The sequence below is a fragment of the Phocoena phocoena genome, chromosome X, assembly GCF_963924675.1.
Source record: "Phocoena phocoena chromosome X, mPhoPho1.1, whole genome shotgun sequence".
NCBI classification, from domain to species: Eukaryota; Metazoa; Chordata; class Mammalia; order Artiodactyla; family Phocoenidae; genus Phocoena; species Phocoena phocoena.
This window is the reverse complement of record NC_089240.1, coordinates 31,367,836-31,430,766: the sequence shown is the minus strand read 5'-3', so window position 1 is coordinate 31,430,766 and position 62,931 is coordinate 31,367,836. Positions and strand designations below refer to the sequence as shown.

Here is a 62,931-nt window from a genome sequence, read left to right as displayed (position 1 = left end):
CAGAAAAGGCACGGAAGAGAAATCTACTGGGGGAAAGGCGAGTCTAGTTATACCTCAGAGATAGGCCCAAGATTTGGTGGGAAAGGGCTGGTTAGGCCACAGCAAATGGCTCAAACTGGAACCCTCTCTTAACCCAGCCCAAACTCAAGGATCCCTTGCCTTCCCCGCATACAGATAATAACTGATGCCCATACTTGATCCCTCTACCTTCCCCATAGAGATAAGCTCAGCAATGTGGGTGGTTTCCAACTTTGGAACCCAGGACTACACAGAGCAGATGTTCCATGGGCACCAAAAGCGAGGACAGAGTCCCAGGGTTGTGTCAGTACATGGCTTTGTGCTGTGCAGTGTTTGTGTGCTCTGTGTGTGGGTCTGTCAATACCTCCTCCCAGAAAGTGCATTTCCTCAGGGACTGGGTCATGATTCTGCTCCAGGTTCCTCTATTCAATCTGCCCCTGTCTACACATGAGCAGAAATTTGTTTCAATTTTTAGCATCTGAGAGTATGAATTTTCAGGGCTTTTGTAGGTTTTCCCTTAATTTTAGAATTTCTATGAATCTCAGTGGGAGTTCTGTAGAACCATTTCTAATTTCAAAGAGCTTTTAAATAAATTATTTCAATATTATTTGAAAGTTCAAATAGAAGAGCTAAAATGAAACAAATGGCCTTTCCTTAGAGCAGTGTAAAGTAGAAATGTTTCTGTCATACATATGTAAAGGTATCAAAAAGAGGCCTAATTACTTTACAGGTTTCAACATGTGGTTCTTAATAGCAAAGAAGTTATTGCACATTTAATTAGAATAAGAGCCAACTAGGTGGACTTAGATGTTGATTTGATTATATATTTAAGTGCATTATTGCATTTTTCAATATGCTTACCAATATAATTGAGTACATACATTAGTAGATACATTTCCCACATAAGTATTTGTAATTCAATATAATCCATTAGATTGAGAGCAGTATTTCTTATTTGACAGCAATATAATTTTATGATTGTCGCTTTTTCCTAACATTTTTTCTACCAAGACAAAGTATATGTGATCAAGACATGTTTTAATACATTTAGATGCCAAAATAAGTGTAATTATATTTTGACTGATATAAAGTTAGGGAGTAAAATATTAATATTCCAATTGTCTAACTGAAAGAATAAAATTGACTTCATTACTATGCCACTGAGCATTAGCTAAGCTATTAGCATTTTTCTGAGGCTATATTATGAATAAACACAACAAGGGGATTCAGAAGCGTCTGATTAAACCACTGATCACATTGTAGTTTTTTTCACAAAGTTTTATATAGGAGAATTTAGTTAAGTCATATGTTACTTTAAAGGAGAAGATAAACAAGATTTACTATTACCATACAACATCATTGTATGTGTAAAATTAAAGTTTATTTTACATATCTAATATTCTGTATTATTTTTCATATACAAATGATCCTCTATATACTAGGTAAGTCTGGCTGATGCTTTGATTGAAAATGTGTGAGATCTTAAGCAGATGACTCAGCCAAGTCTTGTTTGGACTCTTAATCCAAGGAAACTGTGAGATAATAAAGTGCATTGTTTTAAAATGCTAAATTTGTGTTAACTTGTTACACAGCTATAAATAACTAACACAGATAAGATCAAGGTAAGATTAGGCATGGTGCCACTCTGCTCCCACAAGACTTCGTATGTAGTCAGTCATTTAGAATTTACACACAACTAGTGTAACTCTTTGCTTACCTGCCTTCCTCACTAGTCTATCTGCAACCTGATGACAGAGACTGTTATCTATAATTCTAGAGCCTCAAAGAGTGCCTGATACATAGTAAGCACTCAAAAAATATTTGTTTTCAGATTAAATTAGGATTCTTAAGGAGGCCATCATGACAGTGAAGTGATGCGAAAGTGCTTGGAAAAACTGTTTACAAAAAGGATAGGATTTGGTTCTTAAAAGAATGGTTAAGTTACTGTATGATATCTTTGAATTTTGAGCTCCTCAGGCTGAGAAAAAAATCATTAATATACTATATGTGACTTCAAAACAATAAGAATCATATAACCACAACTGAAAATTAGCTTCATTGATTTATAATAAAGTTTCCAATATTCCTCTGCGATGAGAATAATGGAGGCAAATATATATATACATTCACACACACATATATATACACACACATATATACATACACACATACACACACATACATACACACATACATTTACACACACACACACATATATATATACCAATAAACTCTGAGGTATGTACAAATACATGGGACTATAAAATACTTTTTCAAAAGTGACTGAAAGATACAGGTAACAGAGAGAGTGAGAAGAAGAGAGAGGATAAATTGCTTAATACCTACAAACCTGCATTTCATCTTAACAGAACTGGGTTCAATATTATTTAGGTTCACACAATGATGACAGTAAGCAGGGATGGTATATTTTGAGGACACAGTCTATACCTACTGCTAACATTCACTATCACCTTCCTGTCATATGTAAAGGCCTTAAAAAGCTAGTAAATTGCTCTTTTCAAATCAAAAGGCATTTTTGTTTTCACTATACAGAAAATGAATGTTGGCTACACAGTGAAACTCTCAATTGTTATTGAAAGCCATGGATATTGATTACACATTAAAAGAAACATGTAGTTCATAGATATTAGGCCAAATAGAAATAAGAATGTTAAAATCATTTCCTTTGAGATGCATTATATCTTAGACATAAAAATATTAATAGGTTTCTAGTAGGAAAAAATTATAAACACAAAGTATAGAATTTCAACTAATTTTGTATATTAGCTGAAGACTTCTAGTGATTTTTTATTTTATTTTTACTTTATATTGGGGTATAGCTGATTACCAATGTTGTGTTAGTTTCAGGTGTACAGCAAAGTGATTCAGTTATACATATACATGTATCTATTCTTTTTCAAATTCTTTTCCCATTTAGGTTATTACAGAATATTGAGCAGAGTTCCCTATTGCGTAGGTCTTGTTGGTTATCTATTTTAACTTTTATTTGAGTAGACTGATTTTGAAATGATATGTTATAAAAATTCTCAAGGGTGTGGCACCTCAGATGAAAAAGTAACCAGTACTGCTTTTGGAAGCATCCAAGACATTTGGGGTTCTAGAGAAAACTAAATCTTCAAATTTCAGGGGTAAAGCAATCCTCGTTTGTGAAGTTAATACACATGTAAGGGTTCTGGTCACCCAGTTTCCAATGTGTGGGGAAATACCAACAGTTCTCTGATAGTAGCTGGGTATCTTAGAATTTAACTAATGTCTGACACTATCTACCCAGAGACAGCATTAGATTCCACAGGTTAAGGGCTCAGTCCCACAAGACTGCCCTCTACCTCAGATGCCAATTGCAAAGCCAAGTTGTTAACTGTGCTTCTGACCCACCAGCTACGGACTGGAGGTTCCCATGACCTCCTCGAGTTTGATTAATTTGCTAGAGCAGCTCACAGAACTCAGGAAACCTGTTTACTCACTGGATTACTGATTTAGTACAAAGGATATTAAAGGATAGGAATCAACAGCCAGACGAAGAGATACATAGGGCAAAGTCCTGAACAAAGGAGCTTCAGTCCTCATGGAGTGTGAGACCTGGCATGGTGGCACATGGAGGCATTCTGGTTCCCCAATGCAGAAGCTCTCTGAACTCCCTCCCTTTGGGTTTTTGTGGAGCTTCATTACATGGGCATGAATGATTAAATTACCGGCCATTGATGATGGATTCAGCCTTCAACCCTTCTCCCCTCACGGAATAGGACTGAAAGTTCCAACCTTCTAATCACATGGTTGATTCCCCTGGCAACAAGCCCTCCCCCCCTCCCCCCCCCCCCGCCCCTTCCTTGGGTGCTTTCTGAAAGTCATCTCATTGACATAAACCAGTTTTGGTGGAAAGAGGCTTGTTATGAACAACAGGATACCCGTTTCACCTTCATGGCTCTGAAGCATTTTCAGGAACTGAGGACAAGAGACCAAATATTTTAACAAAAGATGTTCCCATTCCTCTTATCCTTCAGGAAATTCCAAGGGTTTTAGGAGCTGTGAGCCTGGAACTCCAATGAAGACCAAATATGTATTTCTTATAAATCACAATATCACAACATGGAATGAGTATATTCTATCGTTTTTCCCTCACAGCAAGTAGGGTTCATGGGATTTGTGTGGCTATATGAAGATCACCCACTTGTCTCCTTCACATTCATATAAGAAATCATCTCATCCCATTGAGAAACTAGGCTAATTTGGAAACTCTTTAACTACTGAGATGCCCCCACTCAACTCGGCAGTAATTTCCACTATTTAAGTTACCCTCCCTCCACTCAGATGTTTATTTAATATTCAGAAGGTTTCATTTTTTGTTCCGATCTCTATGTAGTGATACTTTCTGTAATTGAGAATTCCTTTTATTTTCCTTAATTTTGCCTTGTCTTTTGTAAGTCAAATAATTCTGCCTTCCTTAAGCCATAAAATTTCTCTTATTTATGCCAAGCCTTCCATATACTTACTCTACATATATGAAAATTTGCTCAACAAAGACGGAAATCGACAATGAAACTTTAGAGTTAACAAGTAACTCATCCTTTCTGAGACTCCACACACACTTTTTCTTCCAGTTTTATTGAGTTACGATTGACATACAGCACTGTATAAGTTTAAGGTATGCAGCAAAATGATTTGACTTACATACACCATGAAATGATTATCACAATAAGCTTAGTGAACATTCATCATCTCATATAGATACAAAATTAAAGAAACAGAAAAAAATATTTTTCCTTGTCATGAAAACTCTTAGGATTTATTCTTAACTTTCATATATAACATAGAGCTGTGTTAATGATATTTATCATGTTGTACATTATATCCAAAGTACTTATTTATAACTGGAAATTTGGAGGGTAAACAGTACATGACTAAAGAAGCAATGAATCACCGAAAAAATCAAATAAATCAAAACATATCTGGAGACAAATGAAAATGAAAACACAATGATCCAAAATCTACGGTATGCAACAAAAGCAGTTCTAAAAGGGTAGTTTACAGCAATACAAGTCTACCTCAGGAAACAAGAAAAATTTCAGATAAACAACCTAAACTTACACTTAAAAGAATCAGAAAAAGAACAAACAAAACCCAAAGTTAGTAGAATGAGAGAAATAATAAAGATCAGAACAGAAATAAATGAAATAGAGACTAAAAAAAAGAGAAAAGATCAATGACTCAACATAATAAAAGTTATTTATGACAAACTCACAGCCAGTATAATACTCAATGGTGAAAAGCTAAAAGCCTTCCTGCTAAAATCTGGAAGATGCTACCAGAAAACTACTAGAGCTAATCAATGAATTTGGTAAAGTAGCAGGATACAAAATTAATGCACAGAAATCTCTGGCATTCCTATATACTAATGATAAAAAATCTGAAAGTGAAATCAAGAAAACACTCCCATTTACCATTGCAACAAAAAGAATAAAATATCTAGGAATAAACCTACCAAAGGAGACGAAAGACCTGTATGCAAAAAATTATAAGACACTGATGAAAGAAATTAAAGATGATACAAATAGATGGAGAGATATACCATGTTCTTGGATGGGAAGAATCAACATTGTGAAAATGACTCTACTAACCAAAGCAATCTACAGATTCAATGCAATCCCTATCAAACTACCACTGGCATTTTTCACAGAACTAGAACAAAAAATTTCGCAATTTGTATGGAAACACAAAAGAGCCCGAATAGCCAAAGCAATCTTGAGAAAGAAAAAAGGAGCTGGAGGAATCAGGCTCCCTGACTTCAGACTATACTACAAAGCTACAGTAATCAAGACAGTATGGTACTGGCACAAAAACAGAAAGGTAGATCAATGGAACAGGATAGAAAGCCCAGAGATAAACCCACGCACATACGGACACCTTATCTTTGATAAAGGTGGCAGGAATGTACAGTGGAGAAAGGACAGCCTCTTCAATAAATGGTGCTGGGAAAACTGGACAGGTACATGTAAAAGTATGAGATTAGATCACTCCCTAACACCACACACAAAAATAAGCTCAAAATGATTAAAGACCTAAATGTAAGGCCAGAAACTATCAAACTCTTAGAGGAAAACATAGGCAGAACACTCTATGACATAAATCACAGCAAGATCCTTTCTGACCCACCTCCTAGAATAACAGAAATAAAAACAAAAATAAACAAATGGGACCTAATGAAACTTCAAAGCTTTTGCACAGCAAAGGAAACCATAATCAAGACCAAAAGACAACCCTCAGAATGGGAGAAAATATTTGCAGATGAAGCAACTGACAAAGGATTAATCTCCAAAATTTACAAGCAGCTCATGCAGCTCAATAACAAAAAAACAAACAACCCAATCCAAAAATGGGCAGAAGACCTAAATAGACATTTCTCCAAAGAAGATATACAGAATGCCAACAAACACATGAAAGAATGCTCAACATCATTAATCATTAGAGAAATGCAAATCAAAACTACAATGAGGGCTTCCCTGGTGGCGCAGTGGTTCAGAGTCTGCCTGCCGATGCAGGGGACACGGGTTCATGCCCCGGTCCGGGAGGATCCCACGTGCCGCGGAGCGGCTGGGCCCGTGAGCCACGGCCGCTGAGCCTGTGCGTCCGGAGCCTGTGCTCTGCAATGGGAGAGGCCGCATCGGTGAGAGGCCCGCGTACCGCAAAAAAAAAAAAAAAAAAAAAAAAAACTACAATGAGATATCATCTCACACCAGTCAGAATGGCCATCATCAAAAAATCTAGAAACAATAAATGCTGGAGAGGGTGTGGAGAAAAGGGAACACTCTTGCACTGCTGGTGGGAATGTGAATTGGTTCAGCCACTATGGAGAACAGTATGGAGGTTCCTTAAAAGACTATAAATAGAATTACTATATGACCCAGCAATCCCACTACTGGGCATATACTCTGAGAAAACCAAAATTCAAAAAGGGTCATGTACCAAAATGTTCATTGCAGCTCTATTTACAATAGCCCAGAGATGGAAACAACCTAAGCGCCCATCATCGGATGAATGGATAAAGAAGATGTGGCACACATATACAATGGAATATTACTCAGCCTTAAAAAGAAATGAAATTGAGCTATTTGTAATGAGATGGATAGACCTAGAGTCTGTCATTCAGAGTGAAGTAAGTCAGAAAGAAAAAGACAAATACCGTATGCTAACACATATATATGGAATTTAAGGGGAAAAAAATGTCATGAAGAACCTAGGGGTAAGACAGGAATAAAGACGCAGACCTACTGGAGAATGGACTTGAGGATATGGGGAGGGAGAAGGGTGAGCTTTGACAGGGTGAGAGAGAGTCATGGACATATACACACTAACAAACGTAGTAAGATAGATAGCTAGGGGGAAGCAGCCGCAAGGCACAGGATATTAGCTCGGTGCTTTGTGACAGCCTGGAGGGGTGGGATAGGGAGAGTGGGAGGGAGGGAGACGCAAGAGGGAAGACATATGGGAACATATGTATATGTATAACTGATTCACTTTGTTTTAAAGCAGAAACTATCACACCATTGTAAAGCAATTATACCCCAATAAAGATGTTTAAAATAAAATAAAATAAAATAAAAGCCTTCCTGCTAAGATCTGGAACAAGACAAGGATGCCCACTCTCACCACTTCTCTTCAACATAGTATTGGAAGTCTTAGCCACAGTAATCAGACAAGAAAAAGCAATAAAAGGTATCTAAATTGGAAGGGAAGAGGTAAAATTGCAATTATATGCAAATAACAGAATATTATATATGAAAACCCTAAAGACTCCACACAAAAACTATTATAACTGATAAAAGAATTCAGGAAGGTAGCAGGATACAAGATTAACATACAGAAATTGGTTGCATTTCTTTACACTAACAATGAAATATCAGAAAGGAAATGTAAAAAAAAATCCCTTTTAAAATCACATCAAAAAAATAGCAGCACTATTCACAATAGCCAAGACATGAAAACAACCTAAATGTCCATCAACAGATGAATGGATAAAAAAGATTTGGTACATATATACAATGGAATAGTACTCAGCCATAAAAAAATATATGAAATGCCATTTGCAGCAACATGGATGGACCTGGAGATTATCATACTAAGTGAAGTAAGTCAGAAAGAGAAAGACAAATACCATATGATATCACTTATATATGGAACCTAAAATAAGACGCAAATTAACTTACCTATGAAACAGAAAGAGACTCACAGACATACAGAACAGACTTGTGGTTGCCAAGGGTAACGGGGGTAGAGGAGGGAAGGATTGGGAGTTTGGGATTAGCAGAGGCAAACTATTATATATACAATGGATAAACAACAAAGTCCTACTGTATAGCACAGGGAACTATATTCAATATCCTGTGATAAACCATAATGGAAAAGAAAATGAACAGTAATGTATATATATGTATAACTGAATCACTTTGCCATACAGTGTAAATTAACACAACATTGTAAATCAACTATACTTGAATAAATTTAAAAAATAAAAAAAACTTGCAACAAAGGAAGATTAATGAAACTAAGAGCTGATTCTTTGAAAAGATTAAAAAAATTGAGATCAGGTCTAAATCAATAAAATCAGAAATGTAAAAGGAGAAGTTACAACCAACACCACAAAAATATGAAAGATCGTAAGAGATTACTATGAACAATGATATGCCAATGAAACAGACAACCTAGAAGAAAGGGACCAGTTCCTAGAAATGCAAGTTTCCTAAGACTGAACCAAAAAGAAATGGAAAATATGAACAGACCAATTATCAGTAATGAAATTGAATCAGTAATTTAAAAAACCCGACAAACAAAAGTCCAGGACTAGATGGCTTCACAGGTGAATTCTACCAAACACACAGTTCTTCTCAAACTATGCTATCAATGCTTTTTAATTTATTCTTGCATTTTGCATTTAATGTATCAATAAATGGCCTGAGTGTTAACCTTCAAATACCTTTTCAATGAACTACAAAGAAAGCTAATGAAGTAGCAATTTGCTTCTATTACTAAATGATTGAATATTGTATTTCCCAGACGCTCATTTGGTAGATATATGCAAAAGGCTGAACTGTCCTAAACAGTATCTGCACAATTGCCTGATCACTGTACAGAGAGCAGAATTTATCCCAAAATACGCCTCTCTGACGTGAGGATGATTTTAAGCTGATTTTTTTTTTTGATCATTTTTTTAAAAAGCAGACATGAGAGAGGCTCTGATAACCACGCAGAAGTTACCCTTTAGTAAGAGATACTTATAAGGGAAATCTCCATTTGTAAGGGTATTGCCCTTGCTGTACAGGAAGAGGGAGATGACTCAATCTTTACAAACCTATTTACCTATGCAGGAGGTGTGGGCCTAAATCTGCATAACAACCTTACCCTTGTTTACTGTGTTTTCCTGGTAACCTTTTATAACTGACCTTCTGCCCAACCCCCAACATCTTTTGTTTTAAGCTGGAGGTAATATTTAAGGTGGTGGCTTCGGCCATTTCAGAGAGTTACTCAATTTTCCTGTGTATCTCCCATGTACACTGCAGGTATACATATTATTAAACTTCTGTTTTTCTTCATTTAATCTGTCTTTTTATTACTGGGGTGTCTCGTCCAAGAACCCTAGAAGGGAAAATTATTTTTCTTCCCCCACAGTGTGAACACTCTATGTGAAATTTACTTTGACACAGACATACAGGTGTATTCTTTATATCATGCAATCTATAAACATTTTATGAGTATCTTGTTACTTTATTTCTTTACAATATTACTTTGCTCATAAACTGTAAAAGTCTGAATTGAAACATATTTCATAATCAAATAGTTAGCTTAGAAACCCCATTAGGGGATTGGAGATAGAGAGGGAACTTTAGGAGACCACAATAAGATTAATGATCACTCAAGAAAGTAATGGGAAAATCCTGAAACAATGTGGGCTTGCTTGACTCATAAAGCAGAACAAGTTGGTTAGCATCAAAGCCAGATTGGCTTGCTTAACAACAAAATCAAGCCAACTTGATTAGCAACAAAACCATGTTAACAGAAGCACGAGACATGCCCCCAAGCAATAAAACAATGCTGGCATGAGACCTATACCCTGCCCAGTGAGCTCAGTAAGTTAATGACCCCCAAAACATGCTCTTTGACCCCTAGAACATGCTCTTTGCACAATGCCCCCAAAACAATAAAACAATAGTGGAGAATAAGGCCTACAACCTGCCGGTGGTGTCATCAAGTTAATGACCCCCCAGGATATGCTCTGTGTACACACGCCAAAAAACAGTCATTTATGGAAAGGTGATTTCAAAGTGAAAGACCCTGATTGTACTGAGACCTGAAATAATTTTTCCAAAGTGCCATGACAGTCCTGGCCTGACCATGTAGGGACAAGAAAACTCCCCTGTCCACCCTGGAGAAGGAGCTGATGATGGAAATGTGACGTCTACTCAAGAAAGACAAAGAAGGTCTTCTTCCCCTCCCTTCTCTTCCTTTGATTATGAAAATGTGACCCACTAAGTACTCGGGGCAGTGCAATGCTTGCCTGCCCGTTTGTAAGCCTCACAAGCATCCTATTGTAATAAACCACTTCTTATCTATCACTTTGCCTCTCACTGAATTCTTTCTGCCATGAGACATAAAGGACCAGGCTCCTTGGAGACCCCAAGACCACACCTATTGGTTTCAATAGGATATCACTATAGTATAGATACTGAAAAATGATTCCATAGAAATTGATTGCATTACAAAAAATGTGTGTGTATGTATGTGTGTGTATTTACTCAACTGTAAATAATAAGGAAGCCATTCTGTTGAAAGGTCCAGGTATCATATAACATATAAATGAAGTGTGAGTGTTTTATTAACATTAACACAACTCTATGAATGAATTTACAGAGCAGAGCTGTACACATATAGATTTTAAAATTATTTCCTAATTCAGTAGAAAAAAATTAAAATATCAGTTTTCTCATTTATATTTTTAAGTTAACATGTGTGGAGATCTCTACAGTAATAGTATGTTTCATTTTATTTGGGCCTCTGAGTTATAATTCTGTTTGCGCTTTCACATCCAGTACACAATTGCAATGACCTAAAATATTTTGTATACTTACTGTATATTGAACCATCTACTTTTTTACTTTCCCTTAATGCAATGATATACAACAAGCTGTTCCCTTGAGGAAGAGAACACTCATTGCAAATATCCTGCATTGTGTTTCATTCCTTTGCTTTTTTTTTTTCACCTATAGGTGTCAGTTTGCAACCTGTGTCTTACCAGTTTTTTGATTCTTTTATTTTTAATTTTTTTTTAAACATCTTTATTGGAGTATAATTGCTTTACAATGGTGTACTCCTTTGCTTTTTAATAAAATTCTGCAGATATGTTGACTGAAGATATGTTTATTTTATTGTGTAGCCAACATTTTAAATTAAAATATGAGTATATTTTGTTGAATTTTAGGAGTTCTTTAAATACTTTGGATAACACTCTTTTATCAGATAAGTCTTGAGGATATATTTTCTCCCAGTCTGTGGCTTATCTTCTACTTCTCTTGACAACGTTTTTTTTACCGAGCAAAAATTTTTTTTTTTTTCCCCTGGTACACAGGCCTCTCACTGTGTGGCCTCTCCCATTGCGGAGCACAGGCTCCGGACGTGCAGGCCCAGCAGCCATGGCTCATGGACCCAGCTGCTCCGCAGCATGTGGGATCTTCCCAGACCAGGGCATGAACCCGTGTCCCCTGCATCAGCAGGCGGACTCTCAACCACTGCGCCACCAGGGAAGCCCCCGAGCAAAAATTTTTAAGTTTAATGAAGTCTAGCTTATCATCTCCTTCATGTATCAATCCTTTGCTGTTGTATCTTAATTTTATTACCACACTAAAGACCACCTTGCTTTCCTCTTATATTATCATCTAGGAGTTTTACAGCTTTTTGTTTTACATTTACCCATTTTTAATAAATTTTTGTGACAGGTATAAGGCCTAGGTCGTCTAGATTTTTTTTTTTTGGGGGTGCATGTCCAGTTTTTCCAGAAACATTTGTTGCAAAGACTATCTCTGCTCCATTGTATTGCCTTTGCTTCTTTGTTAAAGATCAACTGTCTATATTACATGTGCCTATTTCTGGGCTTTCTAATCTGTTCCTTTGATCTATTTGACTATTCTTTCATCAATATTGCACTGACTTGATTATTGTAGCTTCACAGTAATCGAAGTAAGTTAGTGTCAGTCCTCTATCTTTGCTCTTCTCCTTCGATATTTTGCTGGCTATCTTTTGCCTCTCCATATAAACTTTAGAATCAGTTTGTCAATATCTGCAAAATAACTTACTGGAATTCTTACCGGGATTGCACTGAGGCTATAGATCAAGCTGGGAAGAACTGAAATCATGACATTATTGAGTCTTCCTATCCATGAACATGGACTATCTCTCCTCTTATTTAATTCTCCTTTGATTTCTTTCATCACAGGTGTAGCTTTCCTCATACAAATCTTGTACTTATTTTGTTAGATTTATACCTAAGTATTTCATTTTGGGGGTGCTCCTGTAAATGATACTGAATTTTAAATTTCAAATTCCACTTATTCATTGCTAATTCATACTTTCTTTAAGAGAAAAAAATTCATCAAAATATTCTGATTCACCATAGAAGGTATGGATACACAAAATGCATGAAGAAAGATATAAAAATAAATAAGCATTTACACAGATTTTAGTACACAGTACATGCTGATCACTGGGTACTGTTAAAGGTAGATACTTAGATACTCTAACTTTGCCCTTAAAGATCTGTCTATTTTTGTTTTTGTCACTTAGGATTTTTCATCCAAAATAGCAGAACTCATGATTACAAGTGGTTTAAAAATAAGGAAAATTCAATATTTTGTATTTAATTCAATATTAAATCAGGTAGTAGAAGTAATCAGGTGAGTATTTAATTTATCATAAAAATAAGGGATTTATTTTTGTCCAGCTATTCCCAGCCTGATGGCTTTGTTCTAAATACATACACTAATAAATCAAAAAAAAAATCTACCAAAGTTCTTACATAACACCTTCATTCAGCTATTCCTAGTGAAAGACAAACAGCATCTCTCCTTGTGCCTCTATTTTTCCAGGAGGCAAACCTTTCCCAGTAGCCATGCAGCAGAGTTCCCCTTGCATCTCACTGTTCAGAATTGTGTACCATGTCTGTGGAAAAAACAGGCTTTGACAAAGGAAATGGTACATCTACAAAAAGTGGGGTTATTAGTGAAGAAGAAAGGAGAAATGGCTGTTAAAAAGGCAATCAGGGGCTTCCCTGGTGGCGCAGTGGTTGAGAGTCCGCCTGCCGATGCAGGGGACACAGGTTCGTGCCCCGGTCCGGGAAGATCCCATATGCCGCGGAGCACGGCTGGGCCCGTGAGCCATGGCCACTGAGCCTGCTCGTATGGAGCCCGTGCTCCGCAACGGGAGAGGCCACAGCAGTGAGAGGCCCGCGTACAGCAAAAAAAAAAAAAAAAAAAGGCAATCAGGGGGCTTCCCTGGTGGCACAGTGGTTCAGAGTCCGCCTGCCGATGCACGGGACACGGTTCGTGCCCCGGTCCGGGAAGATCCCACATGCTGCGGAGCGGCTGGGCCCGTGAGCCATGGCCGCTGAGCCTGCGCGTCCGGAGCCTATGCTCCGCAACGGGAGAGGCCACAACAGCGAGAGGTCCGCGTACCGCAAAAAAAAAAAAAAAAAAGGCAATCAACAGAGTCCTCTCTAGGATTACAGTATATCAATGGGTACTGGTAGTTATAATTCAGGTAAAGTGTGAAAGCTGGTGATATCATGAAATCATAGCAAATTAAATCCACCATGAAGCTCATGACCATCTTTCCTTTTCTAGTTACTGATGAGGAAATCGAGGCCTAGGAAACCCAATTCAATACCACCCAATCCAGGGTCATGGTACTGTGTAGTAGTAGGACTTGCTTCAAGTTTACCAGATTTTGACTCCAGCATCTTTTCTATTAAGATTTTTTCCCCCTCAATTGTTGGTTTAATTTTCTGTCTTTCACTAGTTCAGCAGCAAAACACTATCTTCAAGAAGAAAAAAATCAAAGATCTAAACAACTTAGTTCTTTCTGGATAAAGAACTTCTTTTTGGATAAAGAGAGATAGGGAAATTTTATGCTTCGAAAGATAATTCACAAGCGAATTGTGTTTAGGAGAAACCTGGGTTTATTTTAATATTTTTTAAATGTAGAAGTGAGAAAAATGTAATTTCTTTTGCTTCTTTCATTGAAATGTATCATAAGGAAAGTTATGAATGTTCTTTCATTTAAAGAGTTTTATCTGGTTATTCACTGTATAGTCTTAATTATCAAGTATATTTTTCCTTTAAGATAAACTTTTCTTTCATTTACCAAATTACTGCATGCTCACAATATATATCTTTTCAAAGATTCGTTTTTGAACTAAGTTTTATATTGTTATCTATTTTAAGTCATGTATACTAAGACAAGTTTCAAAAGAATTTTATTAGCCCCAGGCTTGAGCCCAGAGTTTTCTGCTACTGGTTCTCCCCATTTCCCCAATAAACACTTTTCCCATCACCCCAAACAGACCTCTTAGGATCAAACCTATAGGCTGGTCCATCAGGCTGGGCCAAGCAGGGACATATTTTTCATTTTGAAATTTACATGCTTAGGCTACAAAAGTGAACTTCAGAATCAAATTCTTTTATTTTGCTTTTGATTTTGTTCATCTCTGCAATCATTTCCCTATGTCTGTTGCCTAATATTGTCTCTACTGGAAAAATGTGGAATCCCAGAATACTGATGAGAAACTTTGGGGTCCTGGTATATATCTTAGTTTTTCTCAAACCATAATCACAAGCAGCTTTCTACTCTGCTGAGGCAGGCCAGCTACCTTATTTATTTATCTATTTATTTATTTATTTACTAACAATCCTTTCCCCAGGCACTTTTATTGGTAAACCTTACTGCTTATTGACAAAAAAAAGTGAAAGAACTCTTTCCTTCTTCACAAGAAGGAGCGGAGTTTATAAGAATGTGTGAAATACTGGATTATCAGGGAGAATAGTGTTATTCTCTAATAACTGCTACCAAACATCATCATCAAGTGCATTCCTTCCACATGGCACTTTAGGTCTCCTCTAACATTTTACCATTTGCATTTCCAGGCTAGGCCCAGATCATTTTCAGTTGCTAATTTGAAAGTATGCTTTTAAGTCACAGCAAATCTTCATTTCATTGAAGTGCACAGAGATGATGGCTCACTTAGTGTCCACGTGTGTCTTAATCCTTACCTCACAGCAACCTCAGTACTTCTTCACTATGAATAATCCTCCCCCAGTACCTCCACCCTTTTCTAGATCTTAGACACTACATCAATTGATAGAAAGAACCCATCCTTTTTCTGACCCTCATTATATTTTTGGCTCCAACTTACATTTGGCTATATTTATTGGCCATGCTGTTTGTTATTCCTCTATATTGGTTTTTATCTCAAAGTTATTCATACTCCATCTTTATTTATTTTTGGCTGCATTGGGTCTTTGTTGCTGCACACGGGCTTTCTCTAGTTGTGGTGAGTGGGGGTTACTCTTCCTTGTGGTGCGTGGGCCTCTCATTGCGGTGGCTTCTCTTTTTGTAGAGCACAGGCTCTAGGCGCACGGGCTTCAGTAGTTGTGGCAGGCGGGTTCAGTAATTGTGGCTCGTGGGCTCTAGAGCGCAGGCTCAGTAGTTGTGGCGCACGAGCTTGGTAGCTCCACGGCATGTGGGATCTTCCCAGACCAGGGCTCGAACCCACGTCCCCTGCATTGGCAGGTAGATTCTTAACCACTGCACCACCAGGGAAGTCCCCCCATCTTTAGTTTATCTGTTTTTTAATATAATTATCATGTCTACCTTGTTACAATGTGTCTTTCCTGGGAAAAGTACTTTCCCCAACCACTTCTGTTTGATCTGCCTGAACTGTTACTCTTGTTGTTATCCCTTGTTCACATACCAAGTCCCTCACTCTGACATCCAGCCCTCCACAATAAGGCCCTAATACTCCTTTGTTTTTTCACCCACTACTTGTCCCCTCTTATCTTTTGCACGATTCAAGTTCTACTTTCTTTTGTTTCCTGAACAAACATTGTGCTTACCTATCTCCTTGCCTTAAAGTGCTTTATACAGCTTATGCAGTTTTATACATCTTTATATATTATCCTACACAGCTTTTCCTTTCTGTTAGAATTCGCAATTTTCCTTGCCCCAAACACAACCTATTCAGTAACCTACCATTCTTCAAGGCACATCTCAAATGCAGCCTCCTCTAATGGGCTTTTCCTCGAAAATCTCTTGCCATCCTTTCTTCATTGCACAACAGTTTGTCTACCTGCCATTTGTATTTTACTCTACTATACGATTCTCTAAGATAGGGATAGTGTCTTAGTCACTTTATAGTTGTTTCTAAAGTCTAGCATTCTTCTGCCCTCTGACTAGCTATTATATATAGTCTTTGAGGCTGTGAGGTCAGTGTTCTACTTAGAACACAACTAATTTATCACTTAGTAATTCTAATTAATCTTTCAACACAGAAGGCAGTATCTTCTGATTTACTTCAATTTGCAGTTTGCTGTTTCTACAGGTCAGCACTATTGACTACTAGTAACTTAAAAAAACTGATTGCTGTACTATGTTTTAACTCATTTTTATACATTTAAATTAATCTGTATATCCTCTAAATTTATATTTTTCTTTTATGAATGTGGGTCACTGACATTTGTGACCCAAATCCAATCCCAATGCTCATGCTTTCTGTCTACATGTGTGAATTATTACTAATACATCTCCCGAAGAAGGTGACATTCTTTCATTGTACTCTACATGACACTGTGATGAGACAGGCATGGGTACCTTTGGGACCAAAATACATGTGACTCAAGCACTTAAGTTGGATTTTAGATTGTTCCTTCATATTCCTAAATTAACAATTATTAATATGATAAGTTTTATAAAAATTGAATGACTTAGCAAATATGCTTCTTCTAGACGCAGGATTTATAAAAGAAACATTTACATTTAATTATAATAACCACTAACAATGAATCACAGTCCTTTTCAATTCATGAAATTAATGGAGTTTGGTGACATGGGAAATGAGAGTTAAGTACTTTTGAAGGTCCAATGCCTCCAGGCTTCGTGAGATCTATTTCATGTTTGAAAGGACTGACACTCTAAGGGGAATCTAGTGATCTGAGAGTGTTCAGCTTTTCTTTAGACATTTACACTCAAGATGAATTTGTTTTTCAAATGAGGATGTAAAAAGGGATGTAATAAAAATAATTCTCCTGACCAGGACCACCTGATTTCCACTAAAGGTTTTTGTATACGCTGGAACTACTACAAGTGTAACTTTATATTTATCAACTTGCAGAAGAAAGTGAAAATGAAATTTCTGAGCCTGGTGTGCTGATAACATTTCTAAATAATTATGTCAAGTCTTCCAAGTATCATCTTCGATGGGAAAATAACTTGTCAGGGTACACTGAACTCATTTTTTCCCAAATTATTTGTTCCATATTAGGACTTAAGAAATATTTTCTAGCACATGATTTTAAATTGCTTATATTTATCTAAGACTATCCCTTCTGCTAGTTTTTATAAAATCTTCAACCAGATTTTTTTTCTCAGCACATTATGGGATGATACAATCTTATTTTGTATAATAAATATTTTGCCACTTTAATCTGATTCATCTTAATTTCTTCAGGCTGTTCTATGTACTCATTCACATTTTTATTAGGATAAAATAATTTTATTCTTATGTTGAAAACTTGTTCATACTGGTCTTTAGAAGTATGTTCTGGTAAACTTTAAGTTGTAACTGTAATCTCCTTGAGAAAAAAAAAAAAAACAACTGTGTAGGCTGCAAGAGGGTTTGAGTAATGCTTGATAAGGATTCAGTTATAAATTGGAAAAAACCTAAATTCTTGTCTCGAAGGGTAAAGGGCTCAGATTAGAGAAAGAAAAGCATCTCCCTCCCCATTTTCTGCTAAGAAATATTGAGATGTGTTCTCTTGTACTTGATTTTGTTTTTCTGTTTTTCTCAGAAGAGATATAAAGGTTACATGAAAATTTCTTCAGCAGTATTTACTAAACTAATTCCCTAACTGCAATGCCATTCAAGGACTGAGGATGCTAACAGGCTTAGAGCTGTAATTACATTGCAGTGACTTTTGACTTCAAGATAAGTTTCATAAACACAAGAATTTATGCTAGCTAATATTTAAACACAAATTTTAATTATGATGTAAAAATCAAATTAAAGCATATTTGACTGGAAACATGCTTTCTTAATTTATTTAGCCCTTTACTAGAAATAATGTTTAGACCTAAAAAATATGGACAAGATTATAGGGACAATAATTTTCACAAATGTAAGGTAAGATTCTTTAAAGGAAGGAAATTAGAAATAAATGCAATAGAAAATATGAATTACTGTTAAGTTTGCTATTAAATTTCACTTACGAAAATCACTAATATGGAATTGCTGAGATTCTTTGGCACAGTTTACCTCTGTGAACCAATATCATGAGATGGTAGTGCCTAAATCACAGAATGTCATTCTTACCAACACTTTCAAACCCCTTAAACAGATTAAAAAGAAACCTCAAGTAATAGCTATTAAAACTGACGGAACAGGGGCTTCCCTGGTGGTGCAGTGGTTGAGAGTCCGCCTGCTGATGCAGGGGACACGGGTTTGTGCCCTAGTCTGGGAAGATCCCACATGCCGCGGAGCGGCTGGGCCCGTGAGCCATGGCCGCTGAGCCCGTGAGCCATGGCCGCTGAGCCTGCGCGTCCGGAGCCTGTGCTCCGCAACGGGAGAGGCCACAGTGGTGAGAGGCCCGCGTACCGAAAAAAAAAACAAACAAAAAACCCCAAAAAACCTGATGGAACAGTTTGAAGAGAGGTGAGCACAATACCTTTGTGTCACAGACACAATCAGTCAGAGTGGCTTCCTTAAGGTCTTAGGAGTGGTTATGGACTATCCAACAGCAGTAGTTCATGTTGGGTTTAGTATGATTACCAAAACTTCCTGAAAATAGAAATTAGCAACCTAAATAATGTTGCAAATAAATGTCTGAGGCTTAAAATTACTTGGTCTCTTAATGAACACCAGAGAAAAATAATTAGTTAATTAACTGAAAGGAAAAAAACCTGCTGGGGTAGCCTTGTCCCCTTTTTAATTGATATGTACAAGTGAGCAGCCTAAGATGCCCAAATCCCCAAGAAAATGAAGGTAGAAATTTTGATAACACACTTTTTTTTCGGAAGTTGCCAGTGTTCTTGTGAAACTGTGAAAGTAGTTAAGTTCCTTTTTCTACACCTGCTGATCGCATTGTCTATGTTTCACTCTCAGCATATAATCAGTGTTTGCTGAATGAATCAATCAGTCAATCAAAGTACTAAAGGGTCACATTCCCTGATTCAAAATGTAGAGGCTTACCTCTGCCTCCACTGAAAAAACTCAAAGTGCTACAGCTGAGATAGGAGGGAAGGGGGCAGGACACAAATGTTACGTAAATGAAGAAGGGGCGCAGCTGTTGGGATGCGATAAAAACCTAGGACCAACTGGCTGGAACCAACTGAAACCAGGGTGGCTTTGAGAAGAGTCCTGCCATTGAGATATAGCTCATTATACCTTCATTGTAATGTTCAAAATTACTCCCCCTTTTGCCATGACAGTTCTGAAATGAAACATAAAAGGCCAAAAAGTTGGCAGTGGCCCAATTCCTGGGAAATCCCCACCCTTCCCTGAAATAGCAAGACTATTCCTCCCACTCATTAGCGTATGAAATTACTCAGCCCATAAAAACCAATGATCCCATACCCCAGGGCCGCTCTCACTTTCTGAGATGACCCCCACACCCTGGGGCTGCTCTCACCTTCTAAGGTCTGCTCTCACCTTCTAAGGTCTGCATTCTGCCTATGGAGTGTGTATCCCTCTATTTTATCAAATAAACTTGCTTTCGCTTTTCTTTGGCTTGCTCTTGAATTCTTTTCTGCACGAAGCCAAGGAGCCTCACTTGGCTGTCTGTCCTAAGGACTCCCACAGGTCCCAGGATGTGACATTTCCCTCTCCTGCAACACAGCTGCTCATCTAACTTGAGAATTCCCATGTGAAACTATCACACTGAATGTCATAATGGACATCTCATTCCCAGGCCCTAAACTCTTCATCTTAGAGGTGGGAGTGTGCACAACAGGATGATATATTATGCTTTCTGCATTTCACTACACACATCCTTGTTACCCCAGTCAATTTAAGAAGAACATGTGCCATCTTCATGGGTTCTGCATCCAACCTGCAAAGTCTATACCTTGAGCCAACTTCCTACTCCAGGCAGTAACTGGTGCCAATGTAGGCCAGCAATCAAAGCCACAGAACACCTACTCTGTAGTGTGCCAAGCTCTCAGAAACCATGGAAAGGAGTCTGAGCTGAAGACACCATCTGGATTGATTCAGAAGACATGTCTTCCACATCCAGTCTTTCATCTGTTGAGTTACTGAGGTAATTAGCACCCATGTATCCCCCCTTCTAATTTCCAAGTGGAAAAACAAGACATACTTGAACCTGCACACCCACTTCCACTACTCATGGGACTCCTGGCCTGTCTTCCCTGTCATCACTCACCAATATCAACTATTACGTAGCCCCAGCATCAGGGGAGGAGGGCCACTGTCCACATGAGAAGAAATACCCATCTCCAGCAGGCAATAAGACAATCCCCAGCAACAACTGAAACATCCATGGGTAGATGAATGGATAAATATGTGTCACCAGCAATGCCCACTGGGGTCCCTGAGAAAAATAAGATGGAATCTAGGTGATAAGATAAAGTTTAACTTCTTTTGTGCTTAGTCTAGTTTCACTTGCCAGTAGAGGGCTATGTGCAGAGGCCTTGCTCCTAACATGTCGGATTAAGGCTCCTAGTACAGAACCTTCATGCCTGATACCCCAACTGGCATGCTGTGTGCAAAAGTACTGAGCAGGACACATCAATTCAAGATGGCAGTAGCATACCGTGTGCAGAGATGCTGCACCCAGTGCTTCAGTCTGAAGTGCCATGAGGAGAACAGCTGCACCTGACCCTCAAGGACTCTGCCCCTCCCTCCACAGATGAGAACCCTATAAAGCAGCCCTACTGATGGCCTTTTGGGGACAGTGTGTAATCTGGAGTGAGAGGGAACCTCTCCATTCTTTAATCAAAGAATAAAGCTTTCCTTTGTTTCTGAACCAAACTTGTTCTCCTTCTATTGGAGCAAGTGACATCAGGCAGGAGGACCCTTATCGGGGCCTGACTCGAAAGGGTCAGTAACAAGTTTTGGTGATCCAGATGGGATGGACCACGGCCTTTTTGCCTCCACCTATCCACTAGGCTCTGGGCTCATCCCAGCTCCAGTGGGAGGAAGGCAGAGGCTTTGGGAGGTTCACGTGAGGATGAATGACTGTGTGATCTTTGACTACACTCTGATGGGATAAAATGGCGGTAGCCTTTGGCCGAATTCAGAACAACTCTGCCCAGCCACCCAATAGCCGGATGTGGTGTGCACACAGCGTAGCTCCCAGAGTAATCCAGACTGTGACCCCTTGAGGGGATCATACTCTGGCATCCTTGGGGATCAGAGACTGAAACTCAATAATGAGTATCTTCCTGCTGCCTCTGGCTGGCCTTCCCTTGGTACCGGACGCCTGGGGACGGTGAGTATCTGTGGACTAGAGGGAACCACGGCACTCTTGCCCGCTGTCTCACCGGTAGTGCTGACCTCTTGACCCCTGTACAAGGCAGTAGTGACTGTACCAAGGCTTTTTGCCCTCCTCGCCCACCTCCAGGGGTCAACAGTAGCATTCTCCATAGTCACATTCAGTTTGATAAGGGAAAGTGGGCAGCCCCGTGAGCCAAGAGGTGAGACCAGAACAAGGCCCAGGTAATAAGGACCAACTGACAAAACAGAATGAGGACGCTGGATCTGAGTTCAGAAAAAGGCATCGAAGACGCCCAAATGCAAACGGGTCCCAAGGTAGGTATGCGACCGGGGTCTTGACCTCTTCTGGTCAGTGCTAGTTTGTCTGAACTGGGATGGGGAGCCCTGTGAGCCACTCACAAGATCATTACTGGGAAGCCCTGTGAGCTGCTGGCAAGAATAGGAAAAACCCACTGCCCGACCTCTCCTCCCCACTCTGCTTAGGAGGCGAAACTTGGGTGATTCTTTACCAACTGAGGCTCCACGGGCTCTCCTTCCGGTATCAGCACAGAATACCAGCTACTCCAGTGATCTGGTGAGTACCCTGTGGGAATCCCTCATGCTTTTAGCTCTCACCCGGCAAGAAGCCTGAAAACTCCTCCTCTTCAGCCAAAAGGAGGAAAGAGAAGAGCCCCGTCTCAGACAGCTGTGCCACTCCCTAAGGGACTAAGGTGGTCAGGAGCCAACATGGCTAAGCTGTTCTGGCCTGGAGGCACTCCTGTCCAACCTCCTGTGGGACATTCTGACTGAGGAAGGACTGAGTATTTCAAGCACAGGCCATTATGAATTCAAAGGGAACCCCCAACTGTATCAGATCCCATGCCTATTTGGGTCTCTTAAGGAATCCATTAATGGTTTGGTTGCTGGTTCCAAATTTCCCAAACCAGAAATTTATTTGGGTCAAACCTTGGGGCATTTGTGTGCCAACAAATCACTCCAACCGCCCCCTCGGTAACCGGTAACAAATCCAAAACAGAACACCTAAGGTATGGGGAACCAAACATCTGCCATGTTGAAGGGTAGCCCATTAGGGTGTATCCTGCAGAACTGGAAGTTTTTCAGGTATCAGCCCCTAACTGAAAACATTTAATCTTCCTACGTAATACAGCCTGCCTCCAATACCAGCTGAGAGATGGGTAAAGTTGGCCTGTCTATGGGGCTACTAATTACCAGCCAAGGCCCAACAACCCACCAAGAAAAGTACTCTCTTTGAGTCAGGTCCCGATGAAGAAGAACAACTCATCCAGGTATATGTCCCATTTACCACTTTTGATCTGTATAAACACTGGCAAAGTCACAGTAAGGGGTTGATGGAAGATCCAGAGGAGTTCCTGAATCTGATTATGGGAAGCTTTCAGACCCATGACCCCACCTGCGCTGACCTGTAGAGCCCCCTCAATGTACTCTTAATGGGGGAAGAAAAGGCCAAGGTCTTTTTAAAAGCCAGAGAGGAAGCAAACAGAGAGAACACAAACAACGTAGTTTATGTTATTTTCAGACCAGGGAATTAAGTGGTCCCAGATAACAAACCCACCTGGGACCACGGAGACAATGGAAAAGAAACAGAACCAGATACCACTACCTCTTGCCTTGTTAAGGTTGCCCACTGGCTGTTTAAAAACTGAGATACAGAGGAGAAAAAGTCAGAATAAAAAGGCCTGGCCGCAAGCCCATTTACTGCCTATTGCCCTCCAATGTCAACTGGTCGGCAACGAGGGAATCTGGACTAACAGTCCATGGAGACTCGCAACTCTGTTGCAGGGGATTACTCCATGGGTACATCACTTGAGAGTAAACAACCCAAGACAATGGACCCTTCTGACTCCTCTGCTGAACCTTTCTCCAACCTAAAACTCCTTTTCTGAAAAACGGCAAACGATAAGTAACCCTATATGCCTTGCTGAGCAGTAGAGATTTGAAAATCTCTTAGCTGACCAGGGAAGGGTCTGTGTGCTGGCTAATACGTCATGTTGCTTTTACTTCAGTGCAAGTGGCCTGACTGAAGAAAGTGCAGACAGGCTACCGGAAACAGCAACTTGCCAAACAGAAGGCAGCCAGCCTCATCCGGCCGAACAAATGTGGAGCCGGGTAAAACAAGGCCTCCCCTGGGTCGCCGGTTTCTACTTTTCCTGGGCCCCTTAATAACCATTGTTCTCTTGCTGACACTTGGGCTATGTATCAAATTGTCTTGCGTCTTTTGTCTCCAAAAGGTTAGAATCTATAAAATGTCCAAGGGTAGTCGCTCAGGAACGCAAACTGGGCCAAGGCCTGGGGAAAATCAAAAATAACTAAAGGCAGCTGTGGGAAGCTCTGCTCCTCTCCCTGGGGTTATGACGACCTCCCAAATCAGCAGAAAACAGTCACAGAAGACAGACCAGCGCCCCTCAGCGCCCCTCGAGAATGAGAAGCCGGCCAAAAGGCAGAGGAGGGAATTGTCACCAGCAAAGTTATTAACAATTCCTGGGAAATAGAATCTGGGTAATACAATGAAGTCTAACCTTTTTTTGTTGTTTCTTTTCCTCTGTGCTTCGTCTTCTTTCTCTTGCTCATATGGTGCTACGTGCAGAGGTCTTGTACCTGGCACTTCAGACTAGATTCTTAGTTCAAGATGGCTGCACCGGACACCTCAGCTCAGCGGGCTGTGTGCAGAGACGCCGCGCCCACGCTAGGATCTGGAGCATGAGCAACACGTCTGCGCCTCCCGTGCGAACTCCGCCCCCTCCCCGCTGATCCCAATAAAGCAGCCCCGCCCCTGGCCTGGCCTGTCAGGGAGAGCAGGTGCTCTAGAGCACAAGCACACACCTCTCCACTCTTTGATTAAAGAATAAAGCTTTCCTTTGCTTCTGAACCGAACTCCGCCTCGTATTGACTTGAAGGACACTAGGCAGAAGGACCCTTGTTGGGGCCCGACTCTAAAGGGTCAGTAACATATGTGGTATAGACATACAATAGAATACTATTCAACCTTAAAAAAAGAAGAAAATTCTGCCAAATGCAACAATATGGATGAGCATCATGGATATTATGCTAAGTGAAGTAAACCAGTTACAGAAAGAAATACTGCATGATTCCACTTGTATGAGTTATTTAAAATAGTCAAATTCACATAATTAAAGACTGGAATGGTGGTTGCAAGGGGCTGAGGGGAAGGGGAAATGAGTTACCAATCAACAAACATAAAGTTTCAGTTAAGCAAGATGATAAGATCTAGGATCTGCTGTACAACATTGTACCTATAATCAAAAAATAATGTACACTTTAAAATGTTTTAAGACAGTAGATTTCATGTTAAGTGCTATTATTACACACATACACACACACACACATACACACGACAGCCACAAGCCCTGGAACACCAAGAGGGGTGCACTGGACTCCCAGTATGTAGGGGGTATTCTAAGGTAAGGTGGCTGTCTTTCATGTCTCTATTCCTTTCATTCAGTAGACTCACCACACTGAGATGTCCCTACTGCTCAGCTGGCAATGATGATATTTCCCAAACGTATTCATGTAATTTGTCCTGGACCCTCCCCACCCCCCTGCCCCCAAATTCCCCATCTTCTCTACTTCCTGTGCTTTCTCCACATAATGCTGAGCTCTGGATTCAGAATCCTGACAGCTGTCCTACACTGGGGTCCCTGGACTTGCTTTGTATGTGACTCTCATGGACCCTGGATAATGCTGTCCTCTTGGATCCTCACTAGCTAAGATTTTCCTGTCTGGCCCTATTCCTTGACACTTGGTCATTCTGATCGAATCCTTGCCTCTCACATGAAGGAGAAATACCATGTTGGCATAGCAGAATTTTAAAGCATTCCAAGAAATATCCTGTTACTCGGGAAATCACTGTATAAATTCAGCTTAATATGAGTGAGGTTGTAATATAATTATCGGCTAAACTTAATTAGAAAACAGGGAAATACAAAATATTAGTGAGACAATATTTTCTCACTCTTAAGTTTGACTATAATTTAAAGGATTGGTAAATTAAAGTGTCCGTAAATGTGTAGGGTATTAAAATACATTAATTTGGGAGGGAGGGAGACGCAAGAGGGAAGACACATGGGAGCATATGTATATGTATAGCTGATTCACTTTGTTATAAAGCAGAAACTAACACACCATTGTAAAGCAATTATATCCCAATAAAGATGTTTAAAAAAAAATACATTAATTTGTGAGACAGAACTAGAAGAAAAATGTTGGAAATAAATTTGGGCTATATCTATAAAAATATACAATCTTCTCCACTTTAACCCAATTTACATTTTGCAGTATCTTTCCTTTGAGAAAGCATGCACATGGGCCCTATAATGCATTTCCAAAATGTTGACTTCAGTTCTGTAAATCATATTAACAAATGGGAAACAACTTAGTTTCTAATTAGTAAGAGAACAGTTAAACTCATTATGACACATACTTGCTTTGGGTATAGTTAGATAAGTGAGGTTATCTATATGTGTTATCATGGAAAGATCCACATTCATTTTATTAAGTGGCAAGGGCAAGAAGAAAAACATGTTACTTTTATCCATTAAATTAAATATAGAACGTATTTCTATACTACATCTCTATATTGGAAATCCTAGACTCATCTTTTTTTTTTTTTTATGTTTCTCACTGCCTCTTTGATCAGGTCTTTATTCAAAATTAGCTGTCCAAAATGATTTGACCTTCACCGAATAAACAAATTTAAGTTTATGCAGCAGCCTTTTCCTCTGTGGTGGGTTTCTTTTCTGTGGGCTTCTTTTTAGCAGGCTTCTTTTCAGCTGCTGGTTTCTTGGTCACTGCAGCCTTTTTTTCCACCAAAGCCTTCTTTGGCTTCTTCAGCTTCTTAAGGCAAACAGCCTTCTTTCCCTTCTTTCCCACCACAGGCTCCTTGCCTGGAACCCCCTTCTCATCTGATTTGGCTTCTAGTGCTGCTGCTGCCCTATCCATCCGGATTTTGTGGTTCTTGGCCTGGCGAAGAATGGTGTTCTGGCGCGTGGTCTTTGCATATGGGTTTAGCTTCAACATGATTCTCAGGTTTTTCAGTGGATTCTTCTTCAAGACTCTGCGATGAATCTTCTTGCGTGGTGCTCGGAGGGCTCTTTGGATCTCTGGGTTTTTCAAGATTCTGCTAAGGTCTGTATTGAGCATCTTGTGCATGGGGAGGTTGTAGTTACTCTTGAGGGAGGCAGCTTTACGCCAAGTGCCATACAACTCATCTAACTTGCGGAAAGCACTTTCAGCCCAAATGCAGAAACGTCCCACATGCCCACCAGGAGCAAGTTTCAAAATGTTCAGTTTGCTTACATTAAGCAGAGTAATTCCAGGGATGTTTCTGAAGGCCTTGATGATACCACTGTCCTCATTATAAATGATGCAGGGTCCCCTGCACTTGATACGGCGACGGTTTCTCATTTTGCCTTTGCCAGCTCTCATTCGCTGCGAGGCGTAGACCTTTTTGATATCATTCCAAGCCTTAAGTTTCTTCAGGAGCAAAACAGCCTCCTCGGTCTTCTTGTAGCCTTCAACTTTATCTTCAACCACCAAAGGAAGTTCAGGAACTTCCTCTATACGATGACCTTTAGACATGGCCGGCGCTGGTAAAGCCGAGGCAGCCAACGCAGAGCAGATGGCATATCGCTTCTGCGTTGTATTCACTCTGCGGTGCCAACGTCGCCAGGTCTTGGTTGGTGCAAACATGCAGCCCCCACGACACATAATTCCAAAAGCACCCTGGCCAGAATGGTGAGTGCCACCACCTCGAACCCTGGGAATTCAAGCCATAGCTCTGCCAGTACCCCAAGACTCAGCACTGGTTTGATGACCTGCTAATTCACTGACAGCATAGAGCTGTCTGTTGTTTTTGCACAAGTTGGTGTGAACAAAGTTCACAATATCTGGTCGAATGGGAGCCTTGAATACAGCAGGCAAAGTGACATTTTTGCCAGATGACTCCCCCTTTTCAGAGTACACTGATATCAGTGGACGAGCACACGCCATGGCGGGGAGAGAAGGCCACGCTCCTCTCAACCCAGCGGCTCCCACAGGAAAAGCTAGAGTCATCTTTTTTTTTTTTTGCGGTACGCGGGCCTCTCACTGTCGTGGCCTCTCCCGTTGCGGAGCACAGGCTCCGGACGCACAGGCTCAGCGGCCATGACTCACGGGCCCAGCCGCTCCGCGGCATGTGGTATCTTCCCGGACCGGGGCACAAACCCGTGTCCCCTGCATCGGCAGGCGGACTCTCAACCACATCGCCACCAGGGAAGCCCTAGAGTCATCTTTTAAATTATACACACTAGACTCTCATTTGTGGTAACCTCTCAGTGAGGGCATGAATTTTGGAGAAATACTGCAAAGCAGAGAACTTTGATTTATGTATATTGTTAAAACTCTTTTGCCACAAAAATATATGCATCAGTAGCTTTCTTATTAAGATATTAAAATAGGCCAAACAAAGAAAGTAGCTAATAAGATAGAGTGTGTTAATAAGATAGAATGATTGCTGCATGATACAACACACAAAACCTGAATTTTGAATGGCTTAACACAAAGACATTTATTTTTGTGAAGATGAAACCTGATGTACATTGTCCTGGCCACACTACTATCAGGTGACCCATGGATCCAGGCTGTTCCACCTTCTAGTTCCACCATCACAACACAAACTCTCCGGGATGTTGCTGAACGAAAGAGAAAGCATAGAGGTGGCATACTGACTCCCATATTCTTTGGCCTGAAAGTGGCAAACTGCTTTTTCTCATATGTCAGCAGCAAGGGCTAGTCCAATGACGTGATGGGGACAAAAACTATACATACCATTAAATTATACTTTATTCTCATTTTCATCTTCCTATTTTAAGCCTGCATAAAGTACTTTGGTGATAGAGTCCTTCTTTTTATCACCTGGGACACATTATGGAATAGTGTGTAGTGAAATAACTGAGGACACGGAAAGGAGACGTGACCCATGAGCCCCCCCCCAAGCAAACTGGGGGTTGGCGAATAAGCCAGAACTGCAAACAGTCCTGAATGCTTTGAGCACCCCCCCGGCAAACCGGGGGCCTACGAATAAGCATTGAGTGCTTTGGGCACTGATCCATGAGATGTCCTCAGTATAATCAGAATGGTGGGAGCGCAACAAAATGTCCTTGTACTACTTCAGTATAATCAGAATGGTGGGAACACAAGGCAATGTCCTTGTGTTGCTTTTGCGCTCAAGGACAAAACATGGCCTGTTTTCAAAAAAGCCCATTATTACTTGTATAATCAATAAAAACATATGTTACTACTTTAACATTTCTAAAATGTTAAAAAAACAAGTCTTAAAATATAAACATAGGTAATACTTAAATAAAAACTACCACAACAAAACAAACGTCACTATTTTACCTGAGCGAGCGTCAACCCTCTACTGCTATACTTCGACACAATTCATCTCATATAATAAACTTACTTTCGACCCTATCATAAAAAAAAACTACAACAATAGTGGGAAGAGAAATGAATTATTGATAAAAGGCAGAAGGTTTACCTCTGGCTGGCAGGAGTGGAACAGTGTGGGCTCTAGACCAGTTCAGATCAGGGGTTTAGTCCCAGTATAGTCACAAACTATTCTGTTAATTCAGGCACATCCCAAGCTCTATGAACCTCAGTGTCCTCATCTCTGCAGTTGGTCTAATAATATGTCAAAAGTCTGTTGGAATGCGTGTAATGTATGTAAAACGCCTGGCACAGTGCTTGGTATATCTTAAATCTTTATGAATGGGAATTATTACTCTGGTTATTTTGACCACAAACGGAACCACCTTTACCTATTTTTTTAATTAAAAAATTAATCAAGGATGTATCAGAGTACATGAATCGCTGTAGGACATGAAATATCGAATCAGATAAAAATGGTTACTTGGCAAGTAAAAATCAAATAAAAATTTCCCCTCAAATAGTCTATTATATAATTTAGGTGTGGAGGTGTCATCCCAACTGGATGAAACTCAATGATCCTAGAATTTGTGTCAAGGACTAACTCCTTCCCTGCATGCCATGCAAACCACCATTTTCATTCATTTCACCCTTACCAAAAATCTAGCCCCAGATTAGATTTGCCAACATACATTCAAGATAACCTGATTAAAATGTTCTATGAATGTAGTGGACTCTGGCCCTCTAAGCCCTACATATACAGTGCCAGCCCAGTGTGTTCTGCACATATCATCTCAAGGGACTATCATACTTATTTCTCAAACACTCCTTGGAGATAATGTGCATAAATCATTTAGGTTGCAATGTGTTCAACTGTGCTGGGACAAAAGCACAGGACACCTTCCATTCTTGCCTTTCTTCATGATCTCAAAGTAACGGCTAGAAATTCTCCCTCCAGGTTTTTATCTCTGAATGCTGAGTTACACCATCTGAGAATGTGGCTCCCACTCACCTCTCCCATAGCTGTATCTTCTCCACCACCCAGCTTAACAACAAATCACCTCATACAACTCAAAAGCAAATGAACAAACACTCCAATTAAAAAATGGGCAGAGGACCTGAATAGGCCTGAAGACATACACATGGCCAACAGGTACATGAAAAGGTGTGGGACATCACTAATTATCAGGGAAATACAAATCAAAATCACAACCAGGTATCACCTCACACCTGTTAGAATGGCTAACATCAAAAAGACAAGGCATAAAAGTGTTGGCAAAGATGTGGAGAAAAAGGAATGCTTGTGTACTGTTGGTGGAAATATACTTTGGTGCAGCCACTATGGAAAACAGTATGAAGATTCATGAGAAAAAAATAACAATAGAACTAACATATGATCCAGCAATTCAACTTCTGGGCACATATGTAAAGAAATGGAATCACCATCTTGAAGAGATGTCTGCATTCCCTTGTTCATCACATCATTATTCACAACAGGCAAATATGCAAGTGACCCAAGTATCTGTCTGCAGATGAATGGATAAAGATGTGGTGTGTGTGTGTGTACAGACACATAGATGAGTACATACCTACATGTGCACAATTCTTGGCTTTTGTGTCTCTGATATTCTTACTCTGCTACTCTTCCTGTGGAAATAAGTCTCCAGTTTTATAAAAGAAGTTGAAAGAACTTGCACTGAGGGACTTCCCTTGTGGTCCAGTGGTTAAGACTCTGCGCTCCTAATGCAGGGGGCCTGGGTTCGATCCCTGGTCAGGGAACTAGATCCCGTGTGCCGCAGCTAAGAGAGTCCACATGCCACAACTAAGACCTGGTGCAGCCAAATAAATAAATAAAAGAACTTGCATTGAGTGTTATTTTAAAGTCAGCTTTTTAGGATTACATTTGTGCTTTTCATGAAGGAGTCTTTCCCTATACACATAGCAACTTATATTTCCTTTTGTCACGGAGACTTGTGATTTAAGTTAAAGCAGTCCCTGAGCCTGTCTGTGTTTTTGTTTGGATTAAGAGTTGGAGGTTTACGCAGAAAAGAAGACTTTTCTCTTCTTTGACAGGAGCGTTCATCAATTTATCTTGAGTGTCCTGTAGAGCAAATCCATTATAAATATAACGCTAACGCTGGCATTTAGGCAGAAGTGATGATGTTCCAGGCAGAGTTCTAATGTTTATAGCTCAAGGAGGGGTGGATTTTAAAATCTTAATAAAATTACTGTGACATTATCATGATTGACTTTTGTAGCCATTATCTTGTCTAAATATTATTTTCTACCATGGATGTGTACGGTAAAAAACAAGTAAATTCATTATGTTACTGGATTCTCATATAGATTTATAAAGAATTTTAGGTAGGCAGGTGCAAGAATGGGAAACAGAGAGGATGACACTGGGAGGGTTGAGTAGTGGCCAAATGTGTGAGGAAAGTGTCAAAATTCTCATGTGAGCAGACTGTCTGATTAGATAATGACAGAATCGGAAGTGGGCATTTGATTGTTACTGAGATATGTGTTGTGATCTTCTGATTTCCTCCTGAATAATGAACACTTATACTTCTCAACCCTCTCTAAGAAATTCTCTGAAACAAGACGTTGCTTTGCAACATGTGGCTAAGAGACATAGCTGATTTTAGCCTGTCATTAACATGGTTCTGGGGCAGTAAGGCTGACACCTGAAGATGACACCCAAAGATTTTAGACATGATCAGTCTAAAAATACAGAAGTCCTCCAAGTTTTCCCTCCATGGAAGTCATTTGGGTAATCTGAAGTTTTAATTTTATATCTGTGCTTTTATTACAGTACAAATACGCCAATGTAGCCACATTATAAGCACGGGCATGCCATGCTCACACACAGAGGTATTCATACACATACACACACACATCAGCTTCTTTCTTATGTCATACATATTAGGGATATATAGATACAGATATAGATGCTTGATTCAAAATCATGTTCATTCATTAACAAAATCAGTTTTAAAGGACGTCAATTTGGGAGAAATCATTTGTTATTTGGGAAGTTACAAAATGCAAAACACTACAATGGAAAGAAATCACTGTGAATGTCAAAACCCCTTCCAAACTGCTGAGGACTTAAGTTGTCTTGGTATAAACTCACTGAAATTAGCATTCTTCACTCTTAAGAGAAATATGTAATTTTCTTCATCTCTTTGAAAAGGAATTATATGTATTTATAGCTCTATAACCTTATAAGCATCATCAGATAAAAATGAATAAATAATCATGACAAATCAATTTTCCTTGAAATGTTGTTTGATCTGTACAAAGCAGACTACTTCAGATTTATAAATCGTGTCTTTCTGCTAATTGAGATTCAGCGTTCTGTCAATATTTAAAATTTTATAACTAATAGCCTTTTTTCTTCTAATTTTACTTCATCTGTTAAACATGAAAACTGAAATATTGATTGAAACAGGAAATGAACTTTTACTTAGGGCATCATGATTAATTAGTACGGCACATTCAATGTACATGTGCCTGTCTTGAGATTAACAACAACAACAAAACAACAGATTTGAGATGAAAAAACAATAAAATGCTTGAATATTATTTATGGACACAATGTAAAAAATAACTTATCTATTCTTAATGAATTTGTCAAAATTCCTACAGTTTTACATGCTGAGGGAGAAGACAGATTATAAGTGAAAGTATCAAATGTTAATACTATGAACTCTATTTCACTCAGCTTCAGAAATCAGATCCTCAGATCAATACTTTTGTTGAGACCTGGAAGTTACACATATATCTAATACTTGGTATTTGACATTTTCCATCCCTTCATTTATATGCCCCACATACCCGGCTTGCCAAAGAAACCCGGGGCAGCTACTCACCTGTCTGCCCACTCTCCTTCTGAGAGTGTATTCTTGCTTAAATAAATCCTCACTTTACTTTCTTGACCTCCCTGTCTCGTTTCTGAATTCTTTCTGTGATGGGACAAGAACCTTACATTCACCAGGAGCATTTGTGCCTAGACAACTCAGGGGACAGACAAAGAACACAACTTAATATGATTTTCCAACCTTTCCTCTCATGGCCTCCTCCTTCCCACCTGCAGCCTCTCACCTGACCCTCCATCCCCAAACAGTCCCAAACAACCTTCCCTCTCTCCAGGTTTATTGTGATGGTTAATTTCCTGAAATACATGTTTCTACTCTTTATACTTTTTCCAGGATTGATATTGGCTAAGAGAGTCAGCAGAACACTTTGCTGAAAAACTATCACTACACAACAAAACTTATGTTTACTAACATTTGCTGAAGTCCTTGGTATTGCATAAAATTATTGGTTAAACTTAGCATCTGTATTTCATGGATTTCCAAAAGAACCATGGACTTCACACACTCTGGCAACTGAACGTGCTTAAAAGACTTAAGTGTCTTTTAAACATGTCTGCTTGGTGCAACTTAAGGAAATAAATGGTAAGCTGAGAGTTCCTTCTCTACCGTACACATAATACTCAGCATTAAGTCTGTTTGTTGTTTGAATCCAGGGACTGACACTGAATTCTAGCAACTGTTGAATCTATTACTTAATGTAAGATGAAAACAGAATTAATAATGTTGGAAAAAAGGCACTTGAGAAAATAAATCTGCTAACCAAACTTTTATGACTTCATAATCATCTACCTACCCTGTTTTGTTGGGCAAATTCTCCACTAGTAGTGTTAAAAGGAAAAATCCCTACGTGTAGCAGCATTTGTCTAGGTGGTATAAAACTGAACACTGTGCTTCATCAAAAATGTTCTAAACAGCTGAAGCTGAAAAAATACCATTATCTTTTAATGACTCTTACTGGACCTAACTGAAGGGGCTTTTCTGTCCAACAAATAGCAGGATTTATTTTTTACCCAAAATACATACAGACCTATGGACAATTCAAGTCCTCTCTAAAGTGTTAGTTTTCAATCCTTAATTAGCATAATCACTAAGTAACCCCCTTACTAGCTAAAAACCTCCAAATCACCTCCACCACCACCACCAGTACTTTGTTAATTTACTTACTGGTAAGTATTATAGCTGTCATATCTCATATCTCTGAGAGTCTTGGTTTATGTTTAACAAAGGTTTAGGTTTTAAAACCTTGCTTCTCAAAGTGTGGTCCACGGACCATAAGCATTGATCTCACCTGGGAACATGTTAGAATCCTCAGACACTTCCCCCAAGAACTACTGAATCAGAACTTGCACAATAACAACATCCCCAGGGGGTTTTTATGCAGAATTAAGTTAGAGAGGGGCAGGTCGAGGGCAGGATTTATCAGGGGTGAATCCGTGGACAGGTAACATCAAAAGCACCTGAAGAGTACTGGCACAAAAACAGAAATATAGATCAATGGAACAGGATAGAAAGCTCAGAGATAAACCCATGCACATATGGTCACTCTTTGACAAAGAAGGCAAGAATATACAGTGGAGAAAAGACAGCCTCTTCAGTAAGTGGTGCTGGGAAAACTGGACAGCTACATGTAAAAGAATGAAATTAGAACACTCCCTAACACCATACACAAAAATAAACTCAAAATGGATTAAAGACCTAAATGCAAGGCCAGACACTATAAAACTCTTAGAGGAAAACATGGGCAGAACACTCTATGCCATACATCACAGAAAGATCCTTTTTGACCCACCCCCCCTAGAGAAATGGAAATAAAAACAAAAATAAACAAATGGGACCTAACGAAACTTCAAAGCTTTTGCACAGCAAAGGAAACCATAAACAACACGAAAAGACAACCCTCAGAATGGGAGAAAATATTTGCAAATGAAGCAACTGACAAAGGATTAATCTCCAAAATTTACAAGCGGCTCATGCAACTCAATATCAAAAAAACAAACAACCCAATACAAAAATGGGCTGAAGACCTACATAGACATTTCTCCAAAGAAGATATACAGACTGCCAACAAACACATGAAAGGATGCTCAACATCACTAATTATTAGAGAAATGCAAATCAAAACCACAATGAGGTATCACCTCACACCAGTGAGAATGGCCATCATCAAAAAATCTACAAACAATAAATGCTAGAGAGGGTGTGGAGAAAAGGGAACCCTCTTGCACTGTTGGCAGGAATGTAAATAGATACAGCCACTATGGAGGACAGTATAGAGGTTCCTTAAAAAACTAAAAATAGAACTACCATATGACCCAGCAATCCCACTATTGGGCATGTACCCTGAGAAAACCATAATTCAAAAAGAGACATGGACCACAACGTTTATTGCAGCACTATTTACAATAGCCAGGACATGGAAGCAACCTAAGTGTCCATCCACAGATGAATGGATAAAGAAGATGTGGCACATATATACAATGCAATATTACTCAGCCATAAAAAGAAATGAAATTGAGTGATTTGTAGTGATGGTGGATGGACCTAGAGTCTGTCATACAGAGTGAAGTAAGTCAGAAAGAGAAAAACAAATACCATATGCTAACACATATATATGGAATCTAAAAAAAAAAAAAAGGTTCCGATGAACCTAGGGGCAGGACAGGAATAGAGACGACACGGGGAGGGGAAGGGTAAGCTGGGACGAAGTGAGAGAGTGGCATGGACATATGTACACTACCAAATGTAAAACAGACAGCGAGTGGGAAGCAGCCGCATAGCACGGGGAGATCAACTCGGTGCTTTGTGACCACCTAGAGGGGTGCCATGGGGGTGTGGGAGGGAGACGCAAGAGGGAGGAGATATGGGGATATATTTATACATATAGCTGATTCACTTTGTTATAAAGCAGAAACTAACACACAATTGTAAAGCAATTATACTCCAATAAAGATGTTAAAAAAGAAAAAAAAAAAGCACCTAGAGAGCTTGTTTTAAATGCAGGGTCCTGGGACCCATGTCAGATTTATCTGTTCAGAACCCTGTCAGGTAAAACCTTGGGAATCTGAACTTCAAACAAGCAGCCCAGGTGATTATTATGTACATTGAAATGTGAGAACTACTGCCTTAGAAATTGCAGTCATGAAGTAGGTTTTTTTTTTAAATCAAGAGAAGCATTGGAGACTTTTTTTGCCTCATAATTTTACGAAATTTAAATGAGAATTCAGTGCCTGGTTTTAAATTTAAATTACTCTGTGGAGAGGATCACTTCCTTATATATTTGCCTAACTGTAACTTTACAGTGATATAGGTACCTCTGAAATTCTGTCATGTATCTTGCATCATTCATAGGTTGCCTTTTACTATGATTAATTTTATATATTGGACATTTTCTGGTATACACTATTGGTACATCTTACAAGTCAAATAGGAAAGCATTAGAAATATCAAGTTAAAACAAAAGGAGAGAATCTGATGTTAGTTTTCAAGTGTCAGAATATACAAAAATATTGCAGTTGTGCAGGTGTGGGTGTGCATGCACATGTGTGTGTTAAGAAGGGTGAAAAAATCTTTAACCTTATTACTGGCTTGGTTTTTGATTCAATTTTTCTACATTCAGAAGTCATAATACTTATTCTAAATGTTTGCTAGTACAGCTATTAAAGAATATACAATATAAACTGGTGATATGAGTAATTCAACATTTAAGTGTCTTGGTATAGCATAACATCATGTATATATATGTTACTGCTTCTCCTTCCCCGTTTTCTTTTCTTTTTTCTTTTTCTTTGAATACTGGCTTGAGGAATAGTGAAATGACTATGAGAAACTTGGCTGGAAAAAGCAACTTTCTCCACTTACCCTTAGATCTTTCTTCTGGCAGGAGTGAACAAGGCAAGGAGTGATTGTCTGAAGCACAGAGGTGGCTTTTGGCATTCTAAGCACAGGGGGAGCTTGTCTTTTGGAATCCTGGGTCAGGTAGATTATGGGTTTTCCCAGAACGTCCTCTTGAGGCTAGCTCGTTTTTTCTTAACTTTCTCTGATAAGGCTATTTTACGATATATCTTTTATTTTTACTTTTTTTTTTTTTTTTAAAGAAGCTGATATGGCTTTTTAAACAAATACTTAATTAATTAATTAATTTTGGGCTGCATAGGGTCTTCATTGCTGCGAGTGGGGCCTACTCTTCGTCACGGTGCGCGGGCTTCTCATTGCGGTGACTTCACTTGTTGCGGATCACGGGCTCTAGGCACACGGGCTTCAGTAGTTGTGGCACGTGGGCTCAGGAGCTGTGGTTCACAGGCTCTGGAGTGCAGGCTCAGTAGTTGTGGTCCACGGGCTTAGCTGCTGCGCGGCATGTGGGATCCTCCCAGACCAGGGCTCGAACCCGTGTACCCTGCATTGGCAGGTGGATTCTTAACCACTGTGCCACCAGGGAAGTCCTGATGTCTATTTTTTAAAAAATTTCTAGGTCCCGTTCTCCACCAATTGAATCAGACTTCCCAGAAGAGGGAGGGGCCTGGGAATCTGTGCTTTCTCTTCTTCTAACATAAGTTTTGAGTGGTAGAATGAGAAGACTTAGACTCCTTAAACTGTAATTTATTCTGACTACAATTAATTTTCATGAATGGTGGAAAAAAAGGGAAGAATTTTTTTGTAGTTGTGTGGATTTCTGTGAAGCAGAATTCTAAATAATTCTTTTTAAAAATTTTTTTAACATCTTTATTGGAGTATAATTGCTTTACAATGGTGTGTTAGTTTCTGCTTTATAACAAAGTGAATCAGTTATACATATACATATGTTCCCATATCTCTTCCCTCTTGCGTCTAATCTCGTTTCGTTTATTTTGGTGTCATTTTGGTGGAATTCTCAACGTTTTTAACTTTACTATAACAATTAACTAAACCTGGCCAATTAGTTAACCACATGAACCACTGTAAATATTTGTATTTTATAAATTCTTAATTATCAGAGGGAATTCACTATAATTTGCACTGAATAAATTTACTATAAATTTGCATATCTGTTTTAATTTATTCAAAATGGTTAATTTATATTATTCACATTTTTATTCAAATATATCTCTTTATGTGTTACTAGGTTCATGTGCATGGTAACTGAATAAATATGCACTCGACAGCATTAATATTTAAATTTCTTCCATCTAATTTGTGAGGTCAGTGTTTATAGATTTTTTTAAAGAGTCTGAATTCAGGATATAGAAGCAAAGTTTTTAAAACTTAGATTGCTTTATAATTCTAATATCTTTTAAACTACAGAAATCTATTGACAGTAAAGCAATAAAAAGTAGTGCTATGACAGTTAAGGAATGTCAGGGCAAAAGAAAATAATGCAGATTTATATTAATGAAATGGATTTATATATCAACCTTTACTGCTATACTGTTAGTTTACATTACACTTTTGTTTGCCTCTGTCTGTGTGATCCTTTTAGGTGTAAAGAAGGCTCAGCAGGTAAAAATTGGGGCAATTTTGACAACATGGGTTGTGGAAGTTATCTGAAATCATTACAATGCTTGGGCCAATCTTGCTAAGATTGAAATAAATGTATTTTAATTTCCAAAAGTGAAGTGTACCCAAGCCAATATTTTTAAGAAAGTATAAAAATTATATATATTATGTTTGATTTCCTTATTGGTTGTTCTGTGAGAAAAGTTGTGAAAGAAGATGCCATTTGGTCTCACTGTATTTGTTTAATCAATGGTCATGTTATGCTTAACTTGGGCATTCAAAGCCTGTTTTCTCACTCAGCTTTAATAATCAGTACAACACGAATTGATGAGCTGACCTTTAGTACTATACCACATTGCTGGGGAGGAGGAAATTTCCCCCTCTACCCCTCTTGAGTCCTTGTGACTGGACTAACTAATAATAAAATTAACACAAGACAGATTAACAGGAGAAAAAAGAAACAAATTTTCATTTGTGCACACTGAGGTCTCATAGAAACAGGACCTAAGAAGTGGTCAAAGTAGGCAACTTTTATACATTTTAGACAAAGCAATGATAAAGTTGTGAGGAATTTACAGGACAAAGAAACCCAAAGGACGAAGAAACTTAGGCTTTGGGTGCTTAATTAGTGAAGGATCTAAATAGAGTTTGGGCTTTGAGTAGTCAAAGAAGTAACAAGGTTTGTTTATACAGGATTCTTGGCCTGAATTCCCTGTCTCTGGTGATAAGGGTGTCCTTCTACCTCCAAATGCAGGGAGAGCACCTTTCACCTGACAGATTCATCTCCTGCTTTCAGGGAGACAAAGAGGAGGGTCAAAGTGTCCCTCTCACATTGGCCATTTCTTAAGTAACTTTAATTCAAAATGATTAATATGCCACTGAGGCAACATGTGGGGCAGCCTGCCTTCCGCCCCTATAATACCATACCATACCATACCATACCATACCATACCATATCATACCATATCATACCAGGCAATTCTAGGCATCTTATTTTAACTTATTTGTAGATATCAAATATTATTATTGCCAAACACTAGTAAACAGTTCTTCTAGAAATCTAACTTTTTAGTCCCTTGCATCTTCTTGATTAAACAGTTGCTTTGTCATGTAGATTTTGCCTGAATTGTCTCAAAAGATTTTCTTTACTTTTTATTTTGAATAATTTATGATATCACTTATTAAACTAGAGGTGAACTTCAAAGCAACGCTGTAGGTATCTGTGAGCACAAGTAACAAAAAAATTGACTCAGTTTAATGAACAGCAAAATTGAGTCTACTTTCAAAATTTGGAATGCAATATAAGAATTCTGTCTCACAGACTGTAACATTTTTTTTCTTTACATAATGTTCTGGAATGTGTTTGACTAGATCCAAAGTCCAAAGTTACTGAAACCATAGACAGTAAAGTTACAGGTAGAGGTATGTTTCTTTTTATGGCATATGTGCCAAGTTAAAACCAAAATGGAGTATAAAAACATTTATAATGTAATTTTGGCAGGAAAGGAAACCTTAGAAGTATTTATCTAAAATAATTACAAACTCAGTTTAAAGTACAGGTTAAGAAGTGCATCTACTATGGTCTCAAGATTTATTGATTATCCTTTCTCATATAGTCTCTTCCATTTACAGTGATAATACTGAATATCTCAGTTCTTCTCTCAACCCTCCCTGAGACAAAAGAAACAAAAAGTTGCTGAAACACTGAGTGAAGGAGTCATGATCTAACAGAAGTCAGGAAGAACATGATCCAACACAGAGGAGTCACTATTCTGCAAAATAACCCCCAGAGAATAAGTCAGAGCCATCAGTTTAAAGGATTGAGGATTTATTCCATATACCTTTGTGAAGACTGTCCTCCAGATCAAAGGCAAGGGTGGGACTTACAGAGGCAAAAGCCACAGGAGGATTTCTCAAGGAAAAGGCATTGGTCAATTAATACAAATCCTTGATTTGTCATTTGGCAACTGGCATAGATTGCTGAGCCCGAAATCCATATGATGAATTAAGACAGAGTAGTCCCAAGTTCACTAAAAAGGCTGGCTAAAGAGTCTCTTTTTTTTTTTCTGGGATCCTGACTATTTTTTTTATGGCACCTCCAGGCTCTGGGTCATGCAACAGGAAAAGTCCTATGTACCTACTCAAGGCTCAGTGAAAATTTCCAAAACTCCAACAATAATACCCACCTTTTAGACAGCAGAAAAATAGGAAGGGCAGTGAAAAGAGTGTGCCTTCTCTCTAGAAACACAACACAGCCCTTCTGCTTGTAGCCCATGGGCTAAATCTTAATCAGATGACTGAACCTATGCTCACATGCCTAAATAAAGTCAAAGTTTTGTCAGTGAGGAGGAAAGGTAAAATGGTTAGTGGGGTATCTGGTCATGTAGGCATAATGAGACCTTCTGATATTTAAATATTTCTTAATAAAATAACAGTAATGTTACAAGATCACATTTTTCTTAAAGCTCTCATTATTATTTTTGAAGAGAATTCCAGGCACAAATAAAATATAAGAACGCACATTTAAAATCATAATCAGAATGGAAGTCCTGCATAGTACCTCTATAGTTAACTTTCTTACGTAATCTAAAATGTAATAATATGACATTGTCTCATTAATAACCCCAGGTCTGGTCTCTAGGTTTAACCAGCAGGGTTACGCTGGGAGACAAGAAACGGTTAAAAAAAAAATTCCCCACAAACTGACTGGATTGCTTCTGATGCTTTTAAAAAATATTCATGTTCTTCTCTTTTTAGGCACATGGTAATATTGCATTTCCTCACCAATGCTCAAGTTATGTGTGAACATAAAATTTATTTGGCCAAAAACATGTGAGAAGTGCTGTACATTATTTTCCACGTTTAAGTGCCACTGGGCAATTTTTCAGATTCCTTTCCGCAGCTGTAATGAGTTTTGAAGCACATGCAGAAATTGAGTCTCCCTCAGCATAGGTCTCCGATTGTACCCTCTCCATCTATAATGGACATGTAGTATGAGGAAGAAATCAACTACTACGCAAATCCACTGATTTGGGATGTTGTTTGTTACTGCAACATAATGTGTCTCAAAAGAATAAATTTTCTCTTCCCAAATGAGCCTTATGGTATTGAAATTATCTTTCAGGTGCTGTTACAAATATAATAGAAGCCATTATTAAGAAAACTTTTAAAGTCTCTATCTGTAACCTGTTCTTTATTAAATGGTATGGGAGGTAAACTTTATAGTCATCACACATTTTACTTTATGAGAATATGAAGCATTAGCATAAGCAAGAACAGTTAGCAAATTCTTATTCTAATTAATCCCCAAAGAACTGGCTGGCAAGGATCAGTATAAAATACTGGTTTTAGCCACAATTTAAAATTGATCGATGGATGAGCTGTTCTCAGAAATGAATCCTTTGAAAATTATTTCCTACACTGATACGATCTGCTGTTCTTACCAGCAATATTGAGTTATGTACTCATTCAACAGATACATACTAGATGGCACCCCAAGCACTCTTTTTAGTACTGGAAACATATAGTGTGATGAATAAGTCAGATCTGGTCCTCAAATAGCCCACCATCAAGTAGAAAAACAATTACACAATGTTTGCATTTGTACAAGGCAGGATGCATTTGGTATCATATATGAAAAAAAATGCTCTATGAGTTGATAGGAGAAGAATATCACTATTTAGGTCCGATAGAGAACTTCATGGAAGGGGAGAGGACATTTAAGAAGAATTAAGAGGTACTAAGCCTTTTTCTCACATATACACTGTACTCTGTTCCTTTTATTTATCATATAGAAATCGGGCTCCAAAAAACGAATAAGCTCTTGATGGTCATAGTCTAGAGAAGGGGAGTAAGTTCCATACAATAAAAGGGAACATGGAAAGAGGGGATGACAGAAGCATTGGGGGTAGCCAAAGGGAAGCACGAGCCATATGTGTGTACATATGGACCACAGGGTCAACATAGGAGAGTGTGAATGAAGGTTGAAAAGATATTAAAGTATTTATCATTCTGCATTGTAATTATTTCTTGCAGGCCTGCATTTTATGGCAGACAGTATGGTACATGAACTTAGGGGCTTCATCATTCAGGCTTGTATCCCAGAGTAGGTTGATCCAGAATACTCAGTCAACTGAAAAAAGGCCCTCATGGAGATATTTTTGTGGGCCCTGATCCTCACTAAAAGCTCACCAAAAGCTGGATTCTGGAGAGCCACAATTTTAAAATATTTCATTCTATTGCACTGAGTTAGCAATTTGAATTAGGCAAGTCTCTAAGTTAACCAGAACAAATCACAGACAAGTGTATATACGAAGTGGTAAGCTGCCTTGATCCTCTCACTCCAGATCAGAGTTACTTAATTATTTTTTATGCCATCAGCCTCTTTGGTAGTTTGATGAAGCCTATGCTTCTTCACAGTATAGGGTGTTTAAAATACATAAAATAAGAGGCAAGAATTATGGAAGAAGCTAATATTCCAATAGACTATCAAAAAGTAAAAAAATATATAAAATGTAGACTTCTTCATTAACACAATGCATAAGATCTAATGGTGGATCTAATGACTGTCGTACTTTCAAAGTAGTGATGAATATAAACAATATTTCAAACAACAGAAATGTGATATAAACATTTGTGATTCTTCGGTGCCCAAGTTATAGGTACAACTAATAATACTGTGGTTTGGGAATGCTATAATGCAATTAAAAGTCAGTAAAAATAAAGTTGGAATTTCACATATCCACTTTGTTCTTAGACTACAGGTTAGGGCTCCTTGCTTAAGATACTCCTCAATTTCCTAGAGGTAAAGCAGTACAAAATGCAGCAAACATCCATTTTTACTGTCCTCTAGATGGCTACTTGTCTCTTTTCTGAACTCTTGGACACGGAAAAGATGGGATGAATCTAAAACTTCATCTCATATCACTATTCAAGAAGGTGTTTTCTGTTTCACCTTCAGGGTACATATGATACTGGTTTTATAAACAAGATATGTTCATTACTGACATTCTAGACCCAGGAACATTAATCAAGTAAAAACAGAATTTTCCCAAGACAAAATATTTCATCAAGTTTTATTTTGGCCTCTCTTAAATAACACTGATAATAATTAGCTTTGTAAACAGGTAAATACAAATTCTTAGGTCCTCAAAGATTTTCTAACCTGTTTTTGCTATAGTACACTTAATTCTCTTTCCTGGGTTTGAGAGGTTCCTTTGGGGATGAAGCAATTTTTTGATTTATTCAAAAAACCACTTTCATTAGCTGCTTGCCAACAAAATAGGTAAAGAAAAGTAATGGAGATAAAGCTTAAGTTAGTCTGGTTTTCTACTCATTATGATAAAAAAGACTGAAGTAATGGAGATTGCAAGTGTTGAACAAACTGAGCTTTGGAGATTTTATCAGTCTCCTATGGCTACTTAGCAAATTATCTCAAGCAGGGATTGTTTGCCTGGATACTTACAGGTGGCCTCTCCATGTAGCCCGGGCTATTTCACAGGATGGCAATTTGGTTCTAAAGTCAAGTAAGCCAAAAAGATAGAAGACTAGGCAGAAATTTTGTAAAATTTCCTGACCTAGTATCAGAAATCACATTGCTTCACTTCTGCTGAATTCTAGCATACTATTTGTTAGGATGTTCTAGCATACTATTTGTCACTAAAGTTGGCCCAGCATATCACCACATTCAAGGCAGTATTAAAGAAATTGTGGATATATTTTCAAACCACTCCAAAGATGTGTACGTATATACTAAGACATAGAACAGTCCTTTATTTCCAGTTCAAATTTTCCATTATATCTTGTACTATGAACTATTATAGTACATAAAAAAATCGGTGACTCCTTTGCTATGTATTTAACTGGCTATTTTTTAACCACAGTCAAGCTCTCTTTGTAATGAAATTCTTTAATAGAGGGTAGCCGTTATGCATTCTTTTAAAAGTTGAGCTGGGGTCACCGATACTTCCTTTAACAAATGTACGTATCATCTTTTAATCTTGTGTGCTAATGCTTTGAGCAATTTTATTGATCCCCAAATGTTCATCACTAATTGAAACAGCTGCTTTATTTAAACAGTACTTACGAAATGACATTCAGACAAGCTCTGCTTCATGTTTTGTCCAGAAGTTAAGTCCAATTTGATCAGAGAGTTCATCTGTTCCATACATACTCTTTACCTGGGAGTGAAAGGGACTTCAAGACTGGAGCTCCACTTTCTTCCCTTTGACATCCACATGTGCTCCTGTGGTGAGAGCAACAAAGAGTTGAGAACAGAATTCTGGTCTGTGCTTTCAGCATGGGCTGCCACCTTAGTGGAGTAACCAGTACAGGTGACTTGAAGGCAGCAGGAAGTCTTAGGAAGTATGGGATTATACCTTGTGACCAACAGTATCCTCAAATAGAAGTTGCTCTGGAAGCCCGCAGGTGAAAGCCATAATTCAGACAATACGTCTGCATGTCTGTTTCCAGGACTCACAAGAGTCAAAAAGTCAGTAGCCTTGATTGTCCCTACTTGGTTCAGTTATATTTAAGACAGCTAACAACAGAGATGAGGGTGACACTGAGATACCACTGATTGAAAAGCTCAATCATTCCCATGCCTCATCCCAACTTCTATTTCTGACCGATCCTGCCTCCTTTTATTCTTAATTTTTTTCAGATTATTGAGATATTGATAACATATGTAAGTTAAAGGTGTACAATGTGATGATTAGTTACATGTATATATTGCAAAATGATTACTAAAATAATTGGCTAACACCTCCATCCCATCACATAATTGCCAGTTTTCTTGTGTGTGTGGTGATAACATTTAAGATCTACCCTCTTAACAACATTCAAGTAAATAACACAGCACCAGTTACTATAGTGACCATGCTGTGCATTAAAGCCCCAGATCTTATTCATCTTATAGCTGGGAGTTTGTACCCTTTGACCAACACTCCCCATTTCCTCCACACCCCCAGCTTCTGGCAACCACTATTCTACTCTTTATTTCACTTAGCATAGTGTATTCAAGGTCCATCCATGTTGTCGCAAAAGGCAGGATTTCCTTCTTTCTTGAGGTTGAATAATATTCCATTGTGTGTGTATATATGTATGTGTGTATGCACACATCTTTATCCACTCACGCACTGATAGACAGTTAGGTAGTTCCCACATTTTGACTCTTGTAAATAATGCTGCAATAAACATTGGGGTACAGATATTTCTCTTCGAGATAAGTGTTTTCATTTCCTTCAGGTATATACCAAGAAGTGGGATTGCTCAATCATATAGTAGTCCTATTTTTAATTTTTGAGGAATTTGCATACTTTTTTCCCTAGTGACTATACTAATTTACGTTCTTACGAACATTGCACAAGGGTTGCCTTTTCTCCACATCCTCACCAATACTTGCTACCTATTGTCTCTATGATAATAGCTATTCTAACAGGGGTAAGGTAATAGCTCTTTGTGATTTTTATTTGTATTTCCCTGATGATTAGGGACATTAAGCACCTTTTCCTATACTTCTTGGCCATAAGTATGTCTTCGGAAAAACGTCTTCTAAGCCCTCTGTGCATTTTAAATCAAATTGTTTTTTGCTATTGATTGTATAAATTTCTTAAATATTGTGGATACTGACCCGTTACAGATGTATGTTTTGGAAATACTTTCTCCCATTCCATAGATTGCCTTTTCATTTTTTAAGAAAACCCTATAAATAAATCTACCCAGTCTTAACCCCCAAAAATAACAACAGGGGCTTCCCTGGTGGTGCACTGGTTGAGAATCTGCCTGCTAATGCAGGGGACACAGGTTCAAGCCCTGGTCAGGGAGGATCCTACATGCCGCGGAGCAACTAGGCCCGTGAGCCACAACTACTGAGCCTGCGCATCTGGAGCCTGTGCTCCGCAACAGGAGAGGCCACGACAGTGAGAGGCCCACGCACCGCAACGAAGAGTGGCCCTCGCTTGCCACAACTAGAGAAAGCCATCGCACAGAAATGAAGACCCAACACAGCAAAAATAAATTAATTAATTAATAAACTCCTACCCCCAACATCTTTTAAAAAAACCCAAAAAACAAAAAAAGCAAATACAAAATAAGTAAGCCTCAGAGATATAATCTACAGCATAAGGAGTATGGTCAACAATATTGTAATAATTTTCTATCAGGACACAAGGTTACTAGACTTTTCATGGTGATCATCTCCTAACATATGTAAATGTCAACTCACTATGTAGTTCACCTGAAACTAACATAATATTGTATGTAAACCATATTTCAGATTAAAAAAAATGTTTAATGTGTATTAGTTCTCGACAAATGTGAACAGGGTGAATCACAATTTCACAATCTCTGGCATCCTATCAAATATTACCAGGCATGCAAAGAAGCAGCAGTATGTAACCAAAAATTAGGAGAAAATTAATCTCTCATAATTGACCTGGAAATAACACAGTTGACAGAATGAGTAAATAAAGACATCAAAACAGTTATTATAACTATACTTCATATGTTCAAAAAACAAAAAGACTTCAACTGTTTAGAGACATAGAAGATATAAAAAGACTCAAAGTGAACCTAAGGAGGTGAAAACGTCTCAGATAAGTTTTTATGTTGGATATTGAAACAATAAAAAAGATTAGTGAAGACATGTATGTGAAAATACTCAACCTATTTTTATAGTACACATATGTATGGAATAAAAACTAGGATCAGGTTTAAAATAATATATACCAGATGTTAGTTGTATTTACCTTTGAGGAAGGGGCAGAATTTCTGAGTTATAAAGAGGGACAACTGTGATTTCTCAGTATTGTTAGAATTTCTTACAATAACAACATATGCAGTTATTGCAGTAATTAAAATATTTGAATAAGCCCAACGCCAGAAAGAGTAGCTGTGTCTTAGCCAGGAAAGTGACTGATAAATAACAGAGCCTGAAATATGAACTTAATACAATAAACATTTCTCTCTCCATGTAGACTAGCAGACGTTCTGTACTAACAGGTGATGCAGGGGTCCAGGCTAAGTCCTTCTTGTACGTTCACCCATAAACCCATGATTTCCATGTTTACTGATGAATGCAAGGAAAAACATGGTAAGTGGTAAAGTGGATATCAAATGTTTGGCCTGAAATTGACAAATACTGCTTCTGCTCACAGATCAATGGCAAGAGCTAGGGCACATGACCCTTTGTAACTACAAGTACACTTGGTAATATAATCTCCTGATGAGCCCAGGAAGGAGAGGAAGGCAAAATATGGATAAGCACTTGTAGTCTCCCCCATTAAGTGTTACAAAGTAAGTGCTCAATAGAAGAAATGCAACTAGTAAAATTTATGCAACGGCCCTCTTCATTTCCTGTTAGAGTTTCTGAGGAGGCCCAATTTCCTTGAAATTCTTCAACTTTTTTGAGGTCCTACTATGTGACAGTTGCTTCCAGACACAGACTCACATCAAATTTTCAAAAAGGATCCTGTAGAACACCAGAAGAAAGATTTTGCCTTCTTCACTCAGTAGTACCTTCCTGCGACCTAAACCTTAACTTTTTTGTTTGTTTGTTTTTACATCTTTATTGGAGTATAATTGCTTTACAATGGTGTGTTAGTTTCTGCTTTATAACAAAGCAAGTCAGTTATACATATACATATGTTCCCATATCTCTTCCCTCTTGCATCTCCCTCCCTCCCAACCTCCCTATCCCACCCCTCTAGGTGGTCACAAAGCACCAAGCTGATCTCCCTGTGCTATGCGGCTGCTTCCCACTAGCTATCTATTTTACGTTCGGTAGTGTATATATGTCTATGCCGCTCTCTCGCTTTGTCACAGCTTACCCTTGCCCCTCCCCATATGCTCAAGTCCATTCTCTAGTAGGTCTGTGTCTTTATTCCTGTCTTACCCCTAGGTTCTTCATGACATTTTTTTTTCTTAAATTCCATATATATGTGTTAGCATACGGTATTTGTCTTTCTATTTCTGACTTACTTCACTCTGTATGACAGGCTCTATAAACCTTAATTTTTAAAATCTTAATGGGATGAGAGTTTTCTTCTTCCTGTTGGTGCCTGGTCAAAATCTATGAATTTCTGCCACCTTCAAGATGACTGAATATAGCTCAACACTGTACAGGTGTCATTAGGCGCAAGGAAAAACCATAATTTTCTCGCGGATCACGCAGTTAAACAAGAGGCAGTAGAAGGATGCTGAATTATTTTTATCTCTGCCACCCAAAGTTAGCACGTCTGTCAGTAAACAATTTTTCACCTCCTGGAAGGACTGCAGGTCTTTAAGGAAGTTAATCCTCTGTAGATGCTTGCTTTGCGGTGATTTCCATGGTCTTTAATTCTCTTGCACTTCTCACTTATGAAGAGAACTTTTTTTTTTTGATATGGACAATTTTTAAAGTCTTTATTGAATTTGTTACAATATTGCTTGTTTTATGTTTTGGTTTTTTGGCCGCGAGGCATGTGGGTTCTTAGCTCTCTGACCAGGGATCGAATACGCACCCCCTGCATTGGAAGGCAAAGTCTTAACCACTGGACCACCAAGGAAGTCCCAAGAAAGCTTTGATTATTAACCACATAGGTAACTACATATGTGCATGTGTTCAATGGCCAGTCTCAAAAATATATATACTCATCAAAATTCTTTTGCAATATCAAGGTAGTTTCAAAATTCCTTCTCCAACTTCAGGGTTCTATCCCCCAAATTAGATTTTATGACAAGTTGGACTAAATTCACCAGCACTTTGGAAAACGTTTTGAGACTGAGGCAGAGATGCTCAAAACTGGTGGCCAGGTCTAACTTTCAACATCAGGTTACCTTTTATGTGGAACAGGATGTTGCTATCACAGGGGTACAGGTGAGGGAGGGGACCACCAGGGAACTGGAATGCTCCAAGTCAGGGGGAGGCAGGTGAATTTTGCCTTATTTGTTCCAATGGGAGCAGGTACAGCTTTCAGAGGAGGACTGCAGAGCTAGCCAGCAGGTCAGGTTCCAGTGTGAACAAGAAGGCTCACTGGAGAAGACCCAGGGGAAAGGCACTATGTTGCAGAGAGAGCAGAAGTTGATAGAAATGCCAGCCCCTAGGCAGAGTCAGCTCTCAAGACATTGGTAAATGAAGCTCAGAGACAATCCCCAAATTGTGTTTCTTATTTCAAACTTCCTTCTTTATACCTGCTTTAAGTTCCTGGCTACTACATTCTTTCTGTATCCTGAGAGGTATTAAGGAGTAGTGAGAAGACAGATAAAGGGTCAGAAGGTCTGACTCAGGCTGGGAAGAGTAGAACCTAGTGAGTTCAAGATGAATTCAGAGAAGAGGTCTAGTGGCAGCTCTGTCACAGTCTAGTCATGTGAAATCAGGTACGATCACAAGGTCTTTAAGCCTGAGGATCTTCTTTTATGTGAATTTGGTTTGATAAGTCCTGTCTTCTGGGACTATTGTAATGTGTATTAAGTATACAAAACACATGGCACAGTGTCTGGCATATCACAGGGCTTTAATGAATGAGTTATTGCTGTGACTGTTGATTCCAAATCCCACCCCCTCACCTGTGTATGTGTGTGTATGAGTGTTTCTCTAAATCTACACTTTCTCAGAAAACATATAGTGCTATGGTATATCAAATCAGACAAAAATGTTCCTCAGCAAAAAAAAAAAAAATTGTAAAAATTTACCCTCAGAGTTTATGTTCTTGAATTTGGGTGTTGGAATGTCTTCCCCATCTGGATGTAATTCAAATGTCCTAGATACCGTGTCAAGGACAAACTCCTTGCCTCCCTCCCAGCTGCTGTTTGTAGGGGTTCATAATACAGCAGTCCCCCCTTCTCAGTGTGGGATATGTTCCAAGACCTCAGTGGATGACTGAAACTGTGGATAGAACTGAACCCTATATATACTATGTTTCTTCCTATACATTCATACCTATGATCAAGTTTCATTTATAAATTAGGCACAGTAAGAGACTATCCAAATTGCCAGCATCACTTCTCTTGTACTTTGGGGCTGTTATTAAATAAAATAAGGGTTACTTGAACACAAGTGCTGAAAAACCTTGATAGTCAATCTCATAAAAGAGAAAGCTACTAAGTGACTAACAGATTGGATATGCTGGACAAAGGGATGATTCACATCTCAGACTGGATGGAGCAGGACCACATGAAACTTAATCACAGCACTTAGAACAGCATAAAATTTAAAATGTGTGAATTGTTATTTCTGGAATTTTCCATTTAATATTTTCAAACCATGGTGGACTGCAGTAAGTAAAACTTTGGACAGCAAAACTGGGGTAAGGAAGGGCTACTGTATGTCACCCTCAAATATGCCACTTTGGCATACAGGTTGCTTTGAATTAAAGGTACTTGAGAAACAGTGAAAGGAGGACACTCTGACCCTCCTTTGTTCCCCTGAAAGCAGGAGATAAATATCCATGTGAAAGGTACCCTCCCTGCACCAGGAGGGTAGAAGGCATTCTTACCACCAGAAACAGAGAATTTAGGGCCAATAGGGCTATATAAACAAACCCTCTTACTGTTTCACTCTTGACTTGCCCTGGTTTAAACCCCTTCGTCAGTTCTTTTCAATTCATTGTTTCTTTGTCTAAAAGGTATAAAAAGCTTCCTGCTCTGGTACTTCTTTGAGTCTCATATATTTGTGGGGCTCCCATACAGACATAGAAAACTAAATTTGTTTTTCCCCTGTTACTCTTTTTATTACAAGAGGGTCTCAGCCAAGAACAAGAAGGATAGAGGGAAAATTACTTTTCCTCCCTTACACCTTGCTTGCAACCCTGCCCCACTTTTTCATTCATTTCATCCCCACCAAAAATTAAGCTTTAGCTTATTTTTTTCCAAATTAGACTGAAGACAGCTTAATTAAATTTTCTTTTGAATGAAGTAAGCGCTGGCTCTCCTAGGCGATGGCCAACTGTCAGCCCAGTAGCTTCTGGGTGTCTGATCTCAAAGAAGTATTTATATTTCTCAGAAACTCCTTAGAGGTGACATATACAAAAAAACTTTGTGCATGCGTTCAGCTGCACAGGAATAAGATTCAGGTAACCTTCCATTCCTGTTCCAGGTGAGAATTTCTCTCTGGTTTACTTGTGATCCAAAAGTAACAGCTAACAGCAGTTTACCACTCCAGACATTTGGGTTTCAACTCAGACAGACCATTAGAGGGTCTGGTCCCTCTCATAATGCCCTCAGCCTCATGTTGCTCACCACCCAGTTTCATGTAAAATTAACTCCCACTGAAAGACTTGAAGTTTCCCAAAGCCCCAAATGGCCACGCCTAACTGCATTACCACGCTGACAGTCTCACAGGACTGTCCACCTCTACCTACTCACTTCTTCATTTTACTTGTCCCTTAGGAATTAGAAGATCTCATTATTGTCCATGAAGGATTCTTTCTCCTATATGTCAAAACGCTATGCGCAGGCCCTGAGTCATTAATTCTAGCATTCCCAATACTATCTACAGTTCTTTTCAAAGAGCAGCTGTTCAATAAAGGTTTGTGGAATAAATGATCCAGTGAATATGAGGTCTAATTCATTAACATGTTATACATTCCTTAAAGAGCTTAAGCAAATCCACGCATATATCATTTAATTTTACAGAACAAGAACTAAAAGGAATACGAAAGGCAAATTTTGAATATCTTTTAGAGATTATTTTTTCTATTGATCCCAGCTACCTTAAAGCTGACCTTTCACATGTGCAAGGAAATAAATGCCTATAGCAATGCCATCTTCTTATTCCAGAAGATAAAATGGATAGTTTCACAATTTGTTTCACAAAACAACAAAGTTCTTGCTTTAAACATCATGAGTAGTAAATGTATGATCAGTATCATTCATAAATCTTTATATTTTGAAACAGTTAAATTCATATTAAAAATATGAGTAATACATACATCAAAAAAGAGAATAAACTTACAAGTTATACATACAAAACAGGAACACACAGGCAAATACACTGTCTTCCTTTCTGCCCCCACCTCAGAACTAAATTCTACCAGCACTAACTGCGTCTTCCAACAATGCATGAAGAAAGCATCCCTGGCTCCCCTAGGTGTGGGAGAAGCTGCTAGCCTTGGCACTAGAACTGGCAGTGGCTACAGAAGGAGAGACAGCCCTGCCTGAAATTCTGGCTCGGGCTCTCTCTTCTTCATCTTGCAGAGCCTCCTCATACTGAGATGGGAAAGAACTTGGGTCAGTCCCATGAACCTTGGCCAGAAACTCCAGGACCTTCATCTTGGTGGTTTCAGCATGGGCTCTGGGGCCCCACAGGAACTTAAATTGCGCAGGATCAGTGTTGGTCACCCGCCGGTACTCCAGGTATTTTTCCTTCACGAATTCTTTGGTGATGAGCTCCCTGGGCTCCCCAAAGATGAAGTGCTTCATCCCGGCATATACCCCGGTCACATTCAGAACTTTCCAGACTTCGTCTTCGGTAGCACAGTTGCCCTTCATGAAGATCACACTCAGGATAAGTATCAGGATGCTGGTCTTGGGCATGCCCACTTCACGGTGCAGCATCCCATCATAGGTGAGGCCCAATTTGATGAAGAGGCCATAGTGGTGATTGGTGTGATCCACTTCCATCAAATCAAGGCCAAAGACCATCTCCATGCACTCAGAGGCTCTCAGGAAGATCTCAGGAAAGTGGACTTCACACTCTTTGATGACAATCTTCAACATATCTGCCTTTGTTATTGGCTCTTTCATTTGATACTTGAATAGCAAGAAATTTACCAACATAGATACTTTCTTATCTAGAGCATCTATAGGCACATTCTTGGGGCCTAGCACAGCCTGTGAGGTGCTCAGAGTATACTCTCTTTCTTGGCTATTGGACCCCTCATCCGATTTGGTGGGTGAGGTGGCTTTGATAGCAATGGAAGAGGAGTAGAAACACTGAGGACCCTCAGGAGTGCTGGATATAGCAGCCCCAGGAGCCTCCTTCAAATCGCCAGGCATTAGAGGATGGCAGGAGAGATGGGTCTCCTCCAGAGCCTTGGAGACCTGTGCAACCTCCAGGCCCTGGGACTTACTGAAGGTCTGATGGCATTGATCATATGAGTGCTGAGGACGCTTCTGACGCTGAGACATGATGACTCTTGTGGGTAGCAGTACGTGGACAGGAGGGTGGGCAATGAGATTCACCACCTAAGATAAACAGGGCATATGTGAGTGGCTTCAGCTAGTAAACTTAACTGTGGCGGCTCTTCCTGAGACCCAGAGGAGGAAGGGAGGGGTGGCCTCTGCCAGCTTCACTCCCTGGACCTCTCAGGGCTGTGGAGCCCCCTCTGCCATGGGTTGGTTAGCCCCACAATCCTCACATACGCTTCTCAAATTAGATCCTGGTTGGTAAGGTACCCGCCGCCATCTATTTCAGTTTTTTTTTTTTTTCCTTTTCTGTGGTACGCAGGCCTCTCACTGCTGTGGCCTCTCCCGTCACAGAGCACAGGCTCCGGGCGCAGGCCCAGCGGCCATGGCTCACAGGCCCAGCCACTCCACTGCATGTGGGATCCTCCCGGACCGGGGCACGAACCCACGTCCCCTGCATCAGCAGGCGGACTCCCAACCACTGCGCCACCAGGGAAGCCCCCCGCCGCCATCTATTGCCTGAGGCCCCCCTCCAGTCAAGGCCGCATCTCCGTGAGACTCCCAAAATGGAAGTGAGGAGAACCTCATGACGGGAAATCCACAGCTGACAACAGGGACGAATGCTGTGCACACCCTCTGTCCTGGGGTCTGAGGATCCCTAAGGCTTCACTCGGGGTCCTCACCAGGACTCCTGCAGGGCCTGAGATGCCTTCCTTTGGTGACATAACAACGCCTGTCCCAGACTAAGGCCTCCCCTCCCTCAGACTCCGGTGGCCGAGGTCATTAGCACCACTTCCGGCCGCTCCTGCCCGGGGCCTCCCAAGGCCGACCGGGATCCCAGCCGAGGCTCAGTGAGTCGGTACTATTGTGGGGGACAGTCCCCTCAGATCTCACTCACGGGCCTTTGCTTGAAGACTCGTAGGTCGGGGACCCTGAGCCCCACGCACAAAGGCCACCACCTCAATCAGATGGCCCGACAGGTAGTGTGTGGTAAGTCAGCCTGAACCTGTCCGCGCCTCCCGGGGTCGGGGCGGGGCTCTGACCAGGTGGGCATCCCCCTTTCTGGGGCCGGCGGTCCCCCTCAGTCTTCATTTAGAGTCTCACCTGACACCGAGCGGCACCTGGGGCTCCTCCCACTGCTGACTGGAGTCTGCACCTCAAACTGAAGCCCTCGCAGCCGTTAGCTCTGGAGGCGGAAGTCAGGGGGCGTGGCATCCGGTGAGGCCTGCCTGGGTCCTCCCGGGGTCACCAGCAGCGGGGTCACGCTGTGCACGTAGCGCTCAGTTTCAGAGGGGTGGTGCCTGCTGGCCCGGCTCCCAGCCCTCACTTCGGCTGCCACGCTCTAGCTGCCTCCCTCTGTTGAGCTGAGGCCTTGACCCTCATGCAAAGGTCCTCTTGCCACTGAGAACCCTGAAGAGTAACTGAGGGCGTATCTCAACCAGACAGACCTGCCTGGCCTTTAAGGTGAAAAGCAGCCGCTAGCCCATCTTCGTGTGACCCCCACCCCCACCCCTTTATTCTTTGTTGTTGTTCTCCTGGGTCCTCATTTATGGGGTTCTCTTTTTGGCTCCTTTTTCATGACTTCAAGCTTTCAGGGAAATGCCTGATCCCAGCAATGCCTTGATGAGTTCACTTACTGCAATCCTTGCAGCGCTTAGAATGGGTCATGTTCCAGCCTAAATGGAAAATGGGGAAGTTGGAGCACAAGGCAGGAAGGCGGCAGGACAGGGGGGTGAGGTGTCAGAGAAAAGTCATAGCCATCTATTCCTGCTTTCATCAGGCAGACTTAGCCACTTTCATAGGTTATCCACTAAAAAGTTTACTTTGTACATGGAAGAACTGAGACGAATGATTTTGAAAGTCCCCGTTTTATGACGTTGTTCCACACCTGTAACATGCAGTAATCATATGAAGATGATGAATGTTATCTATTTGCATTTTTATACTTCTGGTTTATTTTTCTATTCTTATCTCTGTGGCTTTGTTTTCTAGTCCAGTTTAAAACAGTGGCTTAAATATTCTTTTCTTGAGTCTCCTCATCTATCTGGTTTTTGTATCAAGGGGAGCCTGCTTGTTAAAATGTGTGGAGTAATTTCATATATTTTTGTGTGATTTGGAAAAGTTTACAGAACATGCTGATTAGTTTCCCCTGATTATATGGTGCAAGTAGCCTCTAAGCCTTATGTGATCTGTGTGGCTTTGGCCTACTGTTTCAGTTTGTGATTGCTGATTTCAATTTTCTATTATTAATGGGCCTCCCTTGCAGTATATGTTTTGCTGAAAAACAGCATTTCTCTTCATTTCTCTTGGGTATTCAAAGTTAAAGGCATGTATTTATAATAAATAATTTTGCATAGAAATTCTCTGACATTTAGTGCACTACACAAAACAGTACTATGAACCCTGTTTCCCTGACACTCATCATAACCATCATCAATAGTTATAAGTCTGATCATATCAGTATTTTTTTGGTCAATGTGTTTGTTTTTTTGGCAAGAGCACTCCACAGGTGATACTTCATACTTCCATTAGGAGATATATAATGTCTATGTGTCTTCCTTTTTTGTGATCTTCACACTCTGATAATTATGACCATTCTCCATTCTCCACTATGGGCTAGCATGGTAATTTTCTCATTCTACCATATCTTTAAATTATTAACAGAAATTTTCTATAGGCATAAACCTTTCCTTGTTGCCACTTTTTGCTGAGGTATTGTTTTAAAATACTGTTAGTGTTCTCTTAAAATACTTAACTCTCTGCACCTATATTTCATACACTATTTTTAACTATTATTACTTGTTTCTTTTGTAATTGGTAATACTTATAAATTATTGGTCATATAGATCTTACATAACAGAAGAAACAACATACAAAATCTTCACGTGTTCTATCAAGTAAAGAGCCTGCAACATTGGTCATCGAGCACATCAATAAATCTGGAGGAGAAAGAATGAAAAGTCTGGGAACATCTATCAGGTCAGTAACAGAAGCACGTGAGATGACATGAGTTGGACAGAAGAAGAAATGCCAGCTCTTCTTCCTCATGTGCCACGCGTAGTTTTTCTTCTTGGGCCTTTACTTTCAAAATGTGACAACTGGGACTTGGGAGAATGCTGCATTGGGAGAATGCTATCTGAGCCCATGATATGTTAATTTCACCTCCTACTACATCATCCCCCATGCTGACTTGTGTTGCTCTGCACCTCCAAGAATTATATGCTCTGAACTGTACTGTTCCAGAGAAGAGACACCAGGGAATAGCCTGTTGATTACAGACACACTGAGAACCAAGAGGTCACTACTGACCTAGATGCAGTGCCACGCCAGGGTGTCCAGATATGATGGGAATAGAATCCCACCTGTTGTTCCACCAGGATGAGTGTTCCTTCTGGAAGTTAGGAATTTGGGGGACTGGGCCTCTCTATTTTCCAAGTGAAAGTGTCCTGAAGATTCTGCTGTTTAGCACAGAGACCTCCTTACAGAGGCCCCTGACTGGGCTATGGAGTATTTTAATGTGAAAGGCACAGGTCTCTCTACTTGCTGACGTTAAGGAGAGTCTGATTTAAGAGAGGGCAGGACTCAGGAACCCTGAGCTAATTCCAAAATGGGCAGGCAGCTCTTAGTGAACCCAGAGGGAGGGACTCTTCATCCATAAAGTAAATTATCACCATTCCTGACAGGCCAGGTCCTGAAAGTGCCTAAATGAGAAACTTCCACCATCTAAATGGTATTCTGGGTTCCTGGTTTGAGAGTTTAGTCTGACAGTCAATGCTGAAATGTCAAAGGGGACTCCAAGAAATAATTCCACAGAGTCCTAAGCTGAGGGGAACTTGAAGAGGAGGGACACCATCTAGATCATCGTCAATCATGATAATTACTAGCCCAGAGCAAGGCACACACCCATCTCTACTCCACACACTTCATTCCAGCTCCCTTCACCCTTGAGATCAAGGAACAATTCTTACTTACTCAAACATTATATGAATCTATTTCTGCTCGTCACGAGATAACCACTTTAGGTTTGAAACATGAAATATAGGAATGAAGAAAGAGAAAAAAGAAGAGTTTATATCCAGAAGAATATCATACACTATTCTTCATGCATTGGTTCTGTTTTGCTGCGTAACAAATTACCACAAACATACCAGTTAAAAAAACACACACAATTTAATTCTCTCATGGTTTTTGTGTATCAGGAGTCCAAGAATAGCTCAACTGCCTTCTGTGATTCAGGGTTTCTCCTAGTTGACATTAACGTATTTACTGAGCTCTGCTCTAATCTGAAGGCTTGGCTAGAGAAAAATCCAGTATCAAGCTCACTCAGTTTGTTGGCAGAATTCATTTCCTCTTGTCTGAAGAACTAACAGCTTAATTAAAAAAAAAAAAACTCTTGCAAAATCAGTTTAAATGGTTAAAAGTAGCCTGTAGTTCCAGGCCGGTGGCCCTCTCCATAGGAAGTTCTCAACATAGCAGATTTCTTCTTCAGTGCCAGCAGGAAAGTGAGAGCAAGTCTTTAGCAAAACACAGTCATATATGGTATCTGTAATCAAATGAATGATGTCCCATCTTTTTTGGCAGCAAATGTAATGTAATCATGGGTGTGACATATCAGTTTTCCATATTCTGTTGGTTACAGTCAAGTCCCAGGCCTTGCCCATACTCAAGAGGAGTAGTATACAGATGCGTGAATACCAAAAGGTCAAGATCATGGTAACTATTTTAGACTCTGTCTACCACAATTTATTTCTGAACTCCATGAACCAAGTCTCTTCCCCATCCAAAATACATTAATATTCTCCCAAGATTCCCCCAAACCTGAATCTACTACAACAGCAATTTAAAATCTAAATCTCATCACCTAAAATAGGCTCCTATGCAGATGAGGCTCTTGGGGAACATACAGTTAAGTATACCAACTGGGGCACAATACTTCTCTCTCTGTGGACCTGTGAAATAAAAGAAACAAATTATCAGGCCCCAACACACCCTATATATAATAGTGGGACAGGGAAAGGACAGCAACTATAGACATTCTTATTCAAAACAGGAAAAGTGGAAGGTATAAACATTCCCTGGCCCATAGCATTGTGAAAGCCTGTTGGGCATATATTGTGAATTCCTTGATTAGATTTTAAGGCCTTCAGATAAATTTCCAAATGCCACTCTCTGGGTTCTAGGTTTCTCCTTGAAGTCATCCTTCATTTGTTATGGTAGGGAATATGTGTTTATAAGTGATTATCCAATGCAATTACTTTGCAAACTGTCCTCAAATGTATTGAGACAGGGGCCAAACTCCTACCCCTCTAGTGTATCCAGGATTCAAGACTAATTGCTGAGACCCATTTTGCATTCCAGGCTTTAGTCTCTCAACTGTGAGATACCATCTGAGGGACCTGTTATCTGTTGAACAATCCAACACCTTTGATTTGCCCACTCCAAAGCTAAATTTAAACTTCACTCTCACGAAGGACATGCAGCTTACTGAATGTGCAAAAGGCCATGCAATGGGACATTTATAGATGACTATTCTAACTTGAACTCATGCCTCCTAACTCCTTTTTAAAAATTGTCCCTCTGGTTTACCGTGCTACCTCACTTCTTCCAGCTTCTACACACAAAAATCTGAGCAACTCAAGCAATGGTACAGTGTCTCCCAAAGAGCAGTTGTTCAATGTTTTGGAGATAAATGAACGAATGAGCTTGGTATCTAATTATTAATATTTAATTTCTCCAATATTCTTTATAACTAAATACAAATAGATACCTTTGGTTTTACAAAATGACAGTAAAAAGCATTAGGAAAGACAAGAATTGACCAACATTTAATTTATTTGCATCAATTTCTTGGGGTAAATGATTTTACTACTGAGTTCTTTCAGATTTCCTAAGAAACATGGACTGCAATACCAGGTTACCCTGTTCTGGATTGCAAACATTGTTTTATAGTCACAAAAGTCCTACTCAATCTTTATACAAAGCAGTAAATATTCAACCAAAATTATATATAAACATAGGTTCTAAAGCTATTTAAACATGTATAAAAAGAACAGCACTTGAAAAATAAATGAAAGAAGAAAGCAAGGCTACATGGGAAGTAGGGATGGAGAGAGAGAGGAGAAAAGGAAGAAAGGGAGGAAGTGTGAAAAGAAAGGAAGGAAGGAAGGAAAAACTCCAAGTTACCACATAAATCAGGAATACAAAAATGACATAAAATTTTCCCTCCGGCCCTATGCTGGACCTCAGCTACTTAGAGTATTGATCTTAGTATTTAAACACTAAATGAAAAGTCTGCCTCAGGAGAAGCTGTTGAACTTTGCCCTGTAATGTACACTGACTATATGGCAGTAGAGCCAACCCTGGCTGCAATTTTGCCTTGGGATTTCCCCTCCTCATCTCATAGAGCCTCTTCATATGAGGAAGGGAGTGCAGTGGGGACTATAACATGGGCCCTGGTGGAAAATACCAAGACTTTCATTGTGTTGATTTCGGCATGGACTGTTGGAATCCACACGTATTCAACAGCATGCAGATCACTGCTGAGAATCTTCCAGCGCATCAGGTATTTTCTTCCATCCATGAATCAGATGAGATTCAAGGGGTTTTAGTAGAGAAGTGATTCCTCTCAACACATACCTTCATTACATTAATCTCTTCCCAGATTTCCTCCTCAGTGACTCAGTTGTCCTTAGTAATCTAGTGGCCGGCCTTGGGCACATCCTTGTCATTACTCAGTTTCCTATCAAAGGTGAGGTCCATTTTGTTAATAAGGGCATGGAAGCACTCCATGGAGACAACTTTCTTCAAATCCGTGATAAAACCCAGTTCCATCTACTCAGAAGCTATCCTGATTTCAGGGAAGTGGTCCTGTTGTTGACATTCGTTAGCATATGTGTCTTTGTGATGGGCGCTTTCATTTTATCAATGAGCAACAGAAATGACACTAAAAAAGTCACCTTGTTAGATACAGGGTCTGCACACAAGCACTTATTGTCAGGCAGGGCCTATGAGGTGCTAGAATTTTCCTTTTCTTGACTCTGTTAGCTCCTTTATTGCTTCTTGTGCATGATACAGCTACAGCAGTAGTGATGGTGGATGGGGGCTCTCGGAGGGCCCTGGAGAATCACAGGTGTCCCCAAAACAGGTAAGTCTGGGGAATACCCTTGAAAAGATAAGAGCCAGAAGAGTGGGACTCTTCTTCAGCTACAGTGGTAGTCTGAAACCCGCCCCCGCCCCCCAAACTCTACATGTCACTTCAGCTATATCTAGGAAGCCTACAGCTTCTGGAGCAGCCCACAGCCTCTCCAGGCTGAAAGCAGGAACAGATCTCTGCTCCTTGCTACCCAAGTTCTGGAGCACGTGGTCCTTTCAGATCTTTCTCATGGTGGTCTATATCTGTATTTGGAATTCCGGCTCCTTAATTAGTTTATTCTGTTGATAATATTACCTTCCTGCCTGCTCTGACACTTTTGCCCAACTCTTACACAAAATGGATCAGGATCTAAGCACAGTGGAGGAGCCGCAGCACAGGGTAGGAGCCTTAGAATGGAGGATGGGCTGTCAGAGAAAACACAGGCTGATCTATTCCTTCCATTTACCCTGTAGAATTAGCCTCTTGAGGACCTTCAGTTCTTAAAGATGTACTTACTATATGGAAGAATTGATAGTCAGGATTGTGTGAGCCCCTAAATTTTGGGCATTATCTTACATTGCATTGTCTAGTGTAGTGACTTTTTTTTTTTTTTTAACCATCCTTCATAATGAGAATATATATAAACTATTAAGCAATGTCCAACAAGAGTTTGTCTGTGTGTGTATGTATACATATATTATCTGAGTTTCATTAAAAAAAACCTAGCCTTATTGTGTGCGATTTACTCTGATATCCTCAATTCTATTCCTAGTCTATTCTTTACATTTTATTAAAATAAAAATAATGGCCAGTTCTCACCCATTAAAGAGGCTTTAGGTGGTTATTGTACACTCCGGAGTCATACCGCCTCAAGCAACTCAAACTTTTATGCTTTACTGAAATGACCTTACTGATGGTTGATGGCAGCTGTGGTTTCCTGCAGTGAAGCAATAGAAATCCACTGAACCAAGTCACACTTGGAATAACTAAGGGGGAACTTTAAAATGTTCCCTCTAATCTATCTTGTCTTCTCTCTTCTATTGTAGATTACAGACTCACCACAATTGCATAGCATGCCTGGTCCATCCATTGTGAAAAGTTCTCACACCTGACTTTAATCCATAAAATCAAACCTATCTATATTAGCCTTATTTTTTTGAACTTTTGAATTTTATTTACTTTTTTATGCAGCAGGTTCTTATTAGTTATCTATTAGTGTATATATGTCAATCCCAATCTCCCAATTCATCCCACTATATTAGACTTAATCAAATTTAAAACATTTTTTGCTCTGTGAACGGCAATGATAAGAAAAAGAAATTACCATACAAAGACTGCGAGAAATATTTGCAAATCACATATCTGAAAAAGGGCTTGTTCCCTAAATAGAAAGAACTCTCTAAACTCAACAGTAATAGACAGAGTTTGGTTAGAAAATTGGCATAAAACTTGAATACATGCTGACCAAAGAGGATTTATGGCTGCCAAAGAAGGAGATGAGAATACATTAAACATCATTACACCTAAAGAAAATGTAAATTTAAACTGCTATGAGATGCCACTACGTATCTATTAGAATGGCTAAAAAAGACAATACTAAAAATACCAAGTCCTGGTGAGGTTGTGGAGCTATCAGATCTCTCATACATTGATTTGGGAATGCAAAATGAGCTAGGCTCTTTGGAAAACCATTTGGATGTTTCTGATAAAACTAACTTATTACTTAAGTCTGAAAAGGCCCCTTCTGGATATTTTCATGGAGAAATGAAAACTTACACTCACACAAAAAAAACAGCATCTGAATTTTTATAGAAGCTTTGTTTGTAATAGCCAAAAAGCAGAAGCAAGCCAAACAACCTATGATGAGGAATTGATAAAAGACTGTGATTCATATTATACCACAACAAAAAAGAAGGGGACAAACATACATATTACAATGGGAATCAATCTTCAGAAATAATGCTGAATGAAAAAAGCCAATCTTAAAGGTCAACCTTATCTACTCTATAATTTCATTTACATAAAATTCTCAAAAGGCTAAAATTATATAGGTATATGTGTTTGTGTGTTTGCCACAGTCTTTCATATTCCAATTTTAATTTTAATGT

The 62,931-nt window shown here is 39.4% G+C and overlaps 1 protein-coding gene, 1 non-coding gene and 1 pseudogene across 2 annotated transcripts; 1 reads left to right on the top strand and 2 right to left on the bottom strand.

Annotated features, from left to right (window-relative positions):
- Positions 1-26,533: 26,533 nt before the first annotated feature.
- Positions 26,534-27,856, bottom strand: LOC136142811 (large ribosomal subunit protein uL4 pseudogene; annotated as a pseudogene).
- Positions 27,857-30,948: 3,092 nt separating this feature from the next.
- Positions 30,949-31,021, top strand: TRNAR-CCU (transfer RNA arginine (anticodon CCU)). The gene has a single exon. It is a non-coding gene; the product is annotated as a tRNA-Arg (tRNA).
- Positions 31,022-52,650: 21,629 nt separating this feature from the next.
- MAGEB16 (MAGE family member B16) lies at positions 52,651-53,694 on the bottom strand. Its single transcript, XM_065900146.1, has one exon. It carries the CDS (start codon positions 53,692-53,694, stop codon positions 52,651-52,653), a length of 1,044 nt encoding a protein of 347 aa, XP_065756218.1.
- Between the last annotated feature and the right edge of the window lie 9,237 nt (positions 53,695-62,931).

Coding starts and splice junctions, on each gene's coding strand:
- MAGEB16 (XM_065900146.1), bottom strand. CDS start 53,694: ATGTCTCAGCGTCAGAAGCGTCCTCAGCACTCATATGATCAATGCCAT.